The 67,620-nt window shown below is 51.7% G+C and overlaps 5 protein-coding genes across 5 annotated transcripts; 3 read left to right on the top strand and 2 right to left on the bottom strand.

Moving 5' to 3' along the window:
- The first annotated feature begins 7,173 nt into the window (after positions 1-7,173).
- On the top strand, positions 7,174-15,205 carry PPM1J (protein phosphatase, Mg2+/Mn2+ dependent 1J). The gene is made up of 10 exons (XM_084302109.1): positions 7,174-7,472; positions 8,782-8,908; positions 9,124-9,447; positions 9,878-9,990; positions 11,077-11,161; positions 12,493-12,611; positions 12,794-12,857; positions 12,983-13,090; positions 13,242-13,393; positions 13,666-15,205. The coding sequence occupies exons 1-10, from the start codon at positions 7,177-7,179 to the stop codon at positions 13,811-13,813; spliced, it is 1,536 nt and encodes a 511-aa protein (XP_084158235.1). The 5' UTR covers positions 7,174-7,176; the 3' UTR covers positions 13,814-15,205.
- A 1,046-nt stretch (positions 15,206-16,251) lies between these two features.
- RHOC (ras homolog family member C) lies at positions 16,252-23,849 on the top strand. Its single transcript, XM_084302100.1, has 5 exons — positions 16,252-16,317; positions 22,005-22,162; positions 22,435-22,555; positions 22,829-22,959; positions 23,182-23,849. The coding sequence occupies exons 2-5, from the start codon at positions 22,007-22,009 to the stop codon at positions 23,353-23,355; spliced, it is 582 nt and encodes a 193-aa protein (XP_084158226.1). The 5' UTR covers positions 16,252-16,317; positions 22,005-22,006; the 3' UTR covers positions 23,356-23,849.
- A 193-nt stretch (positions 23,850-24,042) lies between these two features.
- MOV10 (Mov10 RNA helicase) lies at positions 24,043-30,199 on the bottom strand (the record flags this gene model as incomplete). The annotated part of the gene is given in 22 exon segments (XM_084302103.1): positions 24,043-24,541; positions 24,626-24,714; positions 24,859-24,984; positions 25,090-25,164; positions 25,243-25,434; positions 25,510-25,633; positions 25,814-25,916; positions 25,993-26,112; positions 26,202-26,303; positions 26,306-26,341; positions 26,344-26,584; positions 26,677-26,838; positions 26,925-27,072; positions 27,169-27,345; positions 27,486-27,640; positions 27,746-27,899; positions 28,014-28,136; positions 28,342-28,582; positions 28,663-28,901; positions 28,993-29,123; positions 29,270-29,366; positions 30,066-30,199. Coding segments are annotated over 22 exon segments (3,084 nt in total). The 3' UTR covers positions 24,043-24,426.
- A 2,135-nt stretch (positions 30,200-32,334) lies between these two features.
- Positions 32,335-44,297, bottom strand: CAPZA1 (capping actin protein of muscle Z-line subunit alpha 1). The gene is made up of 10 exons (XM_084302096.1): positions 44,208-44,297; positions 39,269-39,332; positions 38,969-39,020; positions 38,081-38,144; positions 36,554-36,760; positions 36,060-36,139; positions 35,564-35,642; positions 35,022-35,093; positions 34,360-34,422; positions 32,335-33,804 (listed from the first exon to the last, which is right to left on the bottom strand). The coding sequence occupies exons 1-10, from the start codon at positions 44,244-44,246 to the stop codon at positions 33,664-33,666; spliced, it is 861 nt and encodes a 286-aa protein (XP_084158222.1). The 5' UTR covers positions 44,247-44,297; the 3' UTR covers positions 32,335-33,663.
- A 243-nt stretch (positions 44,298-44,540) lies between these two features.
- ST7L (suppression of tumorigenicity 7 like) lies at positions 44,541-64,996 on the top strand. The gene is made up of 16 exons (XM_084302032.1): positions 44,541-44,832; positions 45,099-45,181; positions 45,823-45,982; positions 46,521-46,575; positions 47,223-47,338; positions 48,891-48,969; positions 49,610-49,764; positions 50,278-50,375; positions 51,014-51,128; positions 52,925-52,997; positions 53,683-53,785; positions 56,844-56,994; positions 57,131-57,223; positions 59,965-60,104; positions 64,183-64,254; positions 64,452-64,996. Exons 1-15 carry the CDS (start codon positions 44,598-44,600, stop codon positions 64,234-64,236), a joined length of 1,710 nt encoding a protein of 569 aa, XP_084158158.1. The 5' UTR covers positions 44,541-44,597; the 3' UTR covers positions 64,237-64,254; positions 64,452-64,996.
- The last annotated feature ends 2,624 nt before the right edge of the window (positions 64,997-67,620 follow it).

Raw genomic sequence — 67,620 nt, 5'->3', positions numbered from 1 at the left:
TCCACAGGCGTGCTCTCCCCTCCTCTCCTCTGTGCTGGCTGATTCCCAGCTCCTTCCTCATTCCTCCAGCATCCGCAGCGTTTCCTTCCCAGCCAAGGTGAGCAGGAGAGTTTTTAACTTTAATTCAGCCCAAGCACGTGCCTGATTGCTGCCCCCTCGCTCAGTGAGTCCCATCCTCCAGCTGCTGCTGGCGCTCTGAAGGTCAGCTCTGCTGACAGCTCTAACCTCGGCCTCATCCAGCACCAGGAACCTCTCTCTGGCAGAGCACGGCCACGCATTGGGGTGTTGGAGCCCAAGGTCAGCAGCAGCCAAGTCAGCGGAGGAAGGCAGAGCACTTGACAGCTCAACTTTCCCCGGCAGGCTCCACTTCTCACCCGTGTGGGCTCTGGGTGTGGGTGCCCAGCACCGGTGGGGCTGTCCCAGGGCACGGCCACCCCACACGGCCACGGGCTGTCCCAGGGGGCTGACGGCCCCCCAGCCTCGCACGGTGCTGATGGGGATGGCACGAGCAGGGCACGGCTGGTCCAGCGGTGCTCCTTCTCCCTGCCCAGTGCTGCAGCACGCACCCGCTCCTGCCTGCCTCCGGGATGGGGCTGGTACAACCCGTGCCCCCCCTCGCAGCCCCAGCAGTGCAAGGAGCTCCCCTCCTGCACCCCCGAGCCAGCAGGGAGCCAGAAGCAGATCCTCCCCTGCCGAAGGAATTGTACCAGCGAGAAACAAAGCAGAGGAAGATCCAAGCCCGCATCCCACCCGCTGCTGCCCAGAGCTTTGGCTGCAAGGGGCAGCTTGCACCCAGGGAAGGCAGTGGTCGGTCTCGAGTTCCCCTTCCAGGAGGAGGATGCTTTTTAGCACGGTTGTTACCCCTCAGCTCCCAGGCAGCGCTTTGTCTCCCCAAACTGCGGGTCCGGCAGAATCACCGCACCGCCGGGACACGGAGCGGGGCCGGCCCCAGGCCCCCCCCCCGGCCGGCTGGGGCTGAGCGGGACGCGGCCACCGCCTCCGGAGCCCCGCGGTCGGTGCCCGATGCCCGAGCCCCCCGCGGCCAGCCCCGGGGGAAGGCTCCCGGCACCGCCGCCTTCCCCGGCCCGGCTCCCCGGTGACGGCCCCGACGGGGCGGCCCCGCTCCGGGCATCCCGGACCCTCCGCGGCGGGCAGGGGCGAGGGTCCCCGACGGCGCTGCCGCTCGGCCCCGGTCCGCGACGCCCTCGCAGCTCGCCCCCAACTTTCTGGCCGTGCCATACCGTGCCGTGCCGTGCCATACCGTGCCGTGCCGTGCCATACCGGGCCGTGCCGCACGTACCTGCCGGTGCCGTCCGTGCGGGCCGGGGCCGCCGCTTCCCATGGCCGCCGTCCGTGCGCTCCGCCGTCAGCGCTTGCACCCGGGGCCGCTCGGCCGGGGGCCGGCTGGCATCGCCGGGCGGCGGCAGCGCTCGGCTCGGCTCGGCTCGGCTCGGAGCGGCGGGGCTGGGCGCGGCGGGGGCGGCGGGGCGCGGAGCCGGGCGGCCCCGGTGCCCGCGCCGGCGCGAAGGGGCGCAGCGCCGCCTGCCGCCGCCCCGCCACCGCCACCGGCACCGGCACCGGCACCGGCGGGAGCTGCCGGTGCTCCCCCCAACCCCCCCGGCCCCGTCCGTGCTGGAAAGGCTCGTGCCCGCCCCCCCCCCGTTAGCCCCGGTCGGTCGGTGCTATCAGTCAGAGAGCGGAGAGCATCCTGAGCCCGGAGCCGTCCCTCCCTCCGAAACACGGCACCGGACAGACGGACAGACAGCGGGGCCCCCTCCCGCAGCACCCCCACGAACAGCAGGACCCCGGCTTCCCGGTGATCCCAGCAAAGCCGCGGCTTTCTCAGAGCCGACAGCTCCCAAACCGGCACCGATCCGCGCCCAGCCCCGCAGGACGCTCTCACGCCTGGCACGAGGGACAGAGAAACGGGCCGGGGATGGATGTGCCCCCACAGCAGCTCTCAGACTGGACCCAAAAAACCTGTAAAACACCAGCAGACAAGCAAAGCCAGGTCAGATTTTCGCAGTGATTGCTGCCATCAGCGTGTGGCACTGAAAGGACAGGAGTTGGTCTCACAGCTGCAGGTCAGCTGGGGAGACAGGTTGGAACTAGGTGTACGTCATTTTCTTTGCTTTAGCCCAAACAGTTTGAGTTTTTGCGTTTTGAGAACAGCTCACAGGTTACTCCCAGACCTCTCATGCCCCCAGCCAGCTGGGAGCACTGGATGGGATAACCCGGAGGAGGGAGGTCTCAGCAAAGAGCCACAGACCAAGGGCAGCTGTTCAGACAACCCACACGTGGGCAGCTTGCAGATCTCATGGCTGTTTTCTTTCCGTGAGATCATCAAAACCTTTCCACATCCCCTTTCCCCAGCCAGGGCACCAGCGTTGGACAGGGCTCTGCTGAGCCCCCCAGTGAAGTGTCGCATTCAGGCCACCCTTGCCAGGAGCTCGCAGTGCCTGGGATTGTACAAGCCCAGGCTGCCCCACAGCAGGGCTCCCTGCTACCACCCAGCACCCTCTCCTGTGGCTTTGGTGCACACCGGACCCGGCCTGGCTCCATCCTGCTCCCCTGGGCTGTGGCTCCAGCTCCTCTCATGCTCCGTGCGTCTGGCAAGCCTCATCGTCTGACCTGGTTTTCTTTCTCTGATCCAAGCAGTTTCTGCAGCCACTTAGAGCAAACCACAACCTCTGTCTCCACAGCCCTTCCATCCAATGTCTCCAGCTTTTTTTTTATCATTATTTTTTTTCCTAGGAAAGGATGCAGGACAGACAGTATTCCCCACTGGGAAGGTTTTTCTCCCCTCCACGTATCCGCAGCAGAAGCCCAGCCTCATCCCTTTCTAATCTTGGTTTGATTTATAGCATCTCCGGTCCAGATCAGTGAAAACAATTAGTGCTGGAGGAAGCTGAGCACAGAGGCACTGCCTGGCCCCAGGCAGCCCCGATGCAGCTGCCTCCTTGGCCTCCTCCCTGGGCAGAGGCACCCTAAGTGCGTGCAGGAAGCCAGGCAAAAGTACTCCTGGTATTAAGAAGCCCTCGATAAGAGCACACTTCATCTGCTATTTCACTAAATGGAACTGAGCTTCTTTCCCCCCTTTTTAAGGGGGAAAATTGCCTTATCGGGTTAGGTTCCAGTTGATTAGACTTGGCTGCTCAAAAGAAAGGGGAAAAGCTCTGCAAGATTAATCCAAACTCCAGTTAGAAGATATTAAGGAAATACAAGCATCTTACTCTTCAGATCAGAGAGTTTTAATAATAATGGCAAAAATCGATATGAAACAAAATTAAATCTGCTGTTTATATTCATCAGGTAACTTGACAGAGAGTCCACAAATTCAAGTCTATTGCTGTGATAAGTAAATACAAACATATTACTTTCCAGATCACAAAGTTTTAATGGGAACGATCAAGAGCAAATGCAATCAAAACCACCTTTCACATCAGCCAAATTCCAATTAAATTAGGGCAGATTATTCAATAAGGAAGCATACAAAATCAAGCTCTTTATTGATGTAATAGTATAGAAGTACAAACTTGCTGCTTTCCAGATCACAGCATTTCAACGCAGGGGAAGAATTAAGACTTCAGTAAAACAGATTTCATTTAAATTCCGGTGGAAGAGAACAGGGTAATTTCTCTTCCCCCCTGACTTCTTGTTAGACTTCCCAGCAGCAGTCTTCAACATTGTTCTCGTTCCTGGCTATGACTCTTCAAGGAGTCCATTATTTTACCGAAGAGGAAGGGAGGGGGCGGGGGCTGTGCATTCCCCTGAAGCCTTTGAGAGCAGATTTTAGCGCAAAGATCCCTCGGGCGGTGTGGAAGGGGTAGGTCAGTCCTGGTAGCATCAGGGAAGGGGCAAGAGCCAAGTGACTCGAGGAGATTCACCTGCTGACCTCCCCCTCTGCAGCAGAGGGAGGTGGTAAAAGCCTGCAGGAAATATGCACCTGAACGGGGTCCTTTGGTCTGCCACGAGCTGCAAAGGGGTCGCGGATGAGCCCCGAGCTGCAGTGCTCCCAGGGCTTCTCTGCACTCGAGCAGGAACAGACATGGAATAAAGATGTGTGGTTGCATTCACATTATCCCTTAAAAGAAATAACAATAAATTCTGAACTTCCCAATTACAGGGGACAGGCAAACCTTGGAAACCATTAAGAGCTGCTTCTTCTGTTGATGAATTATCCAGAGTGCAGAGCTATTTGCTGAGCTTCACTGTATTACACTAATTATAAATTAATATATTGCTCATTACACAGTAAAGCTGTGCAGTCGACTAATGCACTGCTGCAAAGAGCTTATTTTAAAACATCCTCTGGTACTTTTATGATCAAGATGTTTAATTTACTTCCATACTGGCTTAAATGCCACCAACATGTCATTCTTTCACATTTTCTTACCAGAAAGTGCATTACAGCTCAGATATCCCTGGCTTCATCCCATCTCCTCTGGGGCCCAGCAATGCATAGGAATGATGAACATTAGAAAGGCTTTTTTAATGATGAGTAGTTGCACGAGAAATGAAGCAAAGTGGCAAAATTTAAGCCCAATTCCCTTGTTACTAGTTTTTAGTCAGTGTTTAGCATGAGCAGAGATCCTCAGATGATGCAGAGCAGCACACAGAGCCCCTGGGTTTAGATCAACGCAAGCAATCGCCCACTCGAGGGGAGCTGCGGCAGTTCTGTTGTGCTGGAAGGAGCTCGCTACAGCCTGGGGGTGGAGATGCCTCCAGGACCGAGTTTGGAAGCAGAAAGCTGATGGCTTTTGGTGGGCTTCTCCAGGACAGCAGCTCTGCCAAGCAGGGGGGCACCCGGAGCCGTCTCCAGCAGGGTGAGCCCCTGGTGCAGGCGGGGCGGGCGGCTTGGCTGAGCCGGGGAGCAGGGGGCAGAGGCCACCCCAGGAGGGAATCCCGGAGTGGGAAATGCGAGGGCAGAGCAGATGACGTCCCAGTTAGCCACGGGGGATTTTCCTGGAGCTGTTCCCCGGCACTTGCAGCCTGACTCAGCCTGTGACCCCCTGCGAACCCCGGCACACAGGCGGCACCGGGAAAGGGCTCGCCAGGACGGCAGACAAGGAGGAAACCTCGCCGAGAGCTTGCGGGCACGATGAATGGGAGGAAACGTAGCTCCCTTTCTTGGAAAACAGCTATTAGCACCGCATTGTTTCAGGGCACAATCCTGCAGCGTGCTTTGATGTCAGACCATTCCTTCTGCGTAGTGCTCAGCGTAACGGGAAAAAGCAAGCCTACAGAACAAGATCCGCCTGGCGCAGAAGGCGTTTTGGACGCTTCCATTTCCTTCTTTCCAAGGAAAGCATCCTGGAACAGCCCTGCCGGGTCTCTGCTTCGCGACCTCGGCGGCACAGGGGATGCTCCCGTGGCCCGGGCACGGCCAGAAGGGACGCGAGGGGAGGGCCGGGGGGGGGGCCGGGAGCGCTCCCGGGCCGTGGCGCAGCCTGTGCCGCCCCCCAGCGCCCACCGCCCGCCCTGCAGCCCCGCGCCCCCCCCCCTGCAGCTCCGCGCCCCCCCAGGCGGAGCCACAAAGCAAGGAGCAGGCATTGGAGGGGGGGCGCAGGGGAAGGGGCGCACGCGAATCTTGCCGGGGGGCGCAGCGGGGAGGTGGAGGAAGAGCTGAGCAAGGAGAGGTCCTCGCCCAGCTCCCGGCCGGCAGCAGAGGTTCAGAGGTCCCTACGGTCAGATAAAAAGGCACGGTGAAATTTGAACCCCTGGCGAAATGCAGCGAGGAGCCTGACCTTAGCCGTGTTGCGGCTCAGGGAGCTGCAGAGCAGCAGTTTCCTCGAGCCTCCCTCGTTCCTGTGGCACCCTTATTAAAGGGTGGGAGAAAGAGCAGGGGATAATAATTGAATTGGAGGCAAACAACAGCGGGGACACCCAGGTGGTGCAAAAGAAGGCAAGAAATGAAGCAAGAGCTTCAAACAGGGGCGTTGAGAGTAAGCATCAGAAAGCAGACTGGGAAGGGAGGTACGAGTCTGGGCGTGCGGGGACCTTAATGTGACAGACTGCTGAGTAACTTGAAGCTAGGGATAAAAGGAATACAGGGAGTACCGAATAGCATCCATAGGTTGACCTTAACAGTCTGCTATAATTAAGCAAGATCTAGCCAAGAGTGCAGGCTAAAGCACTCAGAGCTCTATGGAGCTAGCAGTGAGGTGCTTCTGCTCAGACCTTGCAGCACGGAAGACCTGTACAGAAAGGAAGAAAGCAGTTCCCCTGGAGAACTGAGGGCACTGGAGCACGCAGGTCCTAGCAAACAAACTCAATTTTGCTTTACAGCAGGGAAACATGGTGGTGTTTTTTTTTCAGCGGGTTTTTTGTTGTTGTCATAGGAACCCAGAGGCAGGCAGGTGCTGAGGTCAGGCTGTGCAAGAGACACCGCCAGAACTGCCAGCTCCTCCAGCAGCGCGTTACCCCGGCTCAGTCAGAGCTGCATCCCAGCCGGGGCAGGCCCATTGCAGCCTGAGTGGAAGGAAGAGGTTCTGCTCCCAGCCCTGAGTCACGGCAGCTCCTCTGCAGGCTGGCTCGTTATTAATAGCCTGGCGCGATTGCGAGTGGGTTGGGTTTCACCGGGGAGCGCAGGGAGAGTGACAAAGCACCTGCCACGGGAAGCAGATGCCGTGGCGGAGTAGTAGGTGGCTTTGCTGCAGCCCGGGGAGCGCCAGGCTGGACGCCCCTCCGCTCACCGGCACAGCGCGGGGAGGGCAGCGGGCACGCGTGGGCAGGGGGAGCCGGCGGGCAGCACACGCGTGTCCCTCTCCCTGCTGCTCCTGCGCCTCCCGCGGCCTCTCCCAGCGCTGCCGGCCGCTGCCCCGCGCCGTTCAGGCTGCTGCGGAGCTGGCAGCGGGAGGAGCACCGGAAGGAGCGGCGAGCTGCCCGCCGGGGGTCCCCAGCTGCGCCCCGGGGGGGGCTGCGGCACTGACCTCGCCTCCCCCCGGTCCCGACTCCGCGATGGGCAGGAGCCGGGGGACCGGCAGCGGGGCTAACCCGGGCTAACCTGGGGCTAACCCGGCCTGCGGGCACCCCGGGGGGCGCTGCAGCATCTCCCGGAGCGCGGCTCCCGCCGGGGGAGGGCGGTGGCGGTGGCGGCGGCCCCGGTACCGGGGCGGGACTCGGGGCGGGGCGGCGGGGCCGGGCTCGGCTTGGCTCGGCACGGCTCGGCCCGGCATGCTGCTGCGGGTGCGCTCGGCGGTGGGGCACCTGGTGGCCGGGTTGGGCCCCGGGGCGGGCGCGCAGCCCCCGGCCGAGCCCCGGCGCGGCGGCGGCGGCGGCGGCGGAGCGGGGACCGGCGGTGGTGGTGGCGGCGGTGGTGGCAGCGGGGGGGCAGCGGCGTTGTTTTGCCGGCCGGCCTTCCTGCAGCTGACGCCCGAGGAGCTGCGCCGGGCCGACGACCACACGGGCAGGGCCGTGCAGAGCCCCCGCGACGGCCGCCGCCGCCTGCCCTGGAGCACGGGCTACGCCGAGTGAGAGGGGCTGGAGGTTGGGGGGGGGGGCGCGGGGCTGGACCCCACCGCCCGTTAACGGTTGTGCGGGATGCCCCGGGGGGTGTTAGGGATGGGTCGGGGCCGGGGGAGGGATGGGATGGGTAAGGGGAAGCCGGGGGGGGCTGCTCGTCGCGTTCCCAGCTCCGCTGTTTTTGGCACCGATGTGCCCGGTGCCGCTGTCACGGACCGGGAACCGACACCGGGGGGGAAGGAACTGCTCGAGCAGGTCCCGGGAGGGGGGAGGAGGGAATCGAAGCTGGTTTGGGAGCAGGACCTGACTCCCACTTCCCCTCCGAGGGCCCGCTTCTCTTCTCCTTTTACTGGAGGGGGAGTTTCGCCCCCGAGCTGAAGGCAGGTGGCAAGGCCGCCGGTACTGCTCGGTGACACCGCTCTGCTCCCGCATCCTGCACGCAGCCGGGTCCACCCGGGGTCTTGGGACCCCCCCGAGGTGCCAGCTGCTGGGGGAGGAGTGCCCCGTGCTCGATCTCTGCAGAGCAGGAACCTTGCAGGCTCTGGGGGGAACGAAGGCAACCCGCCCTCTGCTCAGCAGCAGGACTTCTCTTTGTGTCCCGAGACTTCTTTCTGCAAACCGCTTGAAAAGTCCGTGCCCAAATAGCTCTTGCGCACATTTACTGCCTCCCCCCCCCCCCCCCCCCCGTGAGCAGGTTTGGCAATCTGGAGCTGAAATCTGCTTTGCCAGCAGAAGCTGCAAGAAGTCGATGCGAGTCGTTCTGCAAAAGTTCTGCCGGTTTCATTTTCATCTCCTCCCCTCTGAGCCACCTGCGCCCGCTGAGCGGTGCTGCTCTGGCAGTGAGGCCAAAATCCCCTCGCAGTGTCTGAGCCCAGGCTGGCTGTGCGTGTGCTGAGGCTGCTGCAGGGTTTCAGGCATTTTCTCTGCTTGGGGCAGCGGTGGGGACCTGCGGCAAGGCCACCTTTTTTTGGCCACCTCCCTCTGCGGGTGCCCGGCCAGCCGCTGTCCCTGGCCCCAGTGCTGCGGGGGGACCGGGCGCTGCCACTGCTCCAGGTCAGCCCCCGTGGCCAGCCTGGGACCTCTGCTCACCTCGCTGCTGCTGTGTGGGATGGGATGGGAGCCCCTGTGAGGAGCAGGGATGGGGACAGGAATGGGGACAAGGGGGTGAGGTGCTGCTGGGGGAGCCTCTGCCATGGCCTGGCTCACCCCTGTTCTCAGCCAGTGAATTAGGGTCGGGTTTTCTGGAGTACCCGTGGGCAAAACCTGATATTTTGGGTGCGAAAGAGTGAGCCTTAACACCTCCTTCCCTCCTTGCAGGGTGATAAATGCGGGGAAGAGCCAGCACAACGAGGACCAGGCGTGCTGCGAGGTGGTGTTTGTGGAGAGGAGGCCGAGCCCCAGGGGCCGCCCGCCCTCCGGGGATGGCAGCGGGGAGCTGGATGGGGTGAGAGCCGCAGCAGCTGCTGTGCCCTGGGGCTGGTTGGCGCTGGGAGGCACTGGCCAATGTGCCCCTGGGGGCTGTCCCGGAGGAGCCAGCTGCCACAGACGGTGCTGGGTGTCAGTGCAGGGCTGGGACACGCGAGGCAGAGCCCCCACTCCCCGCTCCCCATCATCTGCTTCCTCACAGCACTCGCTGACCCTTCCTCTCTCTCCCCACAGGGCAGGAAGGGATTTTATTTCCACTACTGGGCTTTGTTTGATGGCCACGCGGGCAGCGGCGCTGCCGTCATGGCATCCAAAAGGCTCCACCTGCACATCTGCGAGCAGCTCCGGGACCTGGTGGACATCCTGCAGGACCCCTCCCCGCCTCCCATCTGCCTCCAGCACGACGCCAGGGCTGGCGCAGCTGAGCTGAGCCGGGCGCCCCTCACAGAGGACAACGGAGAGGTCCCCAGCGATGCCCTGCCACGCTTTCACCTGGAGAAAGCGGTGTCTCACGAGAGCCTGGTGATCGGTGCCATCGAGAACGCCTTCAAGCACATGGTGAGTGATCCCCAGCCTGCGGGGACGCCCGTTGGGTGCTGGCTGGGGGCGTTTGCTTTGCTTTCTGTCCCCTCCAGCAGGAGGCAGGTCTGCAGCGAGGGCTCCTGGCAGGGCGGCTCCTGCCCTGGTGTGCTGCTGTCCCCTGTTTTAGGGGTTCAGAGCACAGAGGCTTTGGGCTCGGGGCCTGTGTGGGTGCAGGATTTGGTCGCACTTCATTCCAGCAGTCCCCTCCCGTCTTGTTCTCTCCTGCCCTCTCCACAGCCCCGGGGAAGCCGTGCCCCTGCTGCCCACAGGACCCCAGGCTGCGTGGGGCAAGGTGCCCGGCCACAGCCTGATGGAGCAGCAGGATGCAATTTTGGGCTGCCTGGACCTCTGCTTGCTGGCAGGGGCTGCTGCTCGTGCTGCTCAGACCCGCTCTCTGTCTCCCCAGGACAACCAGATCGAGCAGGAGCGGGCGTCCCAGAGCATCTCCGGGGGCTGCTGTGCCCTGGCCGCCGTCTACCTCATGGGCAAGTTCTACGTGGCCAACGCTGGTGACAGCAGGTACAGCCCCCGGCCTTCCCCCCGTACCGGGGCTTGCCCCCGTTTCAGGGCGCTGAGGAGCTGGGGCTGTCTGGGGGAGGGCAGGAGCAGCCTGATCATGAGCCCTGAGAACAGCGTGCCGTGCCATGCCGTGCCGTGCCGTGCCTCGCCGTGCTCTCCACGTTTGCCTGGTGTGCTGAGGGGCTGCAGAACATCCAGCAGGACGTGCAAATTTATGTGCAGACAAGGCCCAAGGGAGCTTGGAGGCCCAGGATTTTGCCTGACAAATGCATTTCCTTGGGTGCATTCCTGTAATCACTCCTGGGTGCGTTCATACCCCGCAAGAATCAACAGGAAGGCAACGCCGTCTGACACGGAGGGCGAAGCTGGTTTGAACGCTTCTTGCCCTGGGATGGCAGAGGAGATGTCGGTGCCTTGCTGCTGGGGGTGTGCAGAGTGGCGTGGGCAGGAGCCGTGAGCGGAGGCTGGAGGTGATGAGCAGGGATTGTGCTCGGCCTCTGCCAGTCGGCCGTGGGGCTGTGCAGCTGGGTGAGGGTCTGCGCTCCCTCCTCGGGCACCAAACCCCTCCAGAGCCAGGCTCACCCGGGCTCTGTGTCCCCGAAGAGGATTTGCAGCCCTTGACAGGACAGCGAGTGGGGCAGATGGGCCACGGGTATCAGATCCTCAGTGCCCCCAGACCCCCAGAAACATCTCATAAGCAGCCATTGTGTAACCCATCAAACACTTTGTTAACCTGCAGCACTGGTGTGGGTGCGGGCTGGGCGCTTGCACCCCCGTCCTGCCGCTGGTGGCTTCTGCCTGTCCTGTGTGCAGCTCCCCGCTAACAGAGGCTCTGTAACCCTCGTGCTGCTCCCTCTCTAACCATACCCCTTCCTCTGGTTTGCTCTCCATCCCCTCTGCCCCCTGCTTCCCTTCCATTTTCCTGTCCTCCCTCCGGCTGTGCCAGCCAGGAGCCGCTGTCCCTGCAGCTGGGGCTGGGCAGGGAGCCCGCAGCGGGGGGAGGACGCTGTGCCCCTGGGGCACCCAGCCAGCCCGCCCCGTCCCCTCTCCTCCTCTCTAATCTCATCCTTCCATGTCTCATTGCAGGGCCATTATCATCCGTAACGGGGAAATCATTCCAATGTCCAGGGAGTTTACTCCAGAGACAGAGAGGCAGAGGCTGCAGTTTTTAGTAAGAAAGACCTTTCTTCTCGTCTCGTTCCTGCCGAGCCACCTCCCAGCCCCTCTGCAGCCCCCCGTGCTCCCTGCCGGGGCTGTTCCTGGGGGGCTGTGGGCACCCATCCATCCTGGCCGGGGGGTGCTGCTCGGGAGCTGCCCCCGCTGGCTGTGCCGTGGTTGCTGGGCTCCGGGCTCGCTGTGGGACTGTGAATAATGGGTTCTTGGCATGGCACCGGCACCGTGTTGGTAGGAGTGCCTGGAGCTGGTTCAGCCCATCGTGTCCAGCTCCTGCCCCAGGACCACATGGTGTCCCCTCCCCGTGGTGGCACCACGTCCTGTGTGCCCACCAGGCTGCTTTGCAGGGGATCTCAGCTCCGTGCCCCGCACCCGTGGTGTCCCCTCGTGCGTTCGGGGGCCCGCAGCGCTGTGCTCAGCCCTACTTTCGTGCCTGGATGTCCCCTGGGGGGCAGCTGAAGTGTGCCGGCGGATTTCTAGCTTTCTTCCTGAAAGCTCCCTCTCCTGCTCGCCCTGGACAAACCTTCCCGTGCCGCACAATGAGACTTTTTAAGGTTATAAAGACCTCTCTGACGGCAGCACGGGGGAGGAGGAGGCGTTTCTGCTGGAGGAGGTCTTGCTGGATGGGATTTCCTGGCTTGCAGCGTATTTGGAAAAACACTAAGGCGTTTTTTTCTCAAATCTATTTTTGAATGACCACGGGGAAGAAATTGCTGTGAGCAGGATCCTCTCCAGCCAGCGGCGATGCGCGGGGCCGTGCGGTGGCCAGGCCATGGAGGGGCTCTTCGTGCCTCTGCACCAACACCGCCCTTCTCCCCGAGGGCTCTTCCCCTTCCTTTCAGCTCCTTTCTTCCTCCACCTGCATTTTCCAGCATCATCCTGATCCCTGGTGCCTGCAGGCTGTGCTCGGGGAAGCTCCAGGGCTGCTGGCACAGGGCGTGCTGGGGTCTGTGGGGCGGGGGCTCTGTGGGATGCAGCTGAGGCCGACACCCGCAGGGTGCTGGGGAGGTGGCCCCAGGGCTGGGTCCTTGGGGGGGAGCAGCACAGTGACACCTCTGGACGTGTTCTCCACAGCCAGGACGTGTTCTCGGGGAAGAGGTGTCCTTGCTCAGCGTTGGCGTGGCCACCTCGAGCTGCTCCTCTCCTTGGGTGTAGCTCAGGAGGGCGGCTCGGAGGCTGTGGTATCCACCCCATTTCCCGGCAGGCTGCTGTGCCGGCTGCCCCGTGTGGTTTGGGGTGCCTGGTGGGCGATGGCAGCCCACGGGGTGGATGATACTGGCAGGACCCCGCTCGTGGCACCACAGCTGAGCCCCCTGCTTTGTCCCGCAGGCGTTCCTGAGGCCCGAGCTGCTGGGGAAGGAGTTCACGCACCTCGAGTTCCCCCGCAGGATCCAGCCCAAGGAGCTGGGGAAGAAGATGCTGTACAGAGACCAAAACATGAACGGCTGGTAACCCTGCTGCCCCCCCAGGAGGCTGCCAGCTCCAGCCCCCTTCCTCGTGCGGGCCCTGGGGTGTGCCAGGCAGCCGGTGTCCTGTCCGGGGACGCCTGGCCACGTCCCAAGCACGCAGGGGAGGTGCTGGAAGCTCTTGCCCACCTGCTGACACACTGCCTCTGGCTTGCTTTAACCAGGGCTTACAAAAAGATCGAGGAGGACGACCTGAAGTTTCCACTTATCTATGGGGAAGGCAAAAAGGTGGAGTGTGGGGCATGAGCTGTGCGGGGTGGGGTCCCCCTGCCCGGGAGGGGGGCGGTTTGGTGGCCTCCCTCCAAAGAAAGAAGAAAAGCTTCAAGCTTTCTTTTGGTTTCGCCTTCCTCCAGGCTCGGGTGATGGCCACAATCGGGGTCACGCGTGGCCTGGGAGACCACGACCTGAAGGTGTTCAGCTCCAACATCCACATCAAGCCCTTCCTGTCCTGCTTCCCGGAGGTGAGCCTGGCTCTGGATGCTCCTCGCCCGAGGGCTCCTGTGAGGGCTGGAGCTGGTCGGGGTGCCCGGACTGGAGCGTGTGGCGGTGCTGGGGGGCTGTCCGCGAGCCTTTTCGGCCCTCACCCTCGTGTCCTGCCCCGCTGGTTCCCAGGTGAGGGTTTACGACCTCACGCAGTACGAGCACTGCCCTGACGACGTCCTGGTCTTGGGCACCGACGGGCTCTGGGATGTCACCAACGACGAGGAGGTGGCCAGCGTGGTGATGGAGGTGCTGACGAGCTACGAGCCCAATGACCCGTGCAGGTGAGCTGCGAGTGGGGAGGGGACGAGCGTGGCCTGCAGGTGACATCCCCCTTGGTCTTGCTCCCTGGAGCAGCGTCGTGGCCACGAACCCGCTGGCCTTGGGGCTGTTGCTCCACAGGACACAACACGTCTGGGTGGCTCTGAGGGAGCTTTTCCTGCACCTCTGGCTCCTCCAGCTTCTCCTCACTGCTGGGGCTGGCAGCGTGGTGCCTCGGAGCCTGCTGGCCGTGGGTCTGGGTGCTGCTGACCCGCGCCGTGCTCTGCCCGCCCAGGTACACGATGGTGGCGCAGGAGCTGGTGGTGCGCTCCAGGGGGGTCCTGAAGGAGCGGGGCTGGCGGCTGCCCAACGACAGGCTGGGCTCCGGCGATGACATCTCCGTCTTCGTGATCCCCCTGGGTGGCCCGGGGAACTACACGTGATGCCCCATGACCCGGGGCACAGGGGCTCACGCTGCCCGCACGGACGCGAGCAGGACCCGGCACTGCCTCGGGGCACCTCTCCCTTCAGCGCTTGTTTCCTGAGCTGCCCACAAGGAGAAACTTGAAGCCTGCAGCCACCCCCCAGCCCCTGCCCAGAGCCCCCCTCACCTGCTGCACCCCAGCACCCTGCAGAGATGGAAGGGCCGTGGACAGAGCGGGGATGGGGCTCGGGGGATGTTTTTCGTGCTGCCACTTTCTTGATTGCTGTGAAGAGCCCAAATGCTCCCTGGCTTCTCAGCACGTGCTTGGTGCCTCGCCCTGGCCCAGAGGTGCTGGTTACAGCTGTGGGGCTGGGAGGCCGAGCACTCCTGCCTGGTGAGCCCTGTGCCTGCTGCTGCAGTCACCTCCTGCCCCCTGCCCTGTGAAGTCTGCACCACGGACACTGAAGCTGCTGCCGCTGGGCTGGGTGCTGCGTCTGGATGGCTGTGGCCTGGAGAGGGGCCCTGCTGGCAGCTGGAACCATACCCAGCCCCAAGCAGCCCACCTGGGGGTGCTGGGGTAAGGGGTGAGCCCCACGACTGATGCCCCAGCCTTGTGCTTGCCCCCTTGGGCTCCTCTGGGCACTCGGTCTCGGAGGACGTGGCAGCGCTCGGTCCCTGCGGCGCACGGTGAGCACCTGGCAGGACGGGAGCTGTTGCACTTGCACGTGTCTGCCAGCCCCTGGCTGTGCCACGGGCTCTGCCCACCACATCTCTTCATGCCTCGGATCACTGCTGTGTTTCTAGAGCCAATTATTTATTGCTAACCGTAGAGCTGAGCTGGGAAGCGTCTGAGTTATTTCCCGGTACGGGGTGGTGGTTGGTAGGAATGTAGGTCTGTGTTCCTGAGCGGGTCTAATTTGGCCACTGCTGAGCAGCAGTTGCAGAGCAGCCCCGTTCAGCCAAGCTTAACAGCTTAAACACGCTGCATGGATCTGCTTAGCTGAGGGCTGGGAACCCACAATAAAAGCAGCTTGGTTGTCACTGGGGAAAAAAAAAAAAAAAAAAAAAAAAAAAAAAAAGGCAGCTCGGTCCTTTTCCTTCGTCTCAGACCGGTGCTGAGCAGAGCTGCAGCAGCAGTTTTCTCTCCGTGGTATTTTGTTTTGCACCCTGCACACCTCTGACCTGCACCTCCGCGGAGTGTCACATCCCAGCACAACGCCAGGGCTGCTGGCATGGGGTGAGGGGGGCCAGCAGGGCCCCGTCCCTCGCTTTGGAAGGCGCCGTGGCCCCAGCAGTTGGTGTGCTGCTGGCACTGGGTGCGGCCAGCTCTCGTCAGGTGTCACCTCTGGTGAGTGTTTGTCCCTTGTAATCAGCGAGATGTAAATAAACTGGGTGCACTCAGTGGCACTGAAAGCCATCCAGCGAGGGTTTTAACCTGTTGATGTTTTTGTGCTGAAGGGAGCAGGGGGAGATGCTGGGACTGGAGCAGCTGCCCTGGCCTAGCGCTGTTTAAATAAAGGTGCCACTCGCAATCCCACCGCAGAGACTCGCTTGCAGAACTCCTGCAAAGAAGCCTTACCTAAAAGCCAATTAGCGCTGATTAATTTGTGTAGGCAGACTTGGTAATCATGCGAGCTGCTGTCCCTCTGCCCTTGCACCAGCCCGAGCCCCCTGAGACCCTCACACATGGGGACAGAGGGGTCGGTGACCCAAGGGGCCCTGGCTGGTGAGCACCCCGGTGGTCTCCCTGCCCACGGGCCCCCTCCTGTGGCTGTGGAGCTGGGACATCCTGGGTGGACTGCTTGCTGGAAGCACCCTTGTGCTCATACCCCTGCCGTCCTGGTGCTCCTGGGTCGATGCTCACCCACACAGCCCAGTTCTCCCAGTTCATGCAGCCCAGTTCCCCCAGTTGCTCTCGGCTGCCGCTGGCGGGGAGCCTCCCGCAGCTGCTGGGCGAGGCGGGCACGGGCTGCATCGAGCGCTGCCCCTGCGGTTCCCTTTCTCCCTCCGAAAACATTTCCTTTGGCGCCAGCTCCTGGCCTGGGGCTCGACAAATTACGGAGGAGTCGTCCCCGAGAGCCCAAAATAGAAACCGAGCGGGAGCCGGGACCCGGGCCAGGACCGGGGCTCCCGCTCCCTGCCCGCGCCTCGGGGATCGGGGGGGAGTCCGGGGGGATCCGGGGGGGTCCGGGACGGGAGGACGGGGGCTGGGGGCCGGTACCGGGGCTGCCCCTCTGCTCCCCTCGGTAACGACACCCGGGGGTACCTCGGAGGGGGCGCACGGGGCTGGGCTGGGGGCAGCTCGAGGGGAGCCGGGCTCAGCCCGTCGGGGCCGGGGGCAGCGCGGGGCTGGGTCCCGGCTCGGCTCAGCCCGGCCCGGTTCAGCCCAGCCCGGCCCGGCCCGGCTCGGTTCGGCCCCGTGCGCTCCGCCCCCCGCGGGCGGCCCCAGACCGGGGCGGCCCCGCCCGAGCCTCGCTGCGGAGCCGGGGCCGGAGCCGGGACCGGGAGCGGCGGCGGAGCGAGGTGCGCGCAGCGCTCGGGGCGCGGGGACCGGGGGAGCCCCACGGGGAGCGGTGGGGGGGGCAAGCCCCGGGCCGGGGGCTTGGCGGGGGTCGGGGCTCACCGGCACGGGGAGGGGGGCAGCGCTGGGGTGGGGCTCCTGGGCACGGGGAGGAGCCGGACTCGGGGGGGTTCCCAGCTCGGGGGGGTCCCCGGGAGCTGCCCTGGGCAGCGGCGCGGCCCGAGGGGGCGCACGGCCCCGGCCCCTCCAGAAGAAGGGAAGAAGTTGGCTCTGCTCGCCGCGCAGCTCGGCGTTAAACATTTATCCGGGGGGGGGGTTGCAGGCAGCTGGGTTATGTCTTAGGAGCAGGGGCGCATTCCTAAAGCATGAGCGCGCCGCTGCCCCAGCGCACGGCGGCCCCCGGAGCCTCCCCGGAGCCCCCCGAGCCTTGGCCGGCCCTGGGCGGCTCTGCGCCCCCTGCCCCTGCCTCCAGGAGCCGTCGGGGGGTCCCGGCTGTTTCAGCGCACCTTGGGCTCTCCCCTGCTAGCTGCGGGCACTGGGCTGACTGCACGCCTTCAGCTGCTCCTGCCAGCCTCGGAGTCTGCAAGGAAACGCTCTTCCGAGTGGAGAAGGAGCCAAGTTGCTCTCTGCCAACAGCCTACCCGGGGCGTGTAACCCGCCTTGCCTGGCTGCCTGCAGTTTGCACTGGAGAGGCCCACGGACACGGAGGGTTAGGAAGGTGTTAGCAAACGTTGGCTGGCCCCGTGGCAGTGGCTGTGAGGCACTGCGCCACTCCAGGCATCTGCTCGGGATGGGGCACCAAAGCTTTCAGCAGGGTCCTGGTGCTGCTGTGCGCTGGGGAAGGCTGGCCCTTGGTGGGGGATGCGGGATGGCCGCAGTAGGATGTGCTGTGGGGAAGGAGGTGAGGACAGGAGGCAGACAGACACCAGACGGAGCCCAAGGTGGGAAGGAGGAGGGCTCGCTGCCACCTCGGCTCACCGGGGGGTGTTCCTTGCTGCCTGCTCCCGCTGTGCCACGTATTGTGCTCGTATTGCTTTCAGTGTGTCCGACTAAAATAAAATACAATCGGTAACTTTACTAGTTCAGCAGCAACACGTAAAAAGTTAGCTCGCCTTCTTTAGCCCAATGATGCAAAAAAGTCCAAAGTCCGTGGCTGTTGTCCTGAAGGCAGAACCGTGAGCTTCGTCTCAGAGCTTCTGTGCACGTGTGGTGTATTCACTGCTCCAGGAGTGGTCATCCTGCTCTCGCTTCCCTGGGTGCCATCGTGAGACAGAAGGCGTTTAAGTTAATTACAGTAAGGCTCCTTGCTCCTGTTAGTGCTTGTAGGATGTGTTGATTTCTGGGTATCCGCACACAAGCTGCCAGCCCTGCAAAAGAAGCCGTGTGGGATTTGCTGGGCAGTAAGCCCAGGGGGTCCCGGCTGGCACCGGAGGGGCTCTGCTGCTCTAAGGGCTGGTGGGGCAGAGGGGGGAGCCGTGTGCTCCGCGGCGTTTCTCCCTGGCAGCAGCAAGCAGCAGGCACAAGGCTTCCCACAAACACAAGCACTTGGGGTTTCGGGACTGAGATACGCCCAGGAGCTGGAAGCGGGGCCTCACTGCCATGGTGTTTCACTTTGGCACTGCCTTCCAGCCTCCCTTCCAGCTGGTGGATTGGTTTTCTGCTGCTGTTTAAGAATCCCCCAGATACCCGAGCCAGGAATTTGTCCGGCGCTGTGGGACTCGCTGCGGGTGATTCAGGCACCAGCTATGTCCCCCTGCCGTTGTCCCCAAACTCCTTCAGTCCCCTTGGAAGGATTTTAGCTTTGGGGCTCACAGGAGCTGTGAAACACTCCTGTGAGGCTCCCTGCTTTGCTGTCGCAGAGCTGCACACAGCAGCTCGGTGGGGTGGGAGCCTCCCCCCTGATGGGGTTTTTGGGGTTGCTGCCACCAGCCCTGGCCCCGCTGGGCTCCGGCAGCACCAGCACCGCCCCGTGCCTGCCCGAAAGCGGCTCCTGTTTGCCTCCCTCCTGGGGGCCTGTCCTGATGTGCCCTCGCCTGGCGCGTTTGGGGCTGTGGCAGCAGCCCTTTGCACACACAAAGCCATGTTTAGAAGTGGAGACAGCCTGTCCTCGGCTGCTCTGGGTAGAAAACCTTGTTTGTGTTCCCTGCTGGTGTTTCGTGCTCTCTGGGTGCCGCGAGCTCCCTTGGATCTCGTCTGCATTACGGGTTGCGCCGCCTGGGCCGAGGGCCTGTGCTTTGGGGGATTTGAAACCCAGCTGAATTCCTCATGAATATTTTAGCCTTGAACCTGGTTTGTGTTGCAATTAGCTCGGCTCCTTCCCAAGCAGAAGTTAAATCAAAACAGTCTGAGTACCCAGGATGCCTGAGTACCCAGGGCACTGTTGTTTGTTAAACCGCCGCCAGTTCAGCAGGAGCTGAAGACACAGCAAGGCCGAGTGGACGGAAACCTATCTCGGGCCCTTCAAAGGCTCCGTTTCCTCCTGTAATGCCGGGGGGGCCCCAGGGCCACAGCCCTGCCCGAGGCCACAGGAGCCGGGCCCTTGGCTTCCCCCTCTGGCTGCGAGCTCTGTGGTTTTGGGGACGTAGTGGACTCGGTGCCTGAAGTGGCAGGGTCCAAATGATGGTGCTGAGCGTTTTGTGAGCCCCTGGTCCTAGAGGCTCCAGGACTGCTGAGCCCCCCCCAGGTGAGGGGGGCTGCAGCGCGGGGCCGACCCTGCTGTGGGGAGCACCGGGTGTCCCTGCGAAGGTCCGATGCCTTCTTCAAAGCCTTAATGCCTCCCTCTGCCATTTCCTGAGATCCCGTAACAGAAACTAGATGAAAGATGCATCCTGCTGCAGAGGAATTCCCCGTTTCCTGCTCAGCAGGAACTTCGCTTTTTTGAGGCACGAGGCTGGGGGAGGCTGATCACGTAACAGCTGTGCCCGAGCCCTCGCTGTTTTTGTGACGATGACTTTAGAATAGCTGCTTGGAAGATAGAGCCGAGCAATTTTGTTTCGTTTTGCAATTTCTTGGCTTGCCGGAGGTGCTGCCTGTTCGGGGCCGGGCTGGGTGACCCCCGGCAGTCAGCTGCAGCCCTGGCACCCTGCAAAAGCTGGGTCGGTGCTGCTCAGCACCGGGTGCAGGCAGGTAGGTGCTGCTGCGTTTCATGCACCCCGTGGAGGAGCACGAGGTGTCTGCATTGAGGCACCCGCAGCGCTGCTCCCACTGCACCCTTGGGTGCTGCGTGTGCCAGGCTCGCTGTGGCTGTGGGCAGGCAGCAGCCCTCGCAGGGACCCCGGGTGTTACTGGTAGAAGAGTTCAAAATCTTCCCAGCCTCCTCCCGCCCTCCCTTTGGAGGCCAGCCTCGCATTAGCAATGGGCTATTTCTGGGCCGCTCGGCTGAGTAATGGAATGAGTTGTGCGGAGATTTTGGGCGGGTCGGGGCCTCTGCCCTGTGAGTCACCCGCAGGCAGGGCTCGAGGTGCTGCTGGGGCCCCCCCTGCTCAGGGTGGGTGCCGGCCCCGGCCCCAGCCCTGTCCCCATCAGCTCCTGCTGGGGGCTGTGGGAATGGGCTGGGCTGAGCCAGCAGCCCCCAGCACGCCGCGTGGCTCCGTGCAGATCAGATCTCAGGTCCGATATCCCGCAGGCTCTGCACGGGCAGACCTCGTCTCCCTGTCTGGACGCGGGCTGCCTGCCTCCAGTGCTGTTCTCTGTTCCCTGTGCTGCAGATGTACTGTTCCCCTGGCCTTGTGCTGAGTAGATACCAGTGCTTCCCACAGCACCTTTCCTCCTCCATCCCTCTGAGGTGCGGAATCGCAAAGCACCAAATCCCATTTTGCCGTGGGCAAGGGCATTTCCTGGGAGATCTTTTTGCCCACGAGCTTTCCTTTGCCTGTGCTGCGGAGATGGTGGCAGGGGAGCGAATGGGCCTTTGCCCAGACGAAAAGGATGGTTTGCAACAGGGGTGACGCATTTCTCGTATCCCAAGGGACACAAGCCCCCCTCCCTGAGGGCAGGAGACTGCTCCAGCCCTGGCTCCATACTCAGACGTGGTGCCTCCTCATGGTGCCCTCCCCGGCTGTTTGCCCATGCCGGGGGGACAGGGGGGACCCTGGCCCTGCTGGGGAGCCAGAGCCCGTATCTGGATGAGACCTTTGCCTCCCGCTCCGTGTGCAGGAGCTGCAGTGGTGCTGAGCCCTGGGGGGGTGTTGTGGGAGGCTGCGGAGTGGGGCACAGCCCTGGGAGGTTTCCGTGGGGCAGAGGCAGCTTGGCGGTGACCTGCTAAGCGTGCAGATAAGAGGAGCTCTCCTCAGCCTGCTTTGAAATGCAAGTCAGCCGCAGTGTCTAATTTCTTAATCCCTCACTTGCAGCTAATTACAATGCAGCCTCGCTCGTGTTTTTCTCTTTTCCTTCCTTTATGCCGGGGCAGGGTGTGTGTGTAATCGCCCTGGGAGTCGCCAGCTTCTCTCACAGGAGCCGTTTGTGTGCTGGGCTCCGGCTGAGCGCAGCGCAGGGCATTTCCAGGATCCCAAGCAGGCTCTGGGGGAGTGGTGGCAGCTCCGAGCTGTGGGTGCCGCAGGGTCATGGCTGCTGAATCCCCCCAGCACCTCCAGCAAACACCTCCTTTCCAGGGCTGCCACACCTTTCTGGTGAGCTGCAGCCTCCCCGGCCCGCAGAGCAGTGTGTGCCCTCCCAGGGATTAAACCGTGAGCTGTCATCGTGCGCCTTGCCCTGGATTCCTGCAGGGATGGAGGAGTAATGGTGTCACAAGGGGGCCTAAGAAATAGGTCGGGCTCCAGACCGAGGTTTCTGGGGCCTGGAGGTGTCAGAGGGCTGCGATCCCAGCCCTGCTGCTCCATCAGGCTTCAGGGCAGGCGTTTCCTGGCATCCTGCTGGGTCATTCCCAGCTTCAGCTGTGGTCGCAGTCCCTAACTCAGGGATGCGAGGTGTGCTCTTATGGGGGAGCAGCCGTTTCGCTGGGGGCAGAGGGCAGCCGGCTTGGCTGGGGGGCTCGGCTCCGCTCGCTGAGCCGTGGCTGGCAGCGTCCCCTGCCCCGGTGCCAGCTCCTGGCCGGGTGGCAAAGGCTCCTTTGTGACAGGGCTGGGAAGGGGCCAGCCCAGCGCCCGGTGCCAGGCGCAGGTTGGGCTCACTCAGGGCCCCAAAAGCTCAGTTTGGCGCGCTCCTGCCACTGAGCTGATTATTTCGGAGCCAGTGAACATGCCCGGGTGACACCCTGAAGAATTTCTAATCTGAAAATAAAGCCAGAGGGTGTGTGCGACTGAGGTCAGCACACAGCCCGTGTGCCCGGGCTGGGGGCATAGCGAGAAAACTCAGCTGGGGGAGCTGGTGGCTGGGGCCAGGCACCCACCCTCTGCAGCATTACGGGGTGAAAGGGGCTCGTCCCGGTAAGGTGTTTTTGCAGGGGGTCCCCTTGTGCAGCCTCTGCACCGCTCACGGAGGCTGGGCCACTGCACGCAGTGCTGGGTATAAATGTGGGGCTGCTTCCAGCTGCACTGCTCCCTGCAGTGCCTGCGGGCTGCTCTCCTGCTGCCCTGAAAGCTGCTCACACCGAGGTGTGCCGTCGTGCCTGGTCCTGTGCTCCCTGGGGCAGCTGCACGAGAGACCCCGGGGTGTTGGGGCCAGGAGGCAGTGGGTGCACAGGCTGCCTGTGGCCATGGCCCTGCTCACCCGTCCCCTCCCGGTCCCGCAGCGATGGCAGCCATCAGGAAGAAGCTGGTGATCGTGGGAGACGGTGCCTGCGGGAAGACGTGCCTGCTGATCGTGTTCAGCAAGGACCAGTTCCCCGAGGTCTATGTGCCGACGGTGTTCGAGAACTACATCGCTGACATCGAGGTCGACGGGAAGCAGGTGAGGGGCACCGGAGCTGGTCCCATCCCCCTGTTCCCGTGGCTCTGTGGGGTGGGTGGTGAAGGAGCGAGGTTCGGGTGGCTCCGATGCTCCCTGCACCAGCAGTGCTTGGGAGGGAGCCCTGCGGCTCCTGGGTTTCTGGGTCACCCCGAACCTGCCCCAGTTTGAGGAGGACCCCGGTTACAGCCGAGGGAGATAAAAGTGCTGCTCCGGGCCCCACAGCCTGCCTGCAGGGTCTGCGAGCTGCTGAGCCGTGTCCCTCTGCCCCACAGGTGGAGCTGGCGCTGTGGGACACGGCCGGACAGGAGGACTACGACAGACTGCGGCCCCTCTCGTACCCAGACACGGACGTGATTCTCATGTGCTTTTCTATCGACAGCCCCGATAGCCTCGGTAGGGCTCAGGGAAAGAGGGGGAACGTGGGGTCCTGCAGAGCTGGGTGCTGCTGGCTGAGCTCCTGCTGCCACCCTGAGCTCCGTGCCATTGTGTTTGGGTGTTTGGGGGTGTCAGGTCTCCCCACTGCCCCCCTGGCTTTATGTATGCTCTGAGAAGATGCTGGGAACGCACGGGGTTGGGGAGCATGGGGAGGGCACAGCTTGGGCTGGGACCGTGCTGCTGCGCACCCCAATGCCCCTTGGCTCAGGGGGTGCGTGCTGCCTCCCGCAGAGAACATCCCGGAGAAGTGGACCCCAGAGGTGAAGCACTTCTGCCCCAACGTGCCCATCATCCTGGTGGGGAACAAGAAGGACCTGAGGAACGACGAGCACACGCGGCGGGAGCTGGCAAAGATGAAGCAGGTGGGGAATGCGCTGCGGCCGGGCGCGTGGCCGTCGGGGGGTCCTGGCTTTGGGGTGTGCAAGGGGCCGGGGTATGGGGGCCCCTCTCCCTGTGCCACCTCCCCAGGGTTCCCTCCTGCAGCGCCCAGTCCAGGCGCTGGGGGATGCCCCGCCGGCCATCGCTGTGCTTCTCGCTGCTGTCATCGGGCGATGTTCCCAAACCTCCTTTCCGATGTCATGCAGGAGCCCGTGAAGCCAGAGGAGGGAAGAGACATGGCCAACCGCATCAACGCCTTCGGCTACCTCGAGTGCTCGGCCAAGACGAAGGAAGGCGTGCGGGAAGTCTTCGAGATGGCCACCCGCGCGGGGCTGCAGGTCAGGAAGAACAAGAAGCGCAGGGGCTGCCCGCTGCTGTGAGCGGCCGGCCGGCGAGGCGGGCACAGCCCCGAGCAGCGTCCGGACACCGCAGCCAGAGCTCATCCCACCCGAGAGCTGCCCCAGGTAGGCGGGCAGCCCCGTGCCCTGCCGGGGGGGCAATGCCTTCAGCTCGGCAGCTCCGTGGCACCCCGTTGTACAGCCATCCCCCCGGCTTCGCCTGTGCCCTGCGCTGGGCAGGGCTCGTGGCCCGGGGGCTGCTGGCCACCCCCCCACGGCTTGTGGCCACGGCCTGCTCGGGCCCTCTGCCCCTGCCTGGGATGGTCCCACTGGGGTTTTATAGGGACTTCAGCCCTGTCCGGGCAGAGCCATGCCACGAGGAGCTGGAGCCGGGCCTGGCTGCTGCCAGAAGTGCCCCCCCCGGGCCCAGTGCTGGGGCAGGGCCTCGTCCAGCCGCCTCCGAGGCTGAATCGCTACGGACTTAGCACCAGTAAATTGAACTGTGTAATTGGGAGAATAAATGCAAAGTGGTATTTCAGTAATGGCAGCGCTGCTTCCGTGGCCTCCTGCGGGCCGTCCTTGCTGGGCTTGGTCCGTGCCCCTCGTGCCCCCCCAGGACTGACACCAACGCTCTCAGTGTTTTCTCTGTTTATTGGGGGAAAGAAGGTTGTGTGCCCGCACACCGCCCAGCTTGGGGGCCAGGCGAGAGCAGTCAAAGGCAATTGGCTTTCTTTGGCTGTATCAAAAATTGATTAAAACCAAATAAAATTGGTCCGTGGTCCCACTCTGCAAAGGGGTGGGGGGGGTCTCAGCCCTGTGGTCTGGGTCAGGCTCGCGGCTGGCAGCCGCAGTCACCTCTCCCCTGCCACAGGGACCCCGGGCAGGGCCCCGCACGCACAGCCTGGGCTCTGCAGGGATGCGTGGGGAGCCCGGGGGGGACCCAAGGACGAGGTGGGGGGAGCAGGAGGCTGCTGCAGCCAGGGGCCAGGTCGGGGTCGCAGGAGCTCCGCGGGGCTGCTCCCGCTGAGGGGTTTTCCTTTGGGGAAGCCCCACGGGTCAGCAGCGTGCGGAGCTCCTGAAGGACGGCCCGTGAAGCCCCGGGGTACCTGGCTGCTAAGTGCTGAGGTGCAGGGAGTTGAGGTGGGCCGCGAGGCTGTCCTCCTCGGGGCTCTCGTCCTCGAAGGGGTAACCCGTGTAGCCGCCCTTCTCCTTGCAGTACCTGAGGAACCTGGCGGGCACAGCAAGGGCTGAGCACGGCCCCGAGCCCGGCCCTGAGCAGCAGCAGCAGGGGGCAGCCGGGGGGAAGGCTCACCTCTGCCAGTGGGGGTCCGTGCTGAGGACGACCGGGTTGCCCACCACTATTAGCAGAGCCTTGGCCCTGGTGAGGGCCACGTTGAGTCTCTGGAGAAGGGAACAAGAGCGAGGGCTTCACCCTGCAGCAGCACCTCCCGGTACCGGGCTCCGGAGCTGCATCCTGCACCCACAGCAGCTCTGCCTGGCTGCAGGCAGCGGGGAGCCGAGGGGGCTGCTCGGGGGGCACCGTACCTTGGGGTTCTTGAGGAAGCCCAGGTTGAAGGTCTGGTCGAGCTGGAAGTACTCGCTGCAGCTGCGCACGGTGGAGATGAGGATGACACGGCGCTCCTGGCCCTGGAACTCCTCCACGGAGCCCACCTGGGGTAGGTGGGGGTGAACGGCTGCTGGGGCACTGCTGCCTCCCCCAGCCGCACATGGGAACCCCCCCGGGCTGAGCTGCACTGGGGCTGGGCCCCTCTCTACCTTCAGCTTCCTGATGTCCGGCAGCGCCTTCAGGACGGGGTCGTGGGTGGTGATGGCTTTCTGGATTTTCTCCACCTGCAGAGGCACGCGGCACGCTGCAGCAGCATTTTGGGGAGGGGGCTGCGCCGCCCCCCGCTGCCGCCTGCCCCTCACCTGCTTCCTGTAGGGAGAGATGATGCCGATCTCCTTGGGCGAGATGGTGGGGCAGCCCCGCTTGCCCTGGCTCTGCAGGAGCTTCTTGAGGTATTGGACCAGGATCTCGATCTCAGCCGTGTTGAAGAACGAGGGGCTCTTGGCTTCTCTCTGGTCTTCCCCGCAGACCCCGTGGAAGATGATGGGGAAGCCCTGGGGGCGCAGAGACTTGAGGTCAGCGGGACTGCAGCTTGGGGCCTCCCAGCCCCTGCCCTGGCACCCCCTCACTTTTTTGGGAAGCTCCTCCCAGGCACAGTAGAAGTTGCGAATATCAAACTCGTCGCCCTCGCAGGCCTTCAGCTCGCTGTCGTAGAAGAGCTCGTTGGGGATCCTGAGGATGGCCTCGTGGGACCTGGGAGAGGTGGGACAAGCGTGCAGGGGGTGGCCCCGATGCTCTCCCCGGGCACTGTGTGGGGTTTGCCCCATCTCCCGCACAGGCTGGGGCACCACAGGGCTCAGGGACACCCTTAGGAAGGGGAGCTGGAGTGCGGGGCAGCTCCCCGTCCCGGCCCCACTCTCGTCCCATCCCCACCTGTAGTTCCAGAGCAGTTTGGTGACGAACCGCGAGTTGTAGCCATCACTCGTCTTCTCATACAGCTTGTTGTGCAGCATCAGCCTCTCCAGCAGCGAGGTGCCTGCACACACCAGACCCGTGGCTCCCCGCCGTGCCACTCGGGCGCCGGCGTCGCTCCCACCCCTGCCCTCGCTCACCCAAGCCGTGCTCCTTGGCCAGTGGCGACCTCAGGACGGGGCCCAGCTGCTGGGGGTCTCCTGCCAGCACCAGCTGCCCCCCGTCGGGGTTGCTCTCCGGGTCCATGGCAGTCAGGAGGCCTGGGCAGAGGGAGCTCAGCGCTGGCTGCGGGGTGGGGAAGGGAAAGGGGGACCCCGGGGGCCGTGATGCTGACCCGGGAGCCACTCACCAGCGATAGCGACCACGCTCTCCGGCTCTACCGCGTGGCCGCACTCGTCGATGAAGACGTGGGAGAAATAGCCTGGGGGAAAGTTGGCCGATGCCAGCCTGGGGAAAGGCAGCGTGAGGCTGCGTGAGTGGTTCTGCCTGCCTGGCCAGCCTTCCTCCCCTCACCATCACCCTCCCCGGGGCTGCCCCGCTCTCCTGCATCCCCCCCCGTTGCACCCCAGCAGGGAAGCCCCTCACTGCCCAGACACGAGGCGACCCCCATGGACGTGGGGACTCTGACCTTCCCGCTGTCACCAGCGTGGTGATGATGATCCGGTAGCGCCCCAGGAACTCCTTGCTGGGGTACACGTAGCAGTCCTGCTCGTCGTCCCTGTTAGAGCAGGGCTGGAACAGGGGGGTTAGGTGGGAGCCCCCTCCCCTGGGGCCACCAGCCCGGTCACGCCAGGGGGGTGCTGGGCAGAGGGGCACGGACCTACCCTGATTTCTGTAGGCACCTCCCGGTAGCTCCTGGAGCTGGCCATGATCCTGTAGACGTAGCGGGGGGCGATGTCCGTGATGAGGCGCTGGCACAGCAGGTCAGCGGCGCTGTTGGAAGGGGCGCAGGCCAAGATCCGGGCGTCCTTGAAGCACGCCCACACCTAGATGGGGAGGAGGGGGTGAAGGCGCTGAGCCCCACGGGGCCGGCAGCGATGCCATGAGCTGGTCCTGGGCCCCAGACACTCACCTGCTTGATGGCCTCCACCAGGGTGACTGTCTTGCCAGTCCCAGGAGGCCCAAAGATGAGGTATGGGGCCGGCCTGGACATCCCCGTCACGATGTGCGTCACGGCTCTGCGCTGCTCCTCATTTGTCTGCAGCTTGCTGTCGAACCAGCTGTAGGAGCCGAGGCTGAGCGTGCTGGGTCCCCGTCCCCCCGTCCCGTCCCATCCTGTCCCCACGGGGCAGCTGGCCCCAGGCACCGGGACTCACCGGGGCTGGTAGGAGCCCGAGATGAGAGACTTGTTGCAGGAGGCAGAGGGGAAGAGGAGGCTGGCCAAGCCCTGCTGCATGGACAAGGCTGCAGCCCGGTGCTGGACCTGCAGCGGCAGGCGGCTGAAGGTGAAGGTCACGTCGAACTTCAGCTGATTCACAAACTTGTTCTTTAACCTGGGAAGGAGCGGCGTGAGCTGGGCGCGGGGGACGCTGCCCCATGGCCTCCCCTGCCCTTCCCCACCCGTGCCCGGCCTTTGGCACCGAGTGGGGCTGCCGGGGCCCCGCCAGCCCAGCTGGGAATGGACACCACTCACTTGGGGGAGAAGCCCAGCCTGACCTTCTCCAGCTCCACGTCGTGCACGTAGCCCTTGTACTGGACGAGCGGGGAGCTGTCCCGCTCGCTGCTCAGGCTGACGAAGAGGTGGTCGCCCCTCAGCACGGACGGGCGGTTCTCAGCCACGCCGGGCACCTGCACCAAGCGGCCAACATGATGCCAGCGTGCCGCCAGGGCCACCCCGAGCCCCTGGCCACCCCTGAGCCTCTGGGGGCTGCCGCAGCAGCTCTCCCTACTCACATCGAGGACCAGCAGGTGCCTGTCCTGCACCATGGTCACCTCCTGCATGTCGTAGCGGCGGATGTCCACCTCCATCTGGATCTCCTCCAGGTGCAGCAGCAGCTGGAACTTCTGCTGGTAGTTCCCAGCATGTAGCGGTGCCTCCAGCAGCGACCTAGGGGCCAGCGCAGGGGGTGTCACCGTGCCCCAGTGGCCCCGTAGGACGCAGGGGTAGCAGAGGGGACATGTGCAGTCCGGGGAGGCGTTGCTCCTGCCCGATTGCACTCACAGCATCTTAACCCAGCTGGAGGCAGGGTCGGTCTTGGGTCCGAGCTTGATTGTCTCCTTGAGGCTCTTCGGGTATGGGTAAGTGCTCAGTGGGATTTCTTTCTCCAACTCGTTTTTCAGGGAGCTGGGTAGAGGAGAGAGCGGTGCTGTGGGGACAGCCAGGCTGGGTTCCCCCCAGCTCTGTGACCACCCATGGCCCTGGCAAGTCACCAGCGCTGTCCCCAGCCACCGTCCAGGGACGAAAACACCATCACAGACAGCCTGGGTGCTGGAAAGCCGGGTCCCTATGAGTTGAAAGATCCCTGGAAGAGCCAGGGCCCGCCCCGTACCTGCTGGGGGGCACACCCTCCTCGGTGATGACCGTGACGGGGCGCTGGAGGTTGGCCTGGTAAGGCTCGAAGGACGACGTGGGCCCCAGCTCCTTGGCCAGCTGGCTCTGAGCGATGGCAGCAACGGAGCGCCCGATGCTGAAGAACTCGCCCGACTCCTTGGCGAAGTCGAACACCACCACGGCGCGGAAGAACCCGTTGTACTTGGTCAGGCACCGCACCTGGATGGGGTGCGTGTCACCTGCGAGGAGGGGAGAGCTGGGGGCCTGCGTCCTGCGTCCCCTCCCGGGGCCGTGCACCGAGCAGGGGCTGGGGCCGTACCTGGCTGCAGCAGCAGGGGCTGGCCCTGCGTCACCCCGTGCTGGTCCAGGAAGGAGAATTCCCGCAGGCGGCGGAGAGAGTGGCAGTTACGCAGCCTCACGGCCTCCGTGCCCTGGTTCTTCACCTGGACGGTGACCGTCCGGGGCTGGCCGAGTGTCACATCGAAGCGGATTTGCCCGTTGGCCCGGTCGTGTTCTGAGACGATCTCTACCCCGTGCTTCCCTCGGATGAACTCGGCCCTATGGGAAGAGTGGGGTCAGGCTTCCCTGGCTGGGGCAGGGGTATCCAGGTCCCCGTGGGCAGCCACGGGCAGGGTGCCGGGGGTCCTACCACTTCTTGGCACGACTCGGTGACACTTGCGGACCGGTGCTGGGCTGCTGGCCTGAGGCAGCGGGTGCAGATGTCTCTACATTCGTTCTGGGTCTGCGGTACTGGTCTGCCACCACCACTCGCTTCTTCCCCTGCGAGGAGCAGCGAGCATCAGCGTGGGGCCGGGCACAGGCCCCCAGTGCGTGCCCGGGCCCTGCCGGGGTCTGGGGGCTCCTGCCGAGCCCGTCCCTAGGGCTGTGGGAGCTGCGGCAGGGCCCCAGCCCAGGCCCTCCCTCACCTTCTTGAAGTGCACGGACTCCCCGTGCACCTGAGCCTGGTGGGTCACCCTCAGGGCGTACAGGATGCAAGAGAAACTGGGCATCTTTGTGTCAGTCCTGCACACAGAAGAGAGAGAAGGTTCCAAGTGGAGATGAGAAAGGCCTGGCACTGGGGAGCTGGGAGGTGTGGAGAGGAAGGGGGTGAAGCCAGGCCCTTCACCCCAGACGTTCTCTCTGTTTTGGGGGACGGAGGGAGAGGGAAAAGGACCGGGGCTTTTCCACCGGCCCCCCAGATGTAGCAAACCCTCCGTCCCCGCAGGCTGCTCCGGCAGCACCGTGCTGTGCCACGACACCACACGGCTTCCTGGCCCCTGTCGCTGCAGGGACGGCCCCGGCCCCGGATCCTCGGCAGCGGGGGCTGCCCAGGGGGCACCTGCATGGACGGGGGGGGCTCCCCGGCTGCTGCGCCCCCCGCAGCTCCTCCCGCAGCGCAGTGAACGCTGGTGAACGGCGGGGACATTGCCCCGAGGGTCAGCGGGCGAGGAGGGGGTGTGCGGTGCCCCGGCAGTGCTCGGGGGGCTACCGGGGGTCCCCGCAGCCGGGATCGTCCCGGCACGGCCGAGGGGAGGCGAAGGGGAGCGGGGACACGGGGCCGGTGAACGGAGAGGTCCCCGCGGCACCCGGGGGGAGCGGCCGCCGGGCAGAGCCGGGCCCCGGCGCTTTGGGCTTTGGGGCTCCGGGATCCCCCTCTCCGGGGGCTCGGCAGCGCTGGGGGCTCCGTCCAGCCCCGAGGGGGGGGGGGGTCCCGGCGCTCACCTGGCGCGGAACTCGCCGCCGTAGATGGTGCGCAGCGCGTCCCGGCGGCTCTCCTGCTCCCGGCCCGTGTCCCGCAGGAATTGCACGAACTGCTCCCCGCAGCGCCTCGCCTCCGCCACGCTGAACCGCGGCATGGCCGAGCCGGGACGTGCCGAGCCGAGCCGGGATGTGCTGAGCCGGGACGTGCCGAGCCGGGACGTGCCGGGCAGGGGCTGGCTCCGCTGGGAGAAACGAAAGCGAAAGGGGCCGAACCCCACGGACCCGCCCGCTTGGGACCGGGGCAGGGCCGTGGGGGAGCTGCCCCCGCCCAGGGCCTCCCCGCCGCCCCCCCGGGCCCGGCCTCGACCCCGATCCCGACCCCTGGTCCCGCATCCCCCTCCCGACCCCCCGATGTGGGGGGGGGATCCCGGGGCTCGGCCCCCGCCGCAGACGTCGGGAGCGGGGGGCAGCGGCAATGCCGGGGCCGGGCCAGCCCTGCGGGCGCCCCGTCGGGCGGGGGGGGGCAGCCGGGGTCGCTGCCAGGGCTCCGAGGGCAGGAGCAGCCCCCAGGTGCGCGGCATCGCTCGAGCCAACGACGGGGGGAGAGCTCCCAGGGCTCCCGCAGCTGCTCTGTATAAATAGGGCAGCGGCAGCACCGGCTGGGTCTGTGTTGGGCTCTGCCTCTGCTTTCTCGTGCTGGAGCTCTCCAGCTCTGCCTAGCTAAGGGTGGGGATCCTCGGCTTGCTTTGGTAAAACGGTCTCGGGCCCTGGGACTGCTCGTGCTCTCTGCGGCCGAAGGACGCCAGGGTAAGTCTGCTGCCTTCGCCTCCCCGGGTCTGGGTAAGTGGTTTTGTGACTCAAGCACTGCTGCTGATACAGCGCGCTGCGGGGGCTGCGGGAGGGTGCTGGGGTAGGGCTCCCACACTGTGGGAGGGCGCTGAGGCTTCAGAAAGATGGATGTCACTTTTGGAGAAGTTGCTCGTAAGCCTTTTTGTCGCGTTTTGCTGGCAGAATCCTGGAACTTTAAGCTTTGAGCTCATGAATAGCTAGGAAAGCTCTTTCTGTGGCAGGCTGTGCTCAGCTGCCCTGGCTTGGTTGAGCTGTGGTGCCTGCTCACTGTGCTGGGCCTGGGGTCAGGCTCTGACTGGTAAATAGAGCCTGGACGAGTCAGCCCCTAGCTGGCCTTGGTCTCACCTGAAACCTCAGGGCCCAAGCAGAGAACAGCAAACAGCTTTAGAGTGTGTCACTGCTGGCAATTGCTCAGCGGCTCGGTCGCAGTGAGTTGCAGCGCTGAATTTTGTTCCTCCAAGGAGCTGGGAAGTAGCTGAGACTGGGACAGCTGAGGCTGCTGCGGAGAAGGCTGCTGAGGGAGAAGGGTGAGGAGGTAGGTGGGGGAATGAGCTGGCCCTGGAAGTTGGCTAGCTGAAGTTTGAGAAGGGCAGGGAGATAAAAATTGTCTTCAGACTGGAATGAGTGGGGGTGAACTCCTCGCAATTTAACAAACTAGGATCAGTAAAAGACTAGCCTTGAAACAGGCTGTGCTGGTAGATAAAAACTCTGCTGTGTGCACAGCCTTATCTCAGCCCCCACTCCCCCCCCCAAACCCTCAGCCTCGCATTGCTGGAATTCCTGCAGCATTTGCCTGGTTGGGGCCACAGCCCACAGCACCTTCGGCACTCATCCACACCTTTCATCTCCAAGCTGCAGGGAGGAAATGGTTGCTACAGATGCTGGTGATAGAAGTGCTGTCCTTGAGTTGCTCTTAGCACAGCTGTGTGCAAACCGAGCTGAGGACAAGAACTCCCACTAGCACTCCGGCAGCCTTGCTTTGTCTAATGCAAATGACGTGGGGTGTATGGACTAGATGATCTTTGAAGACCCCTTCCCGCTGTACTGTTCCTGTGTTATACGCGTGTGTGTCCTGCAATGAGTTTCAAAAGTGGAGTGTAAGAGGCTACGAGGTGTTGCAACAAGACCCAGGTGATTAGCAAAAAACACTCAGGTTTTACCCAGGTGAAGTGCTTCATTAGAGCAGTATGATTATTTTTCTTTCAACCTAAAAGTTCTTAGAGCCGCAGTTCCCAGGTCTGCATACCAGGATGTGAGCGCTGTCTGAAGGTTTGCAAACGCTCCCATCCCTGCTTTCAGGCTGCCACCTGCACTTCTGCCTTCCCCAGGCATTAACAGAAGTGAGACCACGAAAGAACAGACACAAATGGCTTTAAAACAAAGACCCGTGTATTTCTACTAGACTATACAGAGGGTGCCTGCAGGATGAAAGGTCAGTCTCAACAGCAAATACAAATATATTTTATTTTGACAAAATTTCTCACACAGGGTAGACACTTATTTTGTGGCATCACTGTGCAAAACCTCCAGCATAATGCACAGGCAGTTACATCCCTATCTTCTCAACCCCTTTCTTTGTGTACTAAAAAATAGGAAGACGCTAACCAGTTTAAAAAACAGAACCTGCAAAAAGGCCCAGCGATAACCAAGTGTCAACAAAGAAAAGTGAGTTAACCAAAGGGGTTTCACTTTGCAATGAATCGACTTTCCAGGTTTAAACTGAGGAAAGCATACACGTGCCTCTTCAACCTCCCCTTAAGAGAAACTGATCGGACCTATTCTTGATTTTACAGAAAAACAAAGTAACACAGAGCAAGCAGTTAGAGAGCAATGAAGTGATTAATTCCAGAATCTCCCATTAAGTATGACAAGAAACTGGCCACAATAGAGACAAAATGGAAAGGTTACTTCTCTCACTTTGGTGCAAGTTTATTTATTTTGTACACTATCCATCCATACACCTGTGATACAAATTCTATGAACCTGCCACAAAGCATTAAAGCGCAACACACCTATTATTCTGTAGACATTTGCATTTTAATCTTCATCCAGTCTACATGGATCAGCAGCGATCCAACACAGACGCTTGCAGTCTGTAAAAATGCAGATGTCCCATAACCGTACATACATGAGGGAAAGAAGAGCAAAAACGTTCACTTTCAGAGAACGTGGCTCAAAACTTCAGATTAAAAAGAGACCCTGGAAGAGCTGGCTTTGTAAGGGATTTCCGTAATGGATTTTGTAAACTCATTTTGTATAGTAAAACTTAAGCCTACAGGCTTCTTGCTTTGTGGAGGTCAGTAGTAAGGATACATAGGAGCACTTACTGTCTCTTGCATTACTATATCTTGCAGCATAGCGCCTTGAGCTGTTGGCAGATTTGACAAACTTAGTGGAGTACCTGGAGTGCTGTATACAGGTGAAGGAAATGCTCTGCACCCTCAGCTGTATTTATAGTAGGGCTTTTCCAGCTAGGAAGTTTTCCAACCAGTACAATTAGTGATTGAAAACAGCTATACTTCTGAACCATGAATGTGGTTTAATTAAAACAACCTATCAGTATATGCAGTCACAATAGGAAGTTTATGCGGCAGGAAACACAAAACACAAAGACAACGCTATTTGTTCCACAGTTTTCTCTGAGGCTAGAAAACCTGTTAACTTTGAAAGCCCTAGAAAAATGCTGCACTGGTTTAGAAACCATCTACTTGGCATAGGACCACATTTGTTTTTTGCACACAAACATTTCATAAATCTCCTTATTTCCACATTAAGCATTCTGCATTTCTTTGCCAATCTTGTAGCTGAGGATTTTGTTCCAGTCTATCTTGGTGCGGGTGACAGGTAGCTGCCGGCGTAAGGCTTTGAAAGTGGTGTCTGACATAGTCTGGTAGTTCTCGCTGATTGCTGTCTGCAATGGCAAAAGTAGGTTCAGTTATAGTAGTAAAGAGACTCTGGAGAAGTGAATCTGTTAAAGCCACAAAACCCTTTCTGCAAGGGGAAGGCATGCTACTGACTGGTTAATGCTGTCACCTGTGTGTGTGCAAGCAAAGAGTTTCTATGAAACTCTCCTACGGAGACATTGCTACACTCATGGGTGTTCCCGAACTATCTGTATCACATCTGCTTCTTGCACACAGGCTGGGACGTCAAAAGCTTTCACACATTTCCCTTTCAGTACTTTTACCTGTCAGGAAAACTATTAGACTTGTCCACTCCCCTTCTGTGCTTGTTCCGGGCATCATTTGTAACCCTTTAATAATCAAGTTTGCTGTATAGTTATATAGCTTTACAACTAGATTCCGTCAACAAATACTAATGCCCCTTTCGAAGTAATTCTTAGTAACAGATAAGAACAGATAACAGAGTAAGTCAGAAGGAGTCAGAGGTCAATTCTTCACACTTCCTTTAACTGCAAATGGAAATTGATACGATTCAATTGCATTTACTTAACTACTGATCTTACCTGATACTCGTTTTCAGCATTTTCTATTATCTTAATAAATTCCTTAGCTGTCTGGACATCACTCTACAAAGGGGAAAAAGAGATCTTTATATGTTTAAAAATAACTCATATGCAATGGATTTCTTAAGTAACAGTCTGAGTATAGATGAAATGGATAATGTGAGGTGGCAGCTGCTCTTTGTAGCTGGGTTCCTTCCACTCACTACACGTCTCAGAGTTCAAGATACTAGCTTAAGCTTGTGTTCCAAACTGAAACAGGACTGCACCCTAGTGAGCAAAAGGGAAGTAGGTCTTCATGGTACAGATAGGGATTTTATGACTATTGCTCCCTCTACTGTACTACAGGACTATTTATTTTCCTTTAGTATACTGCTTTTACATCTCAGTTCCCTAGGATGTATACACAAGGGCGTATTCTGCCATCTTTAACTGACTTTCATAAGATAAGCTGTTCAATGGAGATGGCACTTTCTAATAGACAATTTTAAAGCAATTAAGAATCTGGGTTTTCCATGCAACTCTGAACACTACAGCTACACTGACTCGTCACTCTAAAATCACATTAAAGTCAATGGAATGTAGTCATACAATGGTATAATTCATGAGATGTTCAGGAAACAAAATAGGTGCTTTATCATTAAAAAAAATTTTGGCATACTTACTGAAACCTGTACAGAGTCCTGGATATCTTTATGACTAACCAGCTGAACATTACCATCTTCGTAATAATGAACCTAAACAAAGACAGACAAAATGCAGGTTATCATTAACACTCATTTTATAATCCCTAGAGCCCCCAAATACTATCAGAATGACACAACAGCTTTGTTGTGCCAGTCTTCTCTGCTTACGTGGAGACTAAAAGCAGGAAGGTTTCATTCTTTGTCAACACTGTTCAAGATTATGTTAATGAAGTAAACGCCTAGAGTTGAAATAAGAGCAATTATAAAAGAATTCATGGAATAGATTTTAGCCGTACAAAGTCAAGCAGACTTGGAGGCATATAGGGTAATGCTATATAATAAGCCACGTTGTAAGCAATGCCCAAAACACTGAAGTTTTAAGAATTGATTTCCTGAATTGTTAGCTTAATAGTAACTTGACTCCAGAAGGACATCTCTGCTGTATTTCAGCATCTTGTTTTGAGTCAAATGCATTAGTGTAAGGCAAGCAGCTTCTGTTATTGCCAGACAATGCAGCTTACCTGGATCTTGAGCACTGCAGCCACCTGAGCTGTCGGTGGTGTGATGGTAAACTTCCATTCTGATCTCCAACGACCGTTCCTAAGAACAATCACAGCATGTAAACTATTTCCAGCAAGTGCTGACAAAAAAAGAGCCACATTAATGAGCAATTTATTCCTGATATCTTGTGATCAGTATTGAAGGGCCTTATATGCCAATGAATTCCATTTCTGAAGCCCAGCTCACCACAGCACAGCTTCATTACAGGCTGGCTCCAATGCTTTGGAATATGTAAGGGGGTGTCTTCAGCTCTGCTAATATATTTTTCTCTAGGTAGGTCACTGAGCCTCACTGAAAGCTTTAGGGAAGTGCCCAAGGGCTTGCAAGGAAAACTACAGAATGAGAATCAGAGCTCCTGGGGAAGCCCAAGGCTACTTGCCCTTCAGACCCCCAGTAGAGAAAGGGTTTGTTTGAGGACTAGTAAAGGAAGAGAATGCACCGTTTAAGTAGTCTTACCAGAAATTTTTGGGCTGGAACTGGTGGCTCTCAATACAGGCAATAATTGTCTGCTGTCCATCTATAGATTTACCATAAACCTGCATTCAGAAAAAAGAGTTAAAATGGCACAAGAGCTGAAGAAAACCACTTGCAATTTCCGTTCTTGGCAGCACTGTGGAGGCTTGGTATTATGGTATCTCATTGGGAATGTTTACCACTAGTTACACTGTCCAGCACCTCTGCTTGCAATTATGTGCAAATAATGCCTCCTGTTCTTTAATGGCAGGTGTTAAGGAGCTTGACAGTCATAAATATGAACAAGGTGGTCTAATAAATCTCTACCACTATGTGCATACCAAGTTCTTTGCACCCTTTTTGAAATTTGTTGTGTTAAAGTTAGCAAAAACACTAGTGAGGATGGAGAATTCAAACACTGCTTGGCACAAAGTCCACTCAAAGTACTGAGTGACACCGAGCAAAGAATTTTCAACAAAACAAGGTGGATACTCAACAGTACAGAAGCCATTTGGGTAATGATCTTTCACATAAGCTCTCAATGCACTGTCACAGGCATCTCTCCATTGTTTCAAAGCTGATTCTGTGTCCTCAGGCTGGGGATCGCTTGCTTCTTTCCTTAAGTGATCAAACTTAAAAGAGATTTTGTTTCTTGGGTCTAAGAATCTGCCATTGCCCAGATCACCATGTTCTGTGATTAACACCTGTAAAATAAGAAATTGAAATTAATATATTCTTGTGCTGCTATAAATGTGTTTTGTCTGTTTGAATAGTTATCCATGTCTCAATAGATTTTCTTTGTGATTTTATAGCTTGGTGACATATGGATTTCCAATAATAATTTCAACTAAGAGTAGTTGTGGTGAGGCTGTGAGCTGTCTGCTCTTTGCAGTTAACATTGCACTAGTTTTCTGTCCCAGAAATGGCTGTATTACAGTAACATATACACTTAGTTTAAAGTTGGGGACCTTACAATACAAAAAAGTCTTTGTTTTTAAAATTTTGATGTTTTTCTTCCCCATATCTGAAAGAAACTAAGAATTTTTCTCTGGAATTGACTGTTTATTGTCATGTTCCATGTTGTAGTAGATCTGAGGAGGGGAGGTAGATGTGGCTACTTCTGAGGCTTACAAAATAAAGTAATCAGACAGCAAAATGGCACAGTAACTTCTTTCTCCTTCATCTTATTCACCAGATTTCTCTGGTTTCCCAAACACTGGCTCACTTTGCAGGTTGTACAGTAGCTTCCTCTTGTCAAAGCTATTTCTATGGACAGCCCTCTTAAAATATCTGTCTCCCATGAACATATCTGGGACATCAGGAAAGCTAGGTCAGTGCTTGGCTCAGAATAGAACAGATGGTCAAGCCAGCTTTCTATCTTCTGTAGTACTTCTTGCTCTCAGAAAAAAAAACAACACAAAACCGAACTGTAAGAAGTCATACTTCAGTGTGTAGGTATCACGATGTTAAAACTAAAAGCTTGGGCCATTCTAGAAAAGAATGTTCCCTAGTCTTTTTATAAGAAGCATTATAAAAGGGAAAAGCTTTGCTGACATAGATTGGGCAGCATTACATTGATATATTCTAAGACACAATGATTTTTTTTTTAGGTAACTGGGGATGGATTAAAATGCAGACCACAGCAAAAATACCACTAAGAATCCACTATTGAATCACAGTAGGAACTGAGAGGATGTAGTACTGTAAGGAGTTGCAAGTAATCTTTAAACAAACAACAATCTTTAATCGATCATACTTGAACTGGAATTGCAGTGATTTCAGTGTGGGGCTTTACTTAGCAGTGAATTGGTTACCAGGCAGTAACAGACAGTGCTTTATGGCCATGTTTCACCTATGCCTTCTGTACAAGAACCAAAAACTTGGTAACATGAGGATGATCTAGTGGAAGGAGGAAAGATGATCTGCAGGTAGGATGAAAATCGTAAAGATACTGATGACACAATGCATTTATTCCTTCTGTGTAGTGCAGTAATACAAACATTCAGTGTGAAGCTTTCCCTTACCTGCTCATCATACCCTTCTATCTTCACAGGAGTGAACTGATCCATGTTGTACTGTGCAAATGCACTGTTAAGAATTAAGAGCATGAATTTTAGCTGCACGTTCACATTTACCTTCACTCAGGGATAAGTACATGGTGTGGTTTATACTACAAAAAATTTCACCTTAAACTTGCAAATAATACACATTAGCACTCTTAAAGGATTTTGCAATACCTTTTATTGATGATAGCTACAAAAACACCCGGTCTAAAGTCAGGTTTATTTAGTGATGACCATGAAAGTACAGAGTTCAAAAGTAGAGCAGCAGGCAGCCTGAGGGATAATGAGCAAGCCAATGCAAAACAGGAACACACCGGCTAAAATTTAGCAGTAAGGTAAACAAATATGAGTAGACTAATATTTACAACAATTTTCTTCTGTCAAGACCTGCTCACTGATCTCACAGCTCAAGGTAAAACCTTAGCATCAAAAGGCTTGTATGCATAACCTTGAGACACCTGATGAGGCTGCACAAGTAAACAAGATATTCTGAAAGTATTTTCTGAGGGCAGTTTAAGCTCTGGCTTAGGACTACTCAGTATTTCAGGCTTTGCTTGCTTAACAAATCATGCTTCAACAAGATCAGACATTCCTGCTGCTGCAGAATTACTCTTTTTGGCAGATTGCCTTCCTGTCAGTTTTATATGGCCTCTACACCACGAATTCCAATTTAAGCCTTTTAAAAAGAATCAGCCATGCCTTTCATTATATATTTTGTTGGGGGATAACGAACTACAGCAGACTGCTCTCAATAGAACAAATGGCTTGCTTTGTCACAGAACCACGGTTGTAAGTCAAATTATCACCACAGAGAAGCACACATTTTATGTTGGAAACATTAATACTTACTGTGCTGCTCCTTCCCTGAGAAGATTGTCGTTGTTGAGCAATAACCGGACATCTGGAGAAAAAAGGGTGTTCAGATAGGTTATTGGTTCTTGATCAAATGTTTCTTTATTTCATTTTCAACTGTACAAAAACATGAATGATTAAAATCATTTCATCAGGCATAAGTAGTCACAGAATGAGTGCGTGCTTTTCCCTTACTTCTACTTGACCTTAAGAGCAATGTATCATGACAACCATAGACTCTCATAGTAGGTGAAATGTGAAGAAAATGCTACTGATCATTTTCCTTCACCTACTTACCATTGAATACTTCATTGAATTCTCCAGGGGGTGCATGAGTGATGAATTTTGCAGCTATACGCACCTACAATGATGCAGAGAAGTAATTAAAGACAAAAGATCACTTACTGAATTCATACACACTGCAACCTACATTGAAGCAATTCACCAGCAAACCCAAATCTGACAGTAATAACAAGCCCCGTGCTTAGGGAGAAATCTAGATGTGTTTTCCAAGTAGAAATCCTCATTCTCATAAGGCTAGGCATTTTTTCAGTGCAAAGAAACTCCAAATGTACTCAGCAAGAACATCAAATTTCATGTGGTCACCCGTTAGAATGGGAACTATTCAACCTTCATAGTCGTCTTCTTTTTAAGAATATAAATGCTGGCTACCCCCTCTTGGTGACATTTCTAAACGTTTTTTCCTGGTCTTTGCTAGTAATCAGGAAGCTAAATGCCAACATATATAAAGAACAAGAAACCACTGCAGTAAAACTGGTGCTTTAACTAGATGGCAACCTACAGCATGATCACGCTGCCAAGGTGTGTCTGACACACTGCAAGACTTGTTGGCTCCCTGTGATGCAACGCGTTTGCTGCTTACAGCTGGCTGAAGGAGATGCTGCTGACTCACAGCAAACAATGGGTGGAGGATGAGGTTGATCCCTCTATAAACTGAGCAGTAAATCAATTACATCAGCTGCCACTGGATTCTGCGTGGCTCTGTTTGTTCTGTCCTTCTAAACACCTCCTGGGGAACGACAGCAAACTCCCAGTGCAGGATCCTTTGGTGCATCCGAAGTATTCTTGTACTGCAGAGGGCACAAGCTGCAGCCCAGCTATTAGCAACCATAAAGAAACTTTTCTGGTGGAATCCCTCTCCAAAGGCAAGTGCAGCATTATAACCTTTGGGAATACAAGGCCAGGAAATGTGAACCAAGCCTGTTCTTGCACATCATGAAGTACCTCTCCAAGCCTTGCAGAGCTGTGTTTAAGCATGTGTCTGTGTGTCTATTGATTATAGAAACAGACCCACAGAATGCTTTGGGTTGGAAGGGACCTCAGAGACCATCTAATTCCACCCTGCTCCAGTGCCTCACCACCCTCTGAGTGAAGAATTTCTTCCTAATATCCTAATCTGAACCTACCCTCTTTTAGTCTGACACCGTTTCTCCCGTCCTGTCACCCCGCTCCCCGGCAGAGCCCCTCTCCTGCTTTCCTGTAGGCCCCTTTTTAGGGACCTGCTCTTCATCTGCACGTGTCCTGTGCAAAAACATCGAGGGGACATACTCAAACTTTTAGGCATTAAACCCAGCTGGACACAGTGGAGAGCTTGTTAAAATGATGCTGGCTTATCAAAAAGGTGCTGAATTTGGAACTGGCTAGGGCTTTATTTCAGAATGTGCTGGTTTCTTGTTATCAAAGCCATGCTAGGCTTTCTTCAAGAGCTACTGCCTGCTTGGAGTCTCTGGGTAAGAAAAAGAACTGAGAGCTACTCCCCATAGTGTGCCAGCATTCCTGGCATGTGTTCTCTCACAGGTTACTTGGTACCTTTCTTCTTTGGCGTGTTACTCCTTCCCTGATCTTGAAATAGCATTTTATTGGAAACTGTACCGTAGCCGAGCCGTGAGCTGTCACTAGTGACAGAATTAAGGCCTCTGGAACTGGAATTGATACAATCAATAAGTGAAAAGGCCAGCTGGCAGGAAAATACCTGGGTATCTGTAAACCTTGAAGCTGTAAAAGCAAAAGTAAGGTTCTTTTACTTTTTCATTAAAAAAAAAATAAGCCTTCACTGTATTCTGAAATCCAATGTGCTTGTCTTGGATTATTAGGGTTTAGGTGGCCTTTGTTTGATCCTGTTGAAACCATTAAGAGTTTATTTTTATAACCAAATCTTTTATGGTTTTTACAAGACAGAAGGGAATAAAATCTTCTTGGACAAGACTTGAAACAGGAAATGTCACAAAACTGGATCTTTACCTTAGAAGGATAAAACTGTCACTTTTCTCCCAAGCACAGCTGCCAAGGCTGTGGAAGAGGCCTTCTTGCTCAGCTGGACGCTTATTGAAGATGACTACAGAACGTTTGCTAAACCTCTGATTACTTCCCTACTTTCCATTTGAGCAGTAAAACAAAGGTTTATGCATATATTCAACTATTTCATCTGAATTACTGCCACAGCTGGAAAAAATTGCTGCTTCAAGTCTTCCACGTTCTTAATTAGAAAGATGGCATCACTTGTGATGGTTGCGATGATTTAAAGTAAGCCACGAAAGGAAACACACACCTTCCCCAACAAAGGGCATATTGCCTTATTCCAGCAGTATCGGGTAACAACTCTGTCCTTACTGGGCAGAGCTTCAGATAAAAATAGATCGATTTCCAAATTAGCATCTATTAAAAAGAAAAAAACAAACAAACATGTTCTTTATGCCTGAAATAATTCTGCAGTATGAATGGGAAAAAAAACATGTACTGAATTTTTTCAACTTGTCAATAACTTGTGTAGGTCACGTGCAAATATGCAAAATGTAAAACCATTTTCTCCTGATTTTCTGCTTTTAGATAAGGTTGGTAAGTATACAGCAATCTTCACAACATGCTGCTTATTGTGTGAAAATGTCCACGATTTAAAGGACTGGAGTTAGGACTTGCTGGTTACATCATCTGTTAGATTTCACTATTGAAAGCTTGGATGGTGATGAAGATAACAGCAGTAATTAAGAAGGATGCTTCTGCTTTCTATCCTCTGTGGACTTCACTGAGAGGCAGCCCTCATGTCTGCAAGACTTGAAATTATACCATGTGCTTTTCTGAGAAAGTGCAAATGTAAGCACTAACAGAGGCGGATCAGACTGCACCAAGGCATTTACAGATGGCCACTTCAGGCCAAGATCCATTTCAGGGGGAGGGCTGCACTGGAACATGCACTGCAAATTAACTCTGCAGATGAACAGATTACTTTTTATAAGGTGTTTAAATCAACATATGGAAAACCAAGGCCCCTAAAAGCCATAAAAATGACACTATGCACTAAAGCAACAATGATGTGGCTGCAGAATCGTACTGTACGTGGAGCCTTCACAGAAGGGACCGGGGCTTGGACAGGTTGACTTCTAGGTTGATGGTTTCTGATAGACACATCCCTGGAGAAGGGAGCACGAGAACAAAAAAATATTGCAGGAGTTTTAGCCTTCCACCTCGAAGGATGAGCAGAACACAAAGGGGGCTCTGCATTTCGATCAAATGTCCTCGCAGAACCAGCCATGAGCAAGCAGCAAGCGCTGCACGTGAAAACTGCTCCCTGTTAAAGCACCCCGTGCACCGACTCTCCTGTGAAACAATAAAATATAAAGCACTTATATCAAGCTACTGAAATCAGGATTGGAGTTCAGGAAACAGACTGTGAAGTACCTAATCCTAAATGTCAAGCATCTGAACCGCTGTTACTTGTCATTTTTGGAGTTGATTTGTCTCAAAGCGGTGTGAGCGCGGCGGCAGGATGTTCGCTTGCAGAAGCACAAGAAGATTTTGTGCACACTGACCTACTTCCTGGCCACCGTTACCATTTCAGGTAGCTCTGCAGTAAGCGAGCAAAACTGACTTCCTTTTTCTAAAATGGGGAAAGTAGCTGACGGGGAAGCTGCTCGATACTAGTTTAAACTGGTAAAATGGCAGCAGAAAACAAACAGGACACACCGCAGTGAGGTTTAAAGTAATGAACCCCCAGCTTTCCTAAAATGCACCTACAGAGAATAAAGAAGTGAGGTTTACAGGGGTGGGAGGCGTGAGGGGAGGAATTAACTTTATTGCTCTTTCATTTGATTTTCTTTGTTGTTTCCTGAGTGGTTATAAATGGGTACTTTAATGAATCTTGCTGCATGTTTCCTTTTCAGAACCCTCACCACCTCTCCTCCTACCTGTGCCAGCCATGGAGCTCCTTCACGTTGATGCCAGGCTGCCTGAGCCAGGACATGAACTAGAACACGGGCTCCAATTCCAAGTGAAATCCCAGCTACTTTGACAAATAAAATATTTGGAGACACATCCTAGAGGGCAGGCTGTGTCTTCCCTGGGGAAGAACTGAGGATTTCAGGTGAACGTAGGGGCAAAGAGAACACAGCCAGGCTGGCCCCACAGCCTTGCAGCGCTGACCTGGTCCCAGACTCAGGCCCTAGGCTAGGAGCTGAGTCCAGCTGCAGCCCACAAACAGGATTTTGTAATCCTGCTGGATCACCACCAACTCACCTCCCCTCAAAGCTGCACTGCCACAACCTGCACCTTACTTTTGGTTTAATTTTCAGATCGAATGCAAACGAAGGGATGGTTTCCATTGCAGCGGGTCGAAGGAGCTTTCAGCCAGATGCCAGCAGCTGAGAGGTTTGCCCAGCTCCCCGTCAGGTGCCGGTGTGTGCTGCTGGCTGCCCCTGCTGTGGGATGCTCGTTTCCAAAATCACTCCTGGGCTCTACAACCTTACCCGAGGGGCCTCTGAGGCTCAGTCGCCATAAGGAAACCGAAAGCGGCACTTTAAAGAGAAAGATTAAACCCTGCTCCGACCTCACGGACCTTTAACGATCGCCAAACCTTGACGACCCGGGGAATTTTAATAAATAAACCCAGCTCCTCTTCACAGGGAAGGAAAGGAAGGAAGGCGGCCGCGCTGCCTCCAGCTCCCCCCCGCCGCTGCTCCCCGCCTGAGGGAGGCTGCCCCGGCCTTTGTGGCGGGGGGGGAGCTCCCGGAGCGCCGCCAGCACCGGGCGATGAGCCCCGAGCCCCCCCCTCAGCCCCGTAAGGGACCCCCGTGAGGCAGCCCCGCCGTGAGGCGGCGCCGCGCTGGGGGGCGGGCGGCCCGCACCGACCCGTCACGGCGGCCCCGGGGCTGCGGCCCCAGCCCTGTCACGGCGCCCCCCGCCTCATCCAGCCCCGTCCCGTCCCGTCCCGTCCCGTCCCCACCTTCTCGTCGTCCGACACCCGCTCCTCCAGATCCGCCATCTCGGCACCTCAGGGCCCGGCCCGGCGCCGCGCGGAGGATGCCGGGGGCTCCGGCTGGGCGCCGGGCAGGAGGCGCGGCCGGCGCCATCTTGGCTGAGGGCAAACAGCGCGGGGCGGCCATCTTAGGGCCGGGCGGGACGGGTGCTGAGGGGAAGGGGGGGGCGCGGTGAGCACCGGCCCCGGGCTCTGTGTGTGTGTGTGAGGGGGGCACCTAACGGGGCGCGGGGTCCCCTCCTGACACCGGAGCTGAGCTGCGGGGTGTGGAGGGGCGCGAGCGGTGAGCGCTGAGCCCTGAGGGCGGCTCCCGCCGCGCTCCGCCTCCTTCCCGGCGTCCCCCCTGTGGCGGCGGCCATGGCGGACGGCGGCGGCACCGGGACTGGGACGGGGACAGGGACCGGGACCGGGAGCGGGCGGGGGCCGCCGTGTCCCGGGGCGGCCGCGGCGCTGCGGCGTTGGGAGCTGCTGAGGCGGCGGGCGGCGACGGCGGCGCCTTGGGCTCGGGGGCTGCTGGCCGCGGCCGCCGGGCTCGGGCTGCTGTACGCCCTGCTGCGCCTGCCGCTGCGCCTCCGCGACGGGCTGGCCGCCGGTGAGAGCCGGGGGGGTCCTGTCGGGGTTTGACACCGGCCCCGTTGGGATTTTACACCTTTTTTTTTTGTGTGTGTGGGGGTTATGTTGAAGCCTGTCGGCCGTCACGGTGACGGAGCGGCAGGAATAAGCTAAAAGGGCTCTCCGTTAAAGTAACCCGATCCGTGAGGCTGCGCCGCGTTTGTGTGGCGCTTCACGCGGTGTTTAATAAAAAGCTCCTTGTGGTTTTCGCTTCTGTTCATTGTTTGTTTTTGTATCTCTTCGCAGTGACTGTGTTCTTAAGCACTTTGACTCCAAAGTTCTACTTTGCCCTCACAGTGACCTCCTCTTTCATATCTGGGCTGATATTTGTAAGTAGCGCGCTCTGCCCCGCTCCTGGGACAAACCCAGCGCCTCCGAGGTGCTTTGGCTAAGGGGAAAGGCAACTGTCGGACTCTAGAGGGTGCCTTTGTACTACAAAGGAGCTTGTTGCCGAGCATCTTTTCAGTTTTATTACAAGTGCTCTTTTACTGCACATCTTGCATGTTTAGGTGAATCTGAGGAAAATAACTTGAACCTGTTTTAAGGATCTCAGGCTTCTTTTAGCTGTCCATTTCGTGCTTTATTATTTGGGATTAATTTTGTAAAGTGAAAAAGCTACGTCCACGTTGTGCCTACGGGTGTAATTTCCCTGTACAGCACGCTTTGGTGTATAAGATCGAGGCACTTTCTGAAAGGGTTTAGGAGTTATCCTAACAACCTGGGGGGAGAGTGACATGATTAGGCTAATGTTTATGTTTTTTCCAATCTCTTCTATGTTATGGGGGTAATTCCACATGACAAGACAGGCCCAAAACAGATAATTAGTATTAATTTGTATGTAGATCGGTCCTGTCTGTAATAATTTGCAAGGGGATGTCCTCGTTCTGTGCAATTTGCTTTTCATCTCTGATGTTTATGTTGGAAGGGTGTTGCCTAAGGAAATTTCTGATGCTTTTTTCTCCCATAACAGGTATTTGAGTGGTGGCATTTCCGAAAATATGGCACCTCTTTCATCGAACAGGTATCTGTGAGTCATCTGAGGCCCCTCATTGGTGGTGTGGAAAACAGCCCTCCAGCACCAGCAGCGTTCTCAGTTGGAGAGAATGAGGCAAACAGGCAGAATATGCCAGGTGATTGTTAATGTGTCCCAACAGCTTTCATTAAGCTTGCAGGCGACCGGTTCAAATGAGTTGAGTTTTAAATGGCTTTGACGCAGCATTAGTGCTTGTAGCAGCTGGGGAAAGGCCTCTGCCTTACGATGCGTTTTATTAATATGATAAAAGAAATCAAGTGATAATGTATCTTTGATCTAAAACATTCATCATTAAAAACATCATCTAGAAAATATCTCACACATTCAGTTAAAAGTGTTTAAGGATCATCAGGTATTAGCTATTCTAAACATGTGCAAGGTAATATTGCTTGAATGTAAATGGCACTCTTTAATCTTTCCCACATGTGCTTTTGTACCACAAAAATGGTGGGGAGCAAAAATATTTAAGTGATAGCAGAAATTCAGGGAGATTATAAAGATTATATGATTGTGCTCAGGTCAAATAAATCTAAGTTAAAAATTGCTTTTTAAAGTAAGATTGCATTTGCATTACTGCATTTTAAATCAAGGTGGTAATGATTCTGCTCTTAACTCAGTAAATGCTTTCTTTTCAGAGTGCAAGGTGTGGCGAAATCCTCTTAATCTTTTCAGAGGGGCAGAGTATAGCAGGTATTAACTATCTTACTTTCCATTGTACGTTTTTAAAATTAACTGGGAGCATACACATGACTTCTCTGCAGGGCTTGTACTAGTAATATTGGGAGACAGCTGAAACCTGTGAGGTTATAGGGGTGATTGATGCCAATCCTGTGTTTAAAAGGCACCTCTCCAAGCTTTGGCAGTTTCAATGTTAAGAATGCAAATATTATTGTAAATATCATCATTTATTTGAGAGTAAAGTAGGAGAAAAGTATTCCCGGAATTATTTTCATCTTCTTTCAAAAACTATGAAAGTCATGATCTTACAGCTGTTACTGTTTTCTTCAGAGGCTGAGACTGATTCAGAATCTTAAATCTCTCTTATTAAACAGAACTGTATTTAAGTCTCCTAGTGTTATTTTGTAGAAAAAGCTGCTTCATAGGAAGCTGTTTTTCAAGTTGATTAGGACTTCAGCCTCAAAAAGACTTTCCTTCTGCAGGAAGCCTGCTGGCAAACTGTTAAGGTTATGGAACAGGAGTACTTGAAAACTTCTGATTAGCAACTCCAGTCTTTTATTAATAACAATAATAAAATCTGCACTAGCTTGTTGTTAAGTACATCAGATATCCTCCTTTGCATCAGCAACGCATCTTACTGAACTTTCTCCCATTGAAAGATACACGTGGGTGACTGGGAAGGAGCCCCTTACATACTATGACATGAATTTGTCTGCTCAAGACCATCAGAACTTTTTCACGTGTGACACAGATGCCCTCCGGCCTTCAGATACAGGTACCAGAGTCATATGCACAAGACACATAACAGTTGGAGTCTGTAAAGTGGCTATATTTAATACACTTCAAGGTAGTACAAGCTGTCATGTCAAATATTTTCTGCAATAGCCTTTCTCTACTATCTAGGAGCTTTAATAGGTGGTGTCAGAGAAAAGACGTTTTTTACTTTGTGCTTTATCTAAGACTATCAGGATCCTGACATGTTTTAAGATCTCACGCTTTTTAAATACTTAACAACCTGATGTTGAGAATACTGTCCAGGTTTTCAGTAACCAATGAAGTGGTCTCATTTGAACTACAATAATGAATAGTGCAGTCTCCGTTGTTTTGTCATTGTATTCCAAATGTTTAGTGCAGAGTATGCTCTCTACCTGGTTATTGTCAGACTAGGTGTTAGCTATTACCAATTTGTCAAGTTCCGGAAGCATTACGCGTCAGCTAGCTGTGACATGTTTGATATGAGTGATGTGTTTTTGTTTCACAAATGGAGTGTATTGTCTCGCTTACGGAGCCAAGACTAATATTTTGTTTCCAAAAGAAAACTCAAACATTTTTTCATGGTGTTCTTGCTGGACAGCAGAAGGTTTTGTTCCAAAAGAAACATGTATAGATTCCTCAATTTTCTTATCATACTTTGAGATAGGCCAGATATGCAATTCCACGAACGTAAGGTTTTGGACTGATTTCAGAACTGTTACTTGGTGTGAAAGCTGCTAGTTCTGCACTGAAAATGGTAGCTATAAGTAAGTTGAGTGTTTTTTGCTAGAAACTGGCTTCCAGTTTGGGATTCCCATTCTTCCCTAATGGAAGAATAGTGGGGAAAGGTTTAGGGATAGATTTCACCCTTTTTAGTTGCTTCCTGTAACGCTTTCTAATAAGGTGGTAATACAGTGTATATTGAATTGGCTTTGCCATCTGGCTATGCCACTCTGATATGCTTTGTAAATTTAGAAAAAAGCTGTTTAACCCTTTATTATCTGGCAGCTGTGTCAATACTGAAGCATTTTATGCGTATTTCATACTTAAAGTATGCCTGTGCAACACAGCGCTTACCTCTACCGTTGTTTCTTTGAAGCTCTGTTTGAAAGCTTAAATTAAAATTCTGTGCAGGTCTGTGCAAGAACCTGTGTTTAACGATCACTCCTGCCAAGCTTTCAACAAGTCTTGGGAAATGTTTCCAAAATCTGTAGCAATTTAGAAATTGTACATCTGTCTGGTTATGTAAGCTGTCTTTGCTTCTCAGTGTAGGAGTTTTCAAATGGTCAGTGAATAATCTTCCTGATGGTGTTGCTATCTCAGATTAGATTTGTGACATAATGAGAAGGTACAAGGTTCTGCTGCTTTTGCTAGAAGCTCTTGCAGGAGTTAAAACATTTATTTACTATTACCTACAACAGTTACAGAGAAAACAGGAATTTGCAAAGTAGAAGTCAGTGTTAATGCAGAATTGAGACTTGAGCAGCCAGCATTGCCTCGCCTTTTCTGCTTTGCTACCAGCTGTTTCCCCAGCCTGTCTGTGTCTCACCAGTCTTTAAATGTTTTTGCAACAGTAATGCAGAAAGCATGGCGAGAGAGAAACCCTCAAGCCCGGATTAAAGCTGCGTATCAGGCTTTAGAGTTGAACAATGAGTAAGTTTAGAGTATAAGATCATTTGCTTTGTTTCTAATCTGTAAGAATAAATGGATTCATGTTGAGCTCACTGTCAGTGTCTTCTAATAATAATTAGCAAAGTTCTGCACAGCTGAAGGAGGATTTCTGTGAGTGTGAGAATTACACACATGGCTGTAAGTTACATTCAAGTATTGAACTGTTTTAAATTTTAAAATACCTTTTGTTCTCCACTTTTATTAGAAAAGATTCCATCGCAATAACAAAGGAGAAATCTTATACTGAAGTGGAAGAGTCTAAATTGAATATGAGATCATACTTGTGTCAGTGGTGGCATTGTGGTAACGCTGTATTTGAGGTTCATGGATGCCATTCCTGTAAGGGATTTAAAAATACTCATACAACATAAATGAAAGAATCCAATGCACTTCTCTGATCCATTTCTTTCTGTACTCTGGCTGTTTTTGTGTAATTAGGTCTATCTACTGGATAGAGCTACTAATTTTAACATTACTCAGTTAATAATCTGGTAGTTTAATATTGTCAATGTTTAGATACTTAACGTATGTGAAAACTCCCTGTTTCTGATTCTTCTATATTTATTCAAAAATAGTGAATTTTGTCCCTCCGAATGATCTGTGGCTTTTTTCCTTATTACAGTTGTGCCACTGCATATGTTCTTCTAGCAGAGGAAGAAGCAACAACTATTGTAGATGCTGAGAAGTACTTTAAGCAGGCTCTGAAAGCAGGAGAAATGATTTACAGAAAGTCTCAGAACTGCCATTCCCAAAGTCCACAGCATGAAGCACAGCTGAGTAAGCACTTTTAAATCAAAAACTTATTTTTGTGTGAGCAGAAACATACAACTAAATTAATAATTAGCGATTCTAGTTTGTTTTTCAATTCAGTGAGGCGCTTCCTGCTTTTTTAGTATGTTTATGCATGTGCTCTATGATCTTACGTAGTACCCAAATGCATCTAGAAAGTGGCAGTTGTGCTGTGTACTCATCACAGGTTGTCTTGCTGAGGCTGGATGCGTTACTGTCTTGGAAAGCAGGGTAGGTAGAGCAGGCTAATGGAACAAGTAGTATTTGGCCATAGCATCTTCTGTTTTTACACCACTGATTTGGAAAAAAAAAATTGTTATTTAGCGTATATAAAAGTTTCTGGGATTAGTCTAGACATGCTTTGGTTGGGACAGCAGTAGTGATTATGTTTTGCTTTTACATATGGTTAGGAAGAAGGTTGTGGGATTTTTGTTGTGTTTCTGGGAGAGGAAGAGTAAAGGGTTAAAACTGGTAGATTATTGTTTTCCTCTTTTTCATCAGGAAGAGACACCAATGTACTGGTGTATGTGAAAAGGAGACTAGCTATGTGTGCAAGAAAACTTGGAAGAATACGAGAAGCAGTCAAAATGATGAGAGATGTGAGTACTAAGAAAAAAAAATGGGAGCAACTCCTGTTGTTTTCAGTCACATCATTCAAACTGTTGGTTTAAAATCCTTTTGTAGGCATCATAGTAAATCTAATTGAATTATTTCCCAATGAGATTTGCACATCACGATTTATGATTTTTTTGAGAACAGTTTTTTTTTATTTCTCATATCTGAGGTTCAAATTTTTGTTATATAATGTCGTAAGTTCAAAGCTCTGTTGTCCAGTTTCCTTTGTGCTTGGCTTAACAACTAACCTGTCAAAACAGCCAGCTTTATGCCTCCTCCTAATTTTTCTTTCACTTGCCAAAGATTTATCATAGGCTGTTTTGACATGGGAAAGTGTTACTGACCAAATCAACCCACTGTGGGAGATACGCAAATCTGGGCTGAGAGATTTTGTGAACCTTGGTATATGTATTTTCTAGTAGGTGAATAGAGGAAAAACCTGGTGACTGTAAGGTAGAAATAATGCAATACTTCTCATGTCGTTTACGTGCTACTTCCGAATGCTAGAAGAGAAAAGAACATTGAAAAAGCTTAAATTATTATGCTGATTTCTATTAAATATTTCTGGGATTCAAGTGAAAATCTGTATGTGCCTAATTTATTTCTCTTTACTCATTTGCAGTTAATGAAAGAGTTTCCACTTCTCAGCATGCTGAATATTCACGAAAACCTCCTGGAGGCGCTACTGGAGTTACAGGCTTACGCAGATGTCCAGGCAGTTTTAGCGAAGTATGATGGTAAGTGATGTATACTGGGAAATACTGGTGGCTTTGTGTGAGTGCATAGGTGAACTGGCAAGGTTTGCCTGTCCGAAAGCAGACGTCTAACCAGTGTCTCAGCTCTTTGACTTAGATTCCCTTCATCAGCAACAAGTAGGTGTTTCCAGAGCGTGGGTTGTTTCTTTTATTTTGAATTGTGAGCTCAAATGTAGGCGACCTATAGCCCATGCACACCTTTTATGTTAAGTTAACACTAATTCATAAAGATATCTTGGAGCTCACTTTGCCTCAGCTCAAGGATTATTTTAATTTTTAATCTCTTCTGCATCCATGGTTATGCCTAATTTCATCAGCCTTTCTCAGTTAGCACATGGCCTCCTAAGTAATTGATGTAAATAGGCTGAAAAAAGGTAGTCTTCCCTTCTGTTGTGTTCCAGTCTTGGCCTCAAGATTCTGTAATAGTGAGGCTGCTTGCCAGAGATTAGTGACATACAAGCATGCTGCTTGCCAGAGATTAGTGGTATACAAGCTCTCGTTCATTAAGTGGCAGTGGTTTGCTTTCACTTTGCATCTGGAGTAATACGTTTCAGGTGTTGTACGCGTCTAGAGAAAGGCTAATAAAGTATATTCTTACCTTCTTACTGTCCTCGGAGTTCTGTCACCTAGATAATGCCCACATCATTAGTGTACACAGTGCTGCTGTCAAATCTGTCCATTAAATCATCTCTAAAATGGAGGAACATGGAAGCAGGATGTTTTTGGCAATTGTTCAATGCCCTTAAGGAGTCGATATGTCCTCTCTTGTGTTTCTGTTCTTTATAGCTTCAGGGAATAAAAAAAATATGTTCTTGTCAAAATTCTGTGCCCATTTTATGTGGTCACGCTAGCTCCCAGTTTCTTTTATTTGATCATCTATGTTCTTCTGTGTGGGTTTTTATTAATTTAACAAACATTTGCTTTTTTTCCTGGTACTTTTTTTATCTTAGCATCAAAAATTGTGACACTTTTCTTAAGAAAAGGTTTCTGATTTTTTTCTAAGCATCTGGAAAAATGAGTATGAACTTCAAACTCTCCATAGCCTCCCTGTGTTTTGCTTGACACGACAGCCAGACTTCTAGTAAGTGATGGACAAGCCCAGGATGGGATTTACAAAAAAAGCAAGAGCCATCTGACTATACACAACATGGTACTTGGGAATTAGACCCCAGACTTTGTCTGCTTTTAAAGTAAACTTGTACCGTGGAGTGCTAACATTCTAATCTATAATTGTCAACTCAAACTTGGCCTCAGATGTTCTATAAAACCTACAACTAATAGAATTTTTTCCTATGCAACTGGAAAAGAATGGAAATTGTGTTCTCATTAAAATTTGTCTACCTGTCTGTAATGTAATATTTTTTTTGGTCGGCTTCTAGTCAGTCTCTCAGTATTTTGTAAAACTCTGTGTTAATGTTGCAAAATTAGGTAAAGATTGGAGGCTTATTTTAAACCTTTGTGGGTTAATACAGGAAAAGCACACTGTTCTTAAGTGTATATTTATACACACGTTTCTCTTTGAATTCAGTTTCAGTGTTTTGCTTTGTTTTAGTCTCTTTACCATCTAACTACAACTCTGCGTTTTTAATCTGACTGGTGACCAGAAAGAAGACTTGTGCACAGAAATTCAAAGTTTCTAATCAAAGCTGAAATGTTTCGGATGTTACATTAATTGTATGGTGTACCAAAATAAAAATTTCTAAGCTCAGAGGAAATGGGTTTGCAAATGTTTGTCTTGCCTTAAAATCTTACAGCCTAATTGTTTTATTTTATCATAGATATTAGTCTTCCAAAATCAGCAGCCATATGTTACACAGCAGCCCTGTTAAAAGCCAGAGCTGTTTCAGAAAGGTAAGCAAGCACAACGGTGAAAACAGTGGTTTGTTGCTAATTTTGGGTCATACTGCAAAACACGAATTTAAAAGGTCGAAATCCAATACGTAACATTTATATTTCTAAGATCAATTTGTGCATATTTTAATATGCATGTAGTTATGTATAATAATTAGCTGTATAGTTTTGTATAGTTAAGCATAATTTAAGGTTTATTTTAAGCATCCATAGAGTTAATACAGTTCAATGTATTTTTTGAAGACCAATGTGCATGTGTGCCTTTGTATAAGTCTTGTTTTCAGTATCTTGCTTGTGGCATTCATCAGTTCTTTAATTTGTGGACTGGGTGATAGGTAATTGTGGTGGGTTTTATGGCATTTCACTTTCATTCTGATCCATTTATGCAGCTCATTTCGGCTTTAAGTCCTGCTAGCTGATATTCTATCAGTCTTATGAAAGACTTGGGCACTCAATCACTTGGGTAATTGACATGAAATTTCACGAAGTTTAACATATCTTTGTCATATGGGCTTGGATGACAGTCAAGATACCTAAATTAGCATGAATGTTTGTCTCCTAGAAGCATTTATCTATCTTGATGAATCAGTCAATTTTTAATGAACTCCAAGCTTATAAAGAAAATAAACATCTGGATAGCTTTTATTATTTATTACTTTTGTTCAATATGAATTTTCCTCTTTAGGTTCTCCCCAGAAACTGCCTCCAAAAGAGGGCTTAGTACAGCAGAAATAAATGCCGTGGAAGCAATTCACAGGGCTGTGGAATTTAACCCTCATGTTCCAAAGGTAAGAGTATTTTATTTGCTATTGGACCACGTTATTGTTTTCTAAAAGAAGTCATCTTATGTTAACGTCTTGTTTGAGCCTTTTTAGCCTCATGTTTCCCTGAAGTTGATTATAACTCTGGCGCTTGAGTTATTAAACCGTCTAGTATTTATATCATAAAAGTTTGGTTGCCAGAATTAGTTTTTTGTAATAGCTTATGTTCTGGTAGTGTTGTTACAAAAAACAAATAAATTAAAATTGTCTAACTTGTTGGAAAATCCGGCAATGTGTTACTGAGGGCTTGCTGTTGGGTAAGGGCAAATATTAACAAATACAAATTTAGACATGTAAAATCCCTGAGACAAGCTAAGTTCACCAAACAATGACCACTCAGAGTATTTCAAAATACTTAGATGTTATGCTTAGAAGTAAGGCTGTGGTACTCTGGTTAGTGATAGATTTGTCACTTACTCTTTGTTTTTAAACAAGAATAAGAATCAGTACTACTACGTTTAACGTCTGTCATTATGTGAAGTGGCCAAGGTGTGGATTCCACTGAGCATGGTGTGAAAATAAAATTCTATGTGGCTTTTTACTGTACGAGCAATATTGATGTGTTCAGTTTGAAACCTTGAATGCAGAAGGTTGGCTTAGTTCTGGACCTAATCCTCTGCAAATGATGGTGGAGTCCGGATGACTATTGCTATGAAGACTCGAATTATCCAACCACTCTGTTCTGTCTGCCTGTCCAATCCAATAGAATGTGCACTGGGGAAGCTAATTGCTGGGAGAAATTGCTGCTTGTTTGCATGACTGATCAAGAGCGTAGCAAGTTCATTTCAGACAGTCTCAGACAGATTTTTCTTTTGCCTCTGCCTTTAGGGGAAGAAGATTATAACGCATTATCATCGTCTAAAAGTTTTTTTTTTAAGTTTTGTTTGTCCTTCAGTTATTTCAGGAGTCTCATACACCTTTTTAAAGAAGTTAGATATAATTTCAGGCAGACTGTTTGCAAAATATGCTCAGTAGTTTTACAAACAATTGCGGAAACTGAATCCAGGTTCCAGTAATTTGATCTTCCCTTGTAATTGTATCTGTCCGGTTTTCTTGGTGAGTTTTTTATTACGATGTTACCTTGAAACACTACTTTATTAGACTGCATGGCAGAATTTTATTGAGAACTCCACGGAGCTCTGAAATTCTCACAGTCAAATAATAAAAAGGCAGAGAGGAAGGTTACAAACAAGTGTAATAGCTTGCCTAGGAGACTGCAGTGGACTATCAGGGAAGAAAAACAGGTTTTTGAATTTGCAATCTGTTCTGATCCATAGGCTGAAAATAATTTAGAAAGTAGAAATCCCTTTCCTCCTGTATCCAATGAAAGTGGTTTTCTTTACACATATCCTTTTCCTTATGCAAAACGTTGTCTTTTTCTCTTTGCTCTCAGTTATGCTTTTACAAGGATGGGTTTTGTTTGGAAAGTAAGGAAAGCATTTTGTAGTGCTAGAAAAATGGTGCTCTAAAGCCATTTCCAATTAGAGATCTGTAACTGCATTATGATAATGTATGAAGTACTCATTTCCCATCATCTTCTGAGTATCTTCTAAATTTTTATTGGGTAGAATGACTTTCTGAAATCTGAAAAAACAAAACAAAACAACAAAAAAACCCAAACATTTTCAGTGCTAATACCTTGCCTGTTTTATGGTTAAGTATGGACATTAAAACCTTCCAGATTCTGGAATTTTGCTGGTTATGTAGTAACGTATGGGTGTTATAGATGACCACCCAAACATAGAGTTTAGCATCAGGATGTTGTGGCAATACTTGCAGTGGGGCTTCATCACGACTTTGTATTCCCTTAAAGTGGTTAGGGCTATTGAAAACTGGGCACTGGGGAGAGATGAGGAGTCAGGTCAAAGGGCAGATATTTGAGACCATTTTCCCACAGCAGCCCTGTGTGAGTGATCCTTTACTGTGTTAAAAAAAAAAATGAAGAAGATTAGAGGGGATTAGCAAGAATATTACCCTCCAGAGTGTGGGCCCAAGGCACTAAGAGAAAAACCTAGCCAGGCAGTAAATGTGCTTTATTTGGCCGGGGCACAACCCCTACTACATTCCTTCAAGAATCTGAATGGGAAAAGTTAAGTCCTCAAAATGGATTAGTAAATAATCTCATAGTTTGTGGCATCTGCTGAAATAAATCGGTGAGTTAGCTGCATTCTTACACTTTGGGAGACAGTCAAAGGAATTCCCAGCTACATTGATCGAAGATGTGGATTAGCTTTGGCTGTTAGTGAATGAGACGCTGTATGCTGGGAGAGACCAACCCACAGGTACATACTAGAGCTGAAACCATCAATTCTTTCAAAAATACTCATCTGCTTTTTAAAGTGAAGTTCAAAAGGAATAACTCTCTTTTTTAATATAATGTGAAGAAGCAAAATTTCATGTCCTATGCTTCAAGGAAAATGGAAAATCCTTGTGTTCTTTAACCCTTCTGTGCATCACATTCTGCTGATGTTGGGAAAAAGTTAGAACTAAAAAAAACTGAAAGCAGAGATTCTTTGTGATAGCACTGAAAAACCACATTAAAATAAGACTTTGGGTTTAGCTTTTTATTCTTCCTTTGGTTAGCATACTGATGCTTTCTGATTTGCTGCTGATACTTGGGAGCTAACAAATATTTATCCTCCTACATTGAAACTTGCACTGCTAAAATGATCAGCACAAATACAATTTTTTATTAGCCTAAACTTGTAGTTCATTGCTGTTGTACATGTATCATTATACTTTGTGTATATTCCACAATAATTTTTTTTGCCTTGACATAGGTGCTTTTTTCTGATACTGTATGTGTGAAAACCCCGGTTTGAGCCTATGCTGATGTGACTTGCTGCTTTTCACTTGCTGTGAAAATGCTGCCTGACTGGTGTCAGGATTGAGCTGTGTTACCAGCAGGTAGAAGCTGGTCTTTGTGTGGTGCTCACCTATGCCTCAAGCGATCCTGTTTCACAATTAGTAAGGATTTTGGAATATCCTATGTAACCAGGTGTGCTTTCCTTTTTTTTACTTTCAGTACTTACTAGAAATGAAAAGTTTGGTTCTACCTCCAGAGCATATCCTGAAACGAGGGGACAGTGAGGCAGTAGCATATGCCTTTTTTCATCTCCAGCACTGGAAGAGAATAGAAGGGGCTCTAAATCTGCTGCACTGTACATGGGAGGGCAGTAAGTATCTCTCCTTTTTTTTCTGTACAATAGGCTAATCTCTGCCTTTTATTCACCTCAATCACAATCGGTTTTGTTTGTGAGAATCTGATCGCTCGATTCAGATACAGATCTAATGTCATTCGCTCTTTTTCAGCGTTTAGGATGATCCCGTACCCACTAGAGAAAGGTCATCTTTTCTATCCCTATCCAAGTTGCACAGAAACAGCAGATAGAGAACTGTTGCCAAGTAAGTGGTTTATAAGCGGTAACGATAATAAAACATAACTGAAGGACGTGTTCAATTTGTGCTGTTCTTTATTTACTTTACAATGTTTTTTAGTTAAGAGCTTCCCTTGAAGGGCATTCAGCTATTTGTTGATGTCCCTCCCAAACGGTCCTTAAGCATATCACAGGTGTGTAGGCCAAACATTAGCTCGATTCTGTAAAAACATCATGGCTTCTTCAAAGATAAAGTCTGCGTGTGGTACCGTCAGCCTACATTTGGCAATTTTTGACAGCAACTAAACGGACCAGTTCTTTAAATTACTTACAAAATCCATGACTTCTTTTAAAACTGTTGTAGAGGAGTTGCTTCCTGTTAGCAAGGAGGGAATGTGTGTTCTCAGTCCTGCATTCAAGTATCTTGCAGAATGTGTTTGTGATCCTTCAGAGAATCTTCACAGGATGTTATTTTGTTTTCTGTCACTAATTCTGTGATACATACTAATCTGTTGGACACTACGCTTCTTGGAAATTTTTATCCATTTAGATCGTTTTATAGATTTATACTAACACTGAAAAGTAAGTCTTCTCCAAATGTCCAGTACTTTGAGATTACTTCATGGAAGTACGAACCTGCAAGTTTTATTGCCTTGGTAAGGCAACCTGAAAATAAACCATTAATGCCTATGCTCATCATACTTAGAAAAATAGCATTAATATAAATTAGAATTGGACCCTTTATCGTACATGCTAATAGAATTCCTTTTGTGAAGAAACACAAGTCCCGCAGGACTGGAAAGAGCTACTGCAAAAGCCCCATCAGACCCACTGAGACCACAGCTGTGGAAAGCAAAACTGCACATACGTGTTTCTATTTAACAAACCTGAAGTTATATTTAAAATGTGTAATTTAAATTTGCCCCCAGACTGCTTTAAATTACTCGTTTCTCACTTACGCAGGATATTGCAGAAGGAATTCCTCGGTTAGTGACTAACCCTAACTTGTAGACTTCTCAGCATAATTAAACACCAACACATGCAGATATTTCAACACGATCATTCACGCATTCCTGTTATGTTTTAAATATAAAACTACCCATAAATAAAATCATCTTAACACTTTTATTGCAGTACTTCCTCAAGAAATCTTGATACTTTACTTTAAATAGATAAATTTAAAACATTATGTTGGCCATATTAGTAATGCAAAAATCCTGGATTGATCTGACTAGTGACAATTCCCAAATGGCTGTGAACGTATGGAGTTGCCTTTTGTTGTCCTTACCTATTTTGGATTTGATTGTAGCTAACAAATGTAGGGAAAAACTAGCGCAAAAGGAATCCTTCCAGCTTAGGTTATGGCTTTCTTTACATTGTATATCTCTGTGTTTTAAAAATCAGGTGAGATTCTACATTCTATGAGAGCATGACACTTATTCCTTAGTAGACAAAGTAATTTCTTTGATTTTTCAAGTAAAGACTGTGTTGCTGTCGTACTGTATCGTGGCATAGCAGGGCTGATTGTCTGTTAATGAGTGAACTGATAATCTCTGGGATATCATTAAACATCTCTGACTAGATGCAACTCCAAATGCTCTGCCTAGCTGTGCTCCAAAATCATACACTTAAAAGCAAAACAGAACCCCAATACTCTGCCGCTTATGAATTGCAATAGCACAAGTCACTTTTGTTGGGCTTGCTTTTATAATGATAACTTCCCTTATGTGCCAACATTCAGAAACAATAACTGAGGTTTCATCTTCAGACTTCAGTCTGTTGTGTATCAAAACCCTACAAGTACAAAATGTAAAACGAATACAGTGAGAATTAGTGCAATTGTGTTTTTGTATTTTCCAAAAAGATATACTTAATTTTTGAAACTTTTGTTAGATATAAAACCAGCTTGTGAAGAAATGTGCAGCCCTTTCATAATTACCTATGTCTGTGGAAAGGTTTTTCTTCATTTAAAAACCATTCAAAATCACTGGGTAAAAGTTAGAGCTGCAGGTATTCACGGCCGGTAAGTAATTGCAAATTCACCAAGCAGGTCCTCAGCTAGCAAGCAGTTGTAGTGTCTTGAGTGCTGAAAGCTCCATATGCCAGCCCCTTAGCCTTTCTAATCACCTTCTTGTGATTTTGTTACCGTAGATTGGAAATTGCAAGGAACTGCTATGTGGAGAATTTATAACCTCGTCCTGGTACTGTTTGCTTTGAGGTCTGCTCTGTCAGCTGCTCTGAAAAATTTACTGTAGTCTACCAACCAGAAATCTTTGAAAAGTAGTAAGGAGCTACTTTGCATGTATATATAACGTGGTGGTGGTTCTGTACACGCTGTGCATTTGATCTCACAGGAAGGGCAGATAACAGAGTTAATGCTTCAGGTGGTTGAAAACACCTGAATTGTTTAAAATGATCTTGGTAATTTTGACAGCCTGTGGATTGTGTAACTCTTCCCTCTGTCCTGTTAAAAGAGTACCAAAATCTAAGGCTGATGAAATGCTTCAGAAATAAATCCTGTGCAAGTGAAAAAGAAGGTTGGGAAGTGTACTATCGATAAGTAAGATGCGCCTTTGATATGGGGGGAAGATTTTTGAGAAGTTTGAATAAAGTCCCGGGACTTAATATGGGGTGCTGCACAGTAGTCCTGACACTGAATTTATGCATTCCGTAAGTCTGGAATTGAGCATGAGACTATGCAAATAATTCAGAAAACTGTCTTTGATTATCAAATGTCAATATTCTTTTTTTTTTTTTTTTCCTTTTCAGCATTTCATGAAGTCTCCGTTTACCCACAGAAAGAACTTCCCTTTTTCATCCACTTCACAGCAGGCCTGTGTTCCTTTTCGGCAATGCTTGCACTCCTTACACACCAGTTTCCTGAGCTGATGGTCATTTTTGCTAAAGCTGTAAGTATTGGCTCTGTCATTTCTATGTTACCAACGTTTCCCATGTGTTTGTATTTTAAAAATCAAAGATGCCAGCTTCCATATCGCAGACATTTGCCATGTTTTACTACATCTGCTCAGGGCTTGGTATAGGGCTTTTTAGCATGCTTCCTGCTTCCTTCTGCAGTATTACTGTTGGTTTTAAAAAAAAAAAAAAAAAAAAGCTGCTTGGACAGCTACTAGCTTTGCTAGTAATTCCAGTCTACAACATCCAAATCATGCAGGTCTGAGAGTGGGGCCCCGTCTCCACGTTTCTGTTGATCTTTATGTTAGAAAATGTAGTTGGACATGCCAGTGACAAATTTCAGTGCTGCTCATAATTGGCTGGATCCCTAGTAACTAGGGTCTAACTATCTGCTTGATTAATTCTGTAAGGACTGCATTAGCAAAGTTGTATGATTTCCAAAGAGATACAAGGTCAAATGTTATGCTAACAAAGAATTGCTTGGTGAAGTTCTCTCTGCTAGGTTTCTTGCACCAAAAAAAGACTTTGTACAAGTTAGTTGGCTTTATATAATGGTATTTTGAATGTCAATTGACGTGCCCAAATGTGGGGAAAAAATCACAAGGTTTGGTCATTTGGCAGTGTATTTATTTAACGTTCTGTAGGAAAGGATGGAGAGTGCTTGCTCAGCAGGAAAGATGATCAAGAAGCGTGCATGTTGCTGCATAATTCCACCAAGCAATTGACAGGTGAAGGGGTTCTTGCCACTCACTGTTCTAGTTTCATACTGGCAAAAGTGGAAATTACATTGTTAGGTAAACAGAAAAGGAGTGAATTCTGTATTGATCCATTGAGATTTGCTGCTGAGAAGGACATTGTCTTCCAGTATTCTGCTATTTTAGAAAGAATTAATGTTAAATTTTGTTCATGCTCTGACTAATAGTCTTCTTTACCTTAATTATTAGATTATTGTACTCTTGATTCTATTCTTGTTGTTTTCAGAACCATTCATAAAACTTGTAAGAAACAATATTCAGTATCAAACTCACACTTACAATTTTATTCCTGGATTGCCTCAGATCCTTTGCAAGTTGTTTCTGTGTTTTAGCTATAGATAGTGCTGTGGTGAATGCTAACACTTCACAAAACATTATGTCTTGTGCTTTGGAGGTATGTGGCACCTAGATGAATTTTGATAGAATCTTCTAGGTTGGAAAAGTCCTAGAACAAGAGGTGCAGCCATCATCCTGACTTACTGAATCCCATCACTAAATTGTGTCCCTGAGTGCCACATCCACGTCTCTTTAATACCTCCAGGGATGGGGACTCCACCACTTCTTTGGGCAGCCCCTTCCAATGTTGATCAGTCTCTGAAGAAATTCTTCCTAAAAAGAATTTTGTACTGAAAATGGAAACTTCTGTTTAATGACACCCTGCTCCACCCAAGAGTACTGGGATAAAAATCTGTGCTGTATCTAGTGTTATACCTGCAGGTAACTTCAGGGCTTTAAACTTTCTAAATGAAAATAAACCCCCTGTGTTTTTCATGATTTCAAGTACTATTTCATAACATTATGTTGTAACTTATTAAATATAATCATTTGAGATGATAAAGTTCTGGACGGTAGATACTTGGAACGCTTTGGCCTTAGTGAAAAAGTGGTACAAAACGGATTTCTAGCAAATTGCTGGAGTTGTTGAATTTCAAGAAAATCTAACACATGGTTTTAAGAATGACAATTGAAAAGTATTGTGCATATGGATGTTTTCACTATAACTGATTTAAATACGACTACTTAGATTATATTTCAGTTGCTTCTTAAACTGTTGTTTCCAACAATTGAATCTAGTGAACTGCATGCCTCTAAACAGCTTTAAGAAGTTGAATACCTTTCTATTGACTTTAAAAGTCTGAGTTTACATATTTTCATTTGTTAGTGCTTGAGTTTGTTTCCTCCGTAATAAATCACAGGGTAAACCTTGGCAAATTGCTAAAAATATTCCAAGTGGCCAAAAATCACAATGAAGCATTTGCTAGTTCCAATGTATACAACCTAATACGCCATCAACAAAAGACTTTAGCACTGGCACCTACTCAGTTCAGCTCCCTCTGAAACTGATGGCAGCCCTTCCATCGTAGTCACTGGCCCTGGGAGCAGGCGCCGGCGGGATTTGGGTGTTTTGTGCAGGTGGAAGGGTTTGCAGGCACTAGGGACTGATGCTTGCAAAAAGCTGAGCATTTACTCATCTAGTTAGAGCCAACCGTGGCTTTATTAGTTCTCTTGCAACTCAAGTTTTAAGATGGGTCAGCTGTAGGAGGAGGGGAAGATGTGCCACGGGAGGCACTCAGGTGGTAACGGGGCAGAGAACCCATGATCTGCAAAAAGGCTGCAGGGGCTTCAGAGGGTGCTGTGGGGAAGGGCTCAGCCTTGCTGTTTGGTTCAGCTAAATTTGTGATCTCAGAGACACCGTTACTGACAGCCTGAGACAGGTCGGTGGCTGTTGGGAATTCCCTTGGTAAGTGATGGAAGGGAGGAGGTACAGGAATGGATGGCAGCAGTACGTCCAGCGCACTGAGCAAGCTGAAAAACACCTTCTGTCAAAACGAGACGAACGGATCTTGTTGCCACGCAGTATGAATTTTTATTTTTTTAATAATTGTGTAGGTGGAGGGCTGGGTAGCTGTCTAGGATCTTGCAAAGGTGATGTTGCAAGGGTCCTTTTTGCAAAGTTCCTTGTTACGAACCGTGACAAAGGCACTGAGAAGTCTGCTGTGGAGAATACTGCAGACGCAGCAGACAGAAGGCACCGTAAAGAGTCTGCTCAGAAGTTCCCAAAAACAACTAACGTGCTTAACTTAAGGACAAGTCAGTCCCATTTGTTTTTTTTTTTAGTCCTAACCTTTTTTCCGATATACGCTACTGGAATAGACTGGTATTAGTTCATTTTGAAGCACTGAAAAAATACAGCAGTGTTCCAGTATCCTACTGAAAACACGTTCTTGTGCAGGGAATTGGACAAAATCCTAAGACAATTCATGTTCCAAAGTATTTTGATATGGGTTGCTTGATATTTTCACAACAAAGAAAGAAGTCATGGGACTTAAATTAAAAATTGGCTAATTTTTATGATTGCAAGATAAGGAGAAAACATATTTCATCCTGGTTGTGCTGTAGCTCCCCATTAGAGGATTCCTTGCCCTTCTCCTGATAGCAGGCAGCTAGAGACAGAATATAGGACTAAACAGAGCCCAGTCTGGCAAGTCCTGTTTTCTGTGACAATCTGCTTTACTTTCTGAACAAATCCCCCTACCACTTTCCCCAAAGCTCATTAAGTGAGACTGGAGAATTAACTTTTTAGCCAGCTGCTGAACTTTTCATATTTATAAACACTTGAGTCTTTTGCTTATCTAAGAGAAAATGTGTATAGTTTGGAGATGTGCACTTCCCTGCCAATGTGTAATGAGTGGTTCTACACTTCATAGAAAAAAAGCCTGAAGTTTCCTGTCACAGCTGAGTGTCGATGCCAAGGGCAAAGGTTTCTTGCCTTGCTAATCTACATCTTAACTCATGCACTTAATGTGAAGGTGCCACACGCACGCAGGCAGGGAAGAAGCTAGCTGCGAGGAAAAGCTCCTGCGCTGTTGTGAATGTTATGTTTTAAAAGCCTTTTTAATGTAATATTTGAGGTTATGATAGAAGCCAGGAGGGCCAAAGTAAAACCCTCAAAGTAAATGAGTCCTGTCACTGCTGCCTCATGAAAAGAGGGTTTGTGTGAGGATAAGACGAGGCCCGGGGGGATGGGTTGAGAAGGTGCAGGGGAGCGTGCGCCATTTGTTTTAGCTTAATCTTTATTTCTGGAACTGTTTAGATGGCATCTAGAATATGGATCCTGTCTGGAAGAATGGGCTGGTTTCACCGGGTTGTCTGTTCAGTTTTTCCACGTTTGGATCGATGACCTGTAAAAAATCCGTGCCTGAATACGCAAGGCAATGCACTGCCCTCCTCCCCGTCTGGTTACTGATGCTGTGAGCACGGGGCACTGGCAGGGTGGCAGCACAGAAACACCATCCTAACGTGTCCTGCTTCTGCCTAGGTGCTGCGAGTGATTTGGCCTGTGAGTGCTCCCAGCGTGCTGGCCTCTGGCTGAGCCCTGGACGTCCCTGAGGTGAGTTGTGCTCAGAGCTGCAGCTTCCTGGAGAGGATTCTCTTTTTTTGGTCTTGGTTTTAAAGTCAGACACTTCTCTGCAGCAACACACTATGAGATAGAAGTTTTCTTTGCTCATATCTTGAGCCTATGAAAGGAAATTGGGTTTTGAACTTGAGCTCATTTATTGCTGTGATCTGTTTGGTTTTTTTTTCCAGTTCTTTGGGACTGTCCTTTTACCCTTCGCTATGGAAAACACCGAAGTCCTCGTGCTGCCCAGTCTGTGGCATTGGCTGGCTCCAGTTTGACCGGAGCATCCTTTCCACAACGCTTCGGTTTCATTGTTCCCACAAGTGTCCCTGCCAGCACCAGCTGGGCGTGGTTAGCTGACACCGAGGTGGGGAGGCAACAAAGAAAGGTGCTCTTCAAACCGGTGTCTTTCACAGGCTTCCATGTTGGTAATGGTGCTTTCTGTATGAATTTCTTCTTCGGCCTCGGTGTCTGTAGTCATCTATGAAAATAGCTTTTGTTGAGCAATAATCTCATTGCTCTCTTAATCGCTTGTACAACAGGAAGCTAATACTTCCTCTGTGAGAAATGAAAGAACACAAATTGAGCAGATGTTTTCAGCATTGACACTTCTTTCTCAGCTGCAGACGCACCAGATAACTGGCTTAGATTTAATTTTGTAAGCCTTTTTCAAAATATTTGTTAAGAGCAAAGTATGGCTCTGCTTTCTTTATTAAAATGTTACTTCTTAACACATTGAGTTTCGTTGAATTTGTAAGCTTCTGTTTTAATACAGATTATAGTGTACAAAGAAAGATTTGTTTCTTCTGTGTCCTGTAAGCTTGCGCTACACAAGGAAATTGTGGTATAAGCTCCTCTATTTCATATTGTTATTTCTTTAGATTTAATTGTACATCTTTTGTCTTTCAAATCCCTTTGCCTTGAAAGGCAGGATGATTTCTGAAACTGCCAAAAGTGATTGTGGTATCTGCACAGGAGTCTCATTGGGAGACCTGAACTTTCAAGTGTTAGTCCAAAGAAAAAGTACTATCATTGTTGATATCAAGTCCTGAAGAGAACTGAGGTGTGGAGCACTCTTCAAAGGAATTACTTCACATATGGACCAGCCACAAGGGTCTGTTTACTGCAGAGGTGAACAGATAGCTGTGGCAGCCAAGTGCTTTGAGGTAATTGGTGTGACCTCCATTTCCACTCTTCCCCCATTAGAGAAAATGTCAACTCTTTAACATTCAGGTCTGCTGCTCAGTACTGAGGAAGCAGCCTCATGTTAGACAAGGCGTCTTAAAATGTGGAAGTGGCAAAAATAGCACGGGCTTGTGGATAAATGCTAACTAACACAAGTTGCCCATCTTCATACATTTCACAGATACACGCATACAGTTATCCATAATAAACAGGGAGGTTTTACATGCTTAATCTACGCTGATCTTTGTGAAAGATTGCTGCAAGCTGTGACCTCGATGGCTTCTCTGAAAGGTGTCATAAATTATTCTAGTTTTTAAATCCTGATGGAAGAAGCTTGCTGTAGCCTACGCCATTCTCTGAAGTAGTACCTAAATCAATCAGCAAAGATGTTTTTTTTTTTCATCCTGAAGTTATTTAATTCTTTAACATAAGCAGGACTCACTCATATGAATGAGGGGATATTTTAATTAGTCCAGATAAACTATTCCTTAATTCTGATTCTCTAAAAGTCGTCTTTCAGCACAGTTGCAGCTTCTAGTACTCTCTGTTCTGCAAAGCCCCCTGCCAAAGGTCTGGCTGGCACGTGCAAGTAGTAGAGCTGTCATTCCAGCTTTTGGCAGAATGCAAAATGAAAATATGCGATGTGTATTATCCCAGACCATTTGAATTGACCTAGAATCTCCCTTAATGCAGAAGGCTGAGTTTTTCAAATTCTTTACCTTGTAAACATTGACTATAAAACGAACGGTCACCTGCGTGTCTCCTATTTGCAAGTGTGGCCAAGAGGATGCACACATGTTTAGGTAGCAATGCCATTGTTATTCTCCCCTGTATATTTGTTTTGACTGGGCTTTAATCCAAGCTAAACACTGGAATTCATTGAGGAGTCAAGAGAAGAGCCCTACAGAAAGGTGCTACCAAGATGTTTTTGAGGTGCCTTACTACTGGTAGGTGGTTTTCTCAACTCTTCCCAGTTGTGTAAGCCATCGGAGTTGTTTCTCACTGTGGAATCACTGCGGTGATTAATAGATGCCTTGTGTTCATGCGATTTCACTTCTTGGTCCACAGGGGCCCATAAGGTAACCAACCTAATGCTTTTTAAAGTTGAACATTTTCCAGCATTTGTGTGGGGTTATAAATGAAGCAGTGCCTCCCATGTATCATCCCAAGAGCTGCTTTCTTTCACTGTCCTCCCCTGACATAACAGTAACAGAAAGGGGATGGGCTTAGGCTGAAAGTATAGCTGGCAACAGTCTATGTAATGAAAATCTTCCTGTCTTTCTAGAAGTGCCAGTAATTCTTGAGGAAGGAGGAGCTCTCTGTAGGATTTCCTAGCAGGACTGTTCATGCCTTATAGCCACGTTCTGTAGCCACTTAGGAGCAGGGACTTACCACCTGATGCATACCAGAGCAATGCCACATCCATCCACGTGCAGTTAGGTCGCTTGTATGTCTATGTAACAGGACAGTTATGACTCAGGACAGATAAACATCGACTGTTTTCCCTGAAACATGCGCTATGGTAACCTTATAGACACCAAAAACCCAAACCCTTTTTTATAGGTTGTGTGTAATGCAGTAGACTTCCCCAATTTTCATTTGGAGTAGCCAGTGAAGCAGCATAATTGTAGTCTCTCTGATTCATGCTGGCAGCATTTGAATTTACACAATTTTTTATTTTTTTTGTTGTTGCTCCAAGTGTCTTAAAGCATCTCACACCAGAGTAATTTCTGGTCAGGATGTCCAGGTAGAGGAATGTTGCATTGCTTCCTGCTAACCTCTCCTGTGTAAGTAATCTCCAAAGAGGACAGGAAGGAAGGAAAGAGGGAAATGTTACCGTAGGTAGTAAAGCTATTGAAGCAGTTAGGCAACTCAATTCTCACGTGAATTTGCCCGGTTTTACCACTGATTTTAATGGAAAGTATCTAAATGTGTTTGTGGACAGGGCCTTTATTTCATATGCATCTAGAGAGATGACACAAACACGATTTGTTTCCTTACTGAAGCAGAACTTTGTAATATTGGCGTACTTCAGGTGAAGTCTTTGCAAGTTCAATACCAAATTTTTGATATTTGATGTAATTTAGATATGCTAATCCTTTAAGCCTGACAAGTGTCCATCAGGTATATTATTCCTATAAGTGTACTTTATCTGGGGAACGAATAAGCTCT

This window comes from Netta rufina (genome assembly GCF_964035555.1).
Source record: "Netta rufina genome assembly, chromosome: 26".
NCBI lineage: Eukaryota > Metazoa > Chordata > Aves > Anseriformes > Anatidae > Netta > Netta rufina.
Note: the sequence above shows the minus strand (reverse complement) of the source record. Positions and strands in the feature narration are given on the sequence as shown.

Coding starts and splice junctions, on each gene's coding strand:
- PPM1J (XM_084302109.1), top strand. CDS start 7,177: ATGCTGCTGCGGGTGCGCTCGGCGGTGGGGCACCTGGTGGCCGGGTTG. Junction 7,473..8,781: donor TGGAGCACGGGCTACGCCGA/GTGAGAGGGGCT, acceptor CCCTCCTTGCAG/GGTGATAAATGCGGGGAAGA. Junction 8,909..9,123: donor GCAGCGGGGAGCTGGATGGG/GTGAGAGCCGCA, acceptor CTCTCCCCACAG/GGCAGGAAGGGATTTTATTT.
- RHOC (XM_084302100.1), top strand. CDS start 22,007: ATGGCAGCCATCAGGAAGAAGCTGGTGATCGTGGGAGACGGTGCCTGC. Junction 22,163..22,434: donor TCGAGGTCGACGGGAAGCAG/GTGAGGGGCACC, acceptor TCTGCCCCACAG/GTGGAGCTGGCGCTGTGGGA. Junction 22,960..23,181: donor AGCTGGCAAAGATGAAGCAG/GTGGGGAATGCG, acceptor GATGTCATGCAG/GAGCCCGTGAAGCCAGAGGA.
- CAPZA1 (XM_084302096.1), bottom strand. CDS start 44,246: ATGGCGGATCTGGAGGAGCGGGTGTCGGACGACGAGAAG. Junction 38,145..38,968: donor CTCAGGGAAGGAGCAGCACA/GTAAGTATTAAT, acceptor AATTCTTAACAG/TGCATTTGCACAGTACAACA. Junction 35,643..36,059: donor TTCCAGCCCAAAAATTTCTG/GTAAGACTACTT, acceptor GATTGTTCTTAG/GAACGGTCGTTGGAGATCAG.
- ST7L (XM_084302032.1), top strand. CDS start 44,598: ATGGCGGACGGCGGCGGCACCGGGACTGGGACGGGGACAGGGACCGGG. Junction 44,833..45,098: donor CCGCGACGGGCTGGCCGCCG/GTGAGAGCCGGG, acceptor ATCTCTTCGCAG/TGACTGTGTTCTTAAGCACT. Junction 46,576..47,222: donor AGAGGGGCAGAGTATAGCAG/GTATTAACTATC, acceptor TCCCATTGAAAG/ATACACGTGGGTGACTGGGA.